This window comes from Globicephala melas, chromosome 18, assembly GCF_963455315.2.
Source record: "Globicephala melas chromosome 18, mGloMel1.2, whole genome shotgun sequence".
NCBI classification, from domain to species: Eukaryota; Metazoa; Chordata; class Mammalia; order Artiodactyla; family Delphinidae; genus Globicephala; species Globicephala melas.
Window position 1 is genome coordinate 56,630,932 of NC_083331.1, and position 72,089 is coordinate 56,703,020.

Below are 72,089 nucleotides of genomic sequence, written 5' to 3' on the forward strand. Positions count from 1 at the left end.
TGGGATCTTCCTGGCCCAGGGCTCGAACCTGTGTCCTCTGCATTGTCAGGCAGATTCTTAACCACTGCGCCACCAGAGAAGTCCCAGTAATCACACAGTTTTAACATGAGCATTGAGACTTGGGAATGAATATTTAATCAGAAAATAACTCACTAGAACCTATGGAACCTCACTTTGAATAATTTGTAGAATTCCTGGAAGCAGGCGATACACCTTCTAAGGGAAGGGAATGGATATTAACAAGAAAGCTATTTTCAGAGAGGTAGGTTTAACAATTGCCTGCCAAATATTTCTGACTTCCAGACTCCAGAAATATGATATTATTATTGTACTCCTTGGCCCCTTTAGAGTTGAATGGAGCCTTGTGACTAAGTAAGACTGAGTGTGAGCAGAAGAGATAAGTGCCATTTCTGGGCCACAGTATTTAATTGCTAATGCAAGATCCTCCAGGACATACTTTGCCTGTCACTTAGTAACCAGCAAAGCTAAAATGGTAGCTCTTCTGTCAATTCAGGTCCCTCAGGGACTGTGTTGAGCAGTGATCTGACACCCCATGAAGGATGTGTTAACTGGGTGAGGAGTAATCTTTTGCTGTTTTGGCTACTGAGATTTAGGGGTTGGTATTTCAATATAAAACATCATAACATAAAACAGCATATCCTGACAAAAACAATCAGCTATATTCACTAATAACGTATGTCAGGGCCTCAGCCGAGCTGGAGAGAAAGACATGAGTTGTCAGCTGTCAATTAAAACAACAAGCCAAAATGAGAGTAACAGTCAAGCCTTTAATCACTTACTGTGATATTTTAAGCAGGAGGTTAAACCAAAGAAAGCACGACTCCTCCTCTTCCATTTTCCCCCTGCTGAAGGTCCGTTGGATCAGCCCAGTCATGGGCATGACATCACCAGTGAGGGAGCCTGGAACAAAAGGTTCCTATAGTTTTATGAACCCAGGGGCCAGGGGCGAGGGAGAGGGAATGTCTAAGAGTGGAAAAGTACTGAGAACTGAGTCAGAATGGAGAAAAGTGTCTTCAAGTTTTCCCTCCCCTCTCCCCTTGTTAGAAGGCCTCAGCAGAGGCACCTGAGGAAGTTGTTGGCCAAAGGCCCCAGATAAAGAGGCTTCTGATTAATGCAACTGGGTTAAGAACGCAGATATGCATGAGTGTACGGCCCCCCAGGAGGTCTGAGTCCTTGACTGCACCTCCCTTCAGAGACTGCAGTGCACTGACTGTGCAACAAGCCAGTGTGGGGAGGGCAGCTTTCCTCTATGATGCTGCCGGGTGAAGACTTTGTAATGATCTATAGTTAGGTCTGAAAAATCACTCACAGGATTTTTGGCCAGGAGCCAAACTCTTCAATATATACTTACAAGACCAAGAATGTAACTGCTTTGACGGTAGAATTGGGGAATTGATAATCATTATTATTTTTTAATGATCAGAAATTTTTTTTAACTGATCAACTTATTTCAGTTATCTATGGCTGTGTAACAAAGTGCCCCAAAACCTAGTGGCATAAACAGTCATTTTAATTTGCTCACAGTTTGAGGTTAAGGAATTTGGAAAGGGCTAACCTGAGTAGTTTATCTGTGATCCTTTTGGTATCAGCTGGAGTAGTTGTGACTGAAGGATGCCTTCCAAGACGGCTTCTCCATTCACATATCTGTTGCCTCAGTATTTGTTAGTCTCTCCTCTCTCTGTAAATTAAATCCCATAGTTATGACGTCTCATCTTCCAGGGTCTTTGTATATGCTGGGATTTCTAAGTTTTCTCACAACTTGGTGATCCCAGGGTAGTTACATTTCTTTTATGGTGGCTGGCTTCCAAGAGAGAGGAAGTAGAAGTTAACAGGTCAGTTAAGGAGGACACCTAGAACTAACACAGAATCACGCCTGCCCTTTTTTTTTTTTTTCTTTTTTTTTTTTTGTCAGTACAGTCACAGAACCCACCCAGTTTTAAGTGGTTAGAAAATTAAGCTCTATCTCTTCCTGGAGGAATGGCAAATCACATTGTAGCAGCACATATGGAATGGGAGATACTGTTGTGGTTACCTTTGGAAATCAAATCTGCCGTGCATCCCATGTTGGTGGGTTTAGGAAGACTGGAATACTAAGTAGCTCAAAGAACATCTGTAGCAAAGCATTTATATTTCCTAAGAGCAAAAATATATACAAATTACCATAATGCAACATATACATATAATATGTTGTGTAAGAAAAAGTAGGATGAAATATTTCTTTTAAGGGATAATGTTTATTTCAAAGGGAGGCTTTATTTTAGTTTTCTATTGCTGCTATAACAAATTCCCACAAACTCAGGGACCAATAACATCTCCTATTTTTTATCTCACAGGTCTACAGCTCAGAAGTCCAGGTGGGTTTAGTTGGTTTCTCTGCTCCAGGTATTATAAAGCCAAAACCAAATTAACCACAGGTCGGGGTTTCCTATTAGAGGTTGAGGAAGGATCTGTTTCTAAGCTCATGCAGGTTTTTCACTGAATTCAGTTTTTTTGTAGTTGTCAGATTGAAGTCCCTGTTTCCTTGCAGGCAGTTATTTGGGACCAGGTTTTGCTCCTAGAGGCCACACATGTTCCTTATACTTTCTATGGGGATCCCTCCAGCAACAAGGAATTGAGTCATTGTGATTTCAATCCCTCTGACTTATTCTTGTGCCATCTCTCTCCAATTCCAGGTGGAGACGTGCTTATCTTTTAAGGGCTCATGTTATCATAGTGTACCCACCCAAATAATCCAGAATAATCTATTTTAAGGTCTGTAAACATTAAGTTCATTTGTAAAACCCTTTTGCCATGTAGCATAACATATTCTTAGGTTGCAGGGATTAGGGCATGGATATACTGGGCGGGCCAAAAAGTTCCTTTGGGTTTTTCCATAACATCTTACGGAAAAGCCTGAACGAAATTTTTGGCCAACCCAATACTTAGGGGGATATTCTATCTATCACAGAAATAACAAAAACACATTTGATTGTGTTTTGACAGATGAAGAGGATATTTTAGTGCTATAGAAGTTGAAGATATGGCAGAATGTGGACTGTCTTGAATTTATGTAGGGAAATTTGAACTAAATCTGTTTTTACTAGAGTTATAAGAATGGTATTGGAGCAGAAAATAATATGATTTTCTTTGTATTTTTCACAGATAAATTTACTGCAGATGTGGAAGAATCTTTAGAGGAAACTGATTCAAGGTTTAAATATCAGGAAGAAATAATAATATTATATATTTTGGCTTACTCCTAAGATTGAGAACAGAAAAAGAGAACAGTTTCAAGGGGGTAGGAATGAAAGTATTTGGTGATCAACTTTTTCTTAGTTATAAAAGGATCTTGATTGACATATGTTTTGCAAGTTTACCTAAAAAGATGGGGAGGACATGGAAAAATTTGGTTTGAAATTTTTATAATATTATAATTTCAATTTGGTTGAAATTATGATTTTGAGATGTGGTTAGGCTATCTTTAAAGAAATATCCTTGAGGTAACCAGATGTATTAATAGGTCATAAGTTCAAGAGAGAGATAAAATATGCAGAGGTACTTGTGGTTTTCTATTGCCTTTTAAATAATATAAATAATAATTATATTTAGAAGACCCATGTCTTCTAGAAGTTTACAAGGACACCTTGGAAAGCATTTTCCACCTTGTCTTAGTCCATTTGGGTTCCTATAAAGAAATACCACAGACTGGATAGCTTATAAACCACGGGAATTATTTTCTCACAGTTCTAGAGGGTGAAAAATCCAAGATCAAGGTGGCAGATTGGCAGGGTGAGGGCCCTCTTCCTGGTTCATAGCCAGCACATTTCCACTGAGTCCTCACAAGGTGGAAGGGGCAAGGGAAATCTGTAGGATATTTTTATTTAAAGCACTAATCCCATTTATGAGAGCTCCACCCTCATGACCTAATAGGCTCCCAAGGGCCTCACCTACCATTACCATCACCTTTGGGGGTTAGGATTTCAAGGAATGAATTTTCAGGAGCCCTGAATATTCAGACCTTAGCACATCTTTCCCCATAACATCCCCTCAGTGGCATATTATATACTTTTTCTTACTATAATAATTGTTTTTCTTCCAATTGGCTGTTGTTAATAATGCTTGAGCAAAAGCATATCTTCATGTTTTTATAATTTATCTTTTTAGCATTTAAATCCTCTTCTTAACTGGCAACTAAGATTTAGGTTACCAAATCAACGATGTCTCTAGATGTCTTATTTTGCAGCATAAATGGAACTTGTTGTCTATTGGAACTTATTCCAAAATGGAAATAGCACTGTTAAGTGGGATGAGGCTAGATCTGAAATAAATTTTGATATCTATACTTAGGAACACACACACACACACACACACACACACACACACACACACACACCTTACTTGAGTTTAAAATTATGAAGAGGTAGTAAAAAGAAGTCACAGAAGTAATGAAAAGCCAAATATATTTATGTGGTCAATAGAATTTTGCAGAGGGGAAATTATTTTAACCCTTTTAGCCTACTCAAACTGTCCTCTGACATCAAGGTTATTCTGGCATAGATGCTCAAAAGGAAATGTCCTAAAGGAGGCTGTTGCACTTTTATAACTAATACCATTGTATCCATGTCCCGTTATTCTTCTTGCTTGTTTCCATATTTGTGGAACAATTATTTTACGACTTTGTTAAACTTTTCCCCAAGACTTTCTTTTAGAAAAGAGTATACTGAATAGAAATATGGTCTATGTTCTAAGACCTGATATATATATATATATATATATATATATATATATATATATATCTACATAAATAAAGATCTAAGCCATTATTGTATAGTTTTATGCCAGATAACAGATAAATTAAAGCATGGATTATTATGGTAATGAATTGTATAGTGGGACATTTGATTTCTTTTTATCATTGTTTAGGTTTGGTGAATTCTAGTTTTATTTTGATTTGTTTTATTTCTGGTTTTTTTATGTTTTTGTTTTTGAGAATTACTATTTTGCAATGTGAAGAATTTCAGAAAGACTTATGAAGTTTATAAATAACAATAAATAACTTGAATTAATATTAGAATTAATAAAGTTAATATTTGTAAAACTGGGACTTAATAGATAAAGTCTCTAGGGGCCCAGAAAAAAAACAATGTGGGCATCATCTACTGATAAACCCATTATTGTTTACACTGCTATTTGCTAAATGTCTCCAAATCTTAGGGACACCTAGAACAGACCTTGGCCTTGGTATACAGCCTGGTAATTGCATGAAAACTGTTGTAATATGCTTATATTGATTAATAACAATTATATAGCATAGAATAATATCAATTTTTGACACATTGCATGGCCTTCCTATTGGTTTTCACATAATGCCATCTAATTTTGACTGCAGATTTGCAATTATTGATCAAATGTTGATTGATTCTGTATCCACCTCCAAAATTTTCTGACATTTTTTTTCTATAATAGTAGGATCTATTTTTGCATTTTTGCTCCCATTTCCTTAAAAAAAAAAAAAAAAGGTTAAAAACCAGGTACCTTATTTTTGTTAACCAGGTAATCCTGCTTCCTGTCCTCATTCTTTGAATGAACTTCATTTATTTAATGAAGTAGTTTCTTAATCTCCTGCAAAAAAGAAAGAACAGAGGCAGAACTTGAATTATATTGATGTATTAATGTCACACTTGACATATGACAGTTTATTTGGTTTACAAATGGATACAAACAATAATATCAAAATGCAGAGTATGGGCCTCCCTGGTAGCGCAGTGGTTGAGAGTCTGCCTGCCGATGCAGAGGACACGGGTTCGTGCCCAGTCCGGGAAGATCCCACATGCTGTGGAGCGGCTGGGCCCGTGAGCCATGGCCACTGAGCCTGTGTGTCCGGAGCCTGTGCTCCGCAACGGGAGAGGCCACAGCAGTGAGAGGCCCGCGTACCAAAAAAAAAAAAAAAAAAAAAAGCAGAATTGGCTATTATTTATACTGAACAACAGTGTTATTTAGAAGTTACGAAAAAAATCAATATGTTACTTGGAATTCAGTAGAATACATTAAATCTCTTTTTGTTTATTTTGGCAATAAAAGGTAGATTGCAGAAGATAAAAAACCCTGCAGTCAAACACTAATCCACTTCCTATCTAAACTTATACATATGCATTTACATAGGCACACAAATCAGTCACACATGTAAGATATCTAATGATTTTCTGTTGCTGAAAAGCTAGAATCTTATTTATTTCATAGAACATCAGAGCTGAGGGAACCTTAAACATTACATCACTGGAGCGGGTCTTTTCATTGCCAAGGTCATAGAGTGAAAGCGATTTAAAGTAGAGTCAATTCATCTTCCAAGCCCAGTTTCCATTTTATAAGAACAGTTTGTCCCATCTATCTAGAAAACTCAAAGAGTATAATAAAAGCACATTTCTAAAATCCCAAGATCATTTTAAGGGATAATGCCCTCTCCCACCTTCACGTTCCAGAAGCTTGTTATCCTATTTTTGATCCTCAACATATTAGAGGCTTTGCTAATGGCTCTTTCTGGTGTTGAATCATCCAACACAAGAAAGTTTCTCCCTTTAGTGTGTGAAGAACCTAGAATGAGTTTGGAAACTTAAATTCATTTGATAAGAGTAACACTTATATTTTTAATATTTTTAGTATAGACAAATATATCTATATTTAATTTAAAGGGATATGGTTAGAAGAAAAACGTCCTTATTTTCTATCTATATTCCTAGAATGGAAACCACCAATACAAATCGCTGAATCATGTAGTACTATAGGAAAACAAATGATGAATGAACTCAGGCTCCATTTAAGAGTATTATACTTAAAACAAATCTAAGTCCACAACATTTTTAAATTCCTTCATAATATATTTTGAAGTTAAGAAACTTAATTTTGTCAGATGAGCTCTATTTTCAATCACTCTAGAATTTATTACTCCTTAATTTATTAGTTTATTCAACACATATTTTTTAGTGCCTTCTATGTGCCTGACACTTTTATAGGTTATTTTATCTATTGAACAGAACAAATAAACTCTTTCCCATTGAGGATTCTGTTTCTATGTCTTGGAAACTCAAACCTACAGTCTTTGTAAACTAAGCAAGAGCTAGGTAAATCTGCAAATAAAATATCTTTTTAGTCAATTTACTTATTTTTTTTTCCAAAAGAGTATTCCATCTGGTGTAGACAGGGAATTAAATGAGTGTGTTTTACAAGTCAACATAGAGTTGAGGGGATGCAGAGTGGAGCAATTAGAAATGAAGACTCTGGGGCCAATCTACTTGGGTTCAAATTCAAGGTCTGCCATTCCAGTTGTGGGCAAGAGATGATGTTGGGCATGAAGGAAGAGGCCATATGACTTAGAGTATTATACCTTTATGGAATCATAAATTTATTTGACTATTACACAAATGAAGCACTTTAACTTGTAGCATTTCATAAATAGAACTGAATATTTGATCTAATATAACTGTGTGGAAACTGTTTTTTCAGAGGGGAGCACATTTTAGGCAGAGAAATTAGTCAAGAGTTCCTAATAGCCTAAGATAAAAATTCATGAGACTTTGCATAAAAATTTTAAAAATTATAATTGGAAAACACCAACAATTTTTGAGCCAGTTTTACTAAAACTTTATATGTATAGAGTCACTGAGTCTACCCTATGAGCTATGAATTATTATTATTTCCCATTGTAAAAGAACAAAGTGCAGCTTGGAGACTGTATTAGTCAAGGTTCTCCAGAGAAACAGAACCAATAGGAGATTGTCTATCTGTCTATCTATCTATCACCTGTCTTACTATCATATGTCTAGCTATCTATCTAGCTATCTATAGAGTTTAAGAAATCAGTTCATGTGATTATGGACAAGTCCCAAGATCTTCAGGAGGTTGAAGACCCAGGAGAACAGATGGTATAGTTCCAGTGTGAAAGCCAGTAGGCTTGAGAGCCAATGATTCAGTTCAAGTTCAAAGACAAGAAAAAAATGGTGTCTTCACTCAAAGCCAGTCAGGCAGACAGGCAGCAGAAATTCTCTCTTACTTGGCATTTTTGTTCTATCTGGGCCTTCAACTGTTTGGATGAAGCCCATCCACATTCTGGAGGGCAATCTGCTCTACTCAGTCTACTGATTCAAACGTTAATCTCATCAAGAAACACCCTTACAGACACACCCAGAATAATGTTTGGCCAAATATCTGGGCACCCTATGGCCCAGTCAAGTTGACCCATAAAATTAACCATCACAGAGATGTTTAGGAGTGTGACTAATATCATACAGTCTCTAAATGATAGAGCTCAATTTTATATCCAAGTCTACTTGACTTGATAACCAGCTTTCTCTGTCCTTATAGTTATTAATTTCTATAAAATAAGAGTAGTAGGTATTTATTGGGTTGATTTATATGCTGATAAGAATGAAGATACAGTCAAAGATGAATTAGGGGGCTTCCCTGGTGGAGCAGTGGTTGAGAGTCCGCCTGCTGATGTAGGGGATGCGGATTTGAGCCCCGGTCCGGGAAGATCCCACATGCCACGAAGCGGCTGGGCCCGTGAGCCTGCGCGTCTGGAGCCTGTGTTCCGCAACAGGAGAGGCCACAGCAGTGAGAGGCCCGCGTACCGCAAAAAAAAAAAAAAAAAAAGATGAATTAGGGTTCTCCAGTCAATGGTAGTGGGATTAGGGGGGGAGAAACAAATTGAGTTAACCCAACATTGAAAGAGATAGTTGATTCATTTTGGCATATAGTAATTCTTTGCTAGGTAGCTAGGTACCTAAGAGCTAGGTAGCTCCTGGATGCCCATGAGAGGATGTCAAGAATATAGTTGAATACATATGTGTAAAGCACATGGTGAGGTGAGAACAAGAAATAGAGATTATGAGTTTATGATGCACACAGAGTAAAAGCAGAAAAGAAAATGATACAAAATGGTCTAAGAGGCACCAGGATAATCTGAGCAAATAAAGGGAGTGTAGCCCTCCAAGGGGCTAGAGCTCAGCAGCATTGATGGCACCATAGAGTGATACAGTCTTACAAGGCCAGAAATGATTTTCATTAAATTTCGTACCTTGGAGACTTTTAATTTCTTTAGAGATAACATTTTTAATTCAGGCATGGAGGAATTGTTGGATTTAAAATGTCAGTAGCAAATGAGATCCAGGAAACTGGACTCATAAAATATAGAATATATTTTCTATAATTTGAATGAGAGGTAAAAGAGAAAGGCAGTTTGAGGGTCAGTAGCATAGAGAAATTTGTTCTATGTAGTTTTGGTTGTTATTGAAATGGATACATACACAAGAAATTGAAAGAGGGTGAGTATCTAATAGAGATAGGAAGGATCCTTTTCCTGGAGCAAATCCACGAGGAGAGAGGTGGTGAGATTATCAAAAACACTTGCATCTGGAATAAGTAGTAGACTAAGGGACCGATATCCCAAAGCAGGTAAATTCCTAAATTCTGGATCTGTTCTTTTCCATGCTTAACATAATCATCATTTCACAGATAAAATTCAATTCCCATCAGACTATAAATCCTTCAGATTTTCACTCTCCTTCTCATGACACTGAATGACTTGTCCAGAGCAGAGCCTTGCTTGTGTATTTAAATTCCACTTACCTTTTAAGAAAGTATTGCCCTAACCTTCTAGGCAATTAAAAACATTCTTTTACATAATCATAATTTCCCTATCTTAATATCATGCATTTTAAATAAGTTTTCCTGTTTTATCTCTCTATAACAAAGGAAAAATAACTGGACATTATTCAATGCTCTAAATAAAAATATGAAAGTGATCTTAAGTCTTCTAAAGATGATAGGGGATAGACATTGAACACATTCTCACTGAAAGCATTTTTGAAATAATTTCTAATAAACAAAATGGCTAAGTATGCTCTCTGTCTTTCAATTAAAAAACAATTTCAGACGACAAACCATATGACAAGTCTGCGGTGTCCAAAGGATCAATCAGTCCAAGGACCTCTTCCTCTCTATCAACATTCATTTTAGTTAAGGTACTGCTACCTGCCTTAACAAATAAATCTTGATTTCTCAGACATTTCACAAGAGATCTTGTTGGAGACTTGGAAGGTAAAAATAGAGTAGAGGCCATGTAGTAGCTCACACATATTGTCGCTTATCTGCTGGCTTCATTGGCATGAGGCAGTGGATGGGCCTGGAATGCCTTCACTTTCCTCTGGATCCTTTCTTAGCTTCTCATAGTCCTGGGTTCAGTAGGAGTGTTTATCAGTACCACAAAGGAGTCAATTTCTACACTCCTCCATCAAGGTCAGAGGCAACAAGAACTGACAAGTTTCAGTCCATCTGCATGGGAATCCAGCTTATCCTTATGGGTTCCAGCTTGACCTTGCATGCTCTCCCCCACTGTACATCCAGCTTCCCTTCTTGACTTACCTGTCCTGTTTACTTTTACTTCCAGCATCACACTTGATTAGAAGAGCCTTAAGGAGACTACTTAACTAGTTCCTAAATTGCTTAAAGTCAAATTCCTGTAACCAAAAACAAACAAATGAATGAATGTGTTATGTGTATACATACAATATAAATTATGCTGATTGTTCTGCTTCTCTAATTAAACCTTGAGAGATATACCCAGTTTTTATCTTTAACATGAACTCTCCTCTGTAATCTTCACTGATATACAACCAGCCTACTCCAATCAACACTTTAAATTTATCATATTCAGGTCAAAACTTCTAAATTTTACTCCAAAACTACTGTTTCACATACATGCTCATGTCAATAAAGGGATATTTCAACCTCTTTAGTTCCTCAGGTTTGGGAACATCTTTGATTTTGCTCTTTATCTCGCACTCACCATCCACCTATGACTTCTCTAGCAAATAAAATTTCAAGCTCATCCACGTATTTATTTCACTTTACATACTAATGAAACAGTAGATTAATTAATGTGCTCCACAATGTTTCTTGACTACCAAAGGATCTTACAAGTTTACAATTATATTTTTAAAACTATAGGATATAATATTTCTCTTCAGCAGCTTAAAATCTAATTGTGGAAGAAAAAAGTCCAAACAATAACAGCGGCAACATCTAGATTTTGAGTAAGTTTAATTAAAGATGAAGAAGAGGGAGGAAGAGGAGGATGAGGAGGGGTAAAGAAGAAAAGAGGAAGAAAAGGAGAAGATTTCAGACACATAGCTATGTAAATAGAAACAGGCTGGAGTTTTAAAGGCGCATATTGTGGATTGTGAGCTAAACCTTGACCAACAAATATGGTTTGGGTGAAAAGAAAGACAGGGAAAAGGCATGCCAATCTGAAGCACTAAGGATAAAAGTGCAAGAATAGCAAGGACTGCCAAAGGACTGAACACATGGACAGTGTGCAAGGTTAAATGATCAAGTTAACATAATACAGTTAATACAATCATGGTGCTAACAAGTACTTCAGTTAAAGATGACCTTTACCTACCAGCACATATACCATTAAGTTGATCTTATCTTAGAAGCAATTATATACTAAAGGTCATTTTATTCTTTATTTTAAACGAATTTCTAATGATCAGTATATCTTAGTTTTATTTCTAGCAGCGCTTCTTTTCAGCGTATTATGGAGTATGCTAGTACTCTTAAAATAATCCTTACCTTGGTCATTCCAAATAGAGTCAACATGCTTATTTTGCTGTTTTGATATATTTTAGATGTTGGGGAATTGGATATTGAAACAAAATAGAAAGTTTATAAATGAATGCACTAGGCCTTTGTAATCATAGGGGGTGGGTAAAACTGATAAGTTTGCTGATAAAAAAAGTAGTTATATGTAAAGTTGACTTCCAGAATGTTCACAGAATTATTTTTAAGTATCATAATAAAAGTTCATGAACTTGTGCCTCTATAAGTTAGAAAGCTGAATACAAGCAGCAAGGTATTCAAACAAACTTCTTTCAAACATAGTTTCATTAACTCAAATTTCACTTCACAAGTTTACAAGATAAGTTTTCCCAAATCTTTTATTCAAAAAAATGAAAGCAATGACTTGGGATTGTTCCATTGGAGGAAAGAAAGCCAATATAGAAAACTTCTGGGAAGTAGCCTGTGCTTCCTATGAGCAAATGTGAAATTTGTACCTTTACATTACTTTATGATTTTGGATTTCATTAAATGCTTTGTTTTCTGACCAGGGCTAGTAAAGATTCTGATTCTGCGTAAGGCTGTGTAAAGCTGATTTAGTGCACCTGGCAGGTGGTGTTCTACGTTGGGCTAGCAAAACTGGCAGACTTTATGGCTGAATATTCAGAGCCTTCTTGACTTGAGAAAGTTGGGCTTTCATAAAAAATATACTGTTAAGTATTTCTCAGGAATTATATTTTCTTTGTGTATACAGTTTTTGTGAGAAATATATTATCCATTCAAAATTTGATTTGTGAACTTCTGCTCCAGTGATCAGTAAAAATTTTAAATTCTTAAAAAAAGTTTTTTCTTCATCAATAAATGGATCTTTATAACAGAGATGAGGATGAGACAAGAGAGACGTATAAGTTAACATTAATTTATAATCAAATGAATTACAGTAAAGGAATTAGAGAAAGTCTCTTAATAATCCAAATAAGATATCAGACTACAGCTTTTCATGTTAGTAAATGGGGGATGGTGAGAAGGAAGAAAACAATAGTTGAGTTGTGACATAGAAAGAGAGAAGTCCTATACTTCTGAGTCCTTGATATGTGCCAGACACTTTACACATAATTTCTCATTGTTTGTTACATTGATCTTAATTGTATAAATAATTATAAAGTGGGAATTCTAAGTCATTATGACAAAAAGCCTAGATAAGGGTAGAGCCTTAAATCTACTTGTTTGATAATATTCTGAAGGGTACTCAATGAAAATACTGGAGGGTGCTTAAGAAAAAATGGAAACAGAAAATATATTCTCAACAAATTAGGAAAGCAGAATCAAAATCATAAAGGGAGAAGAAAAGAACAACTCCCTTCATTCTGTCCCATACAAAATATTTATCACACATGGACTGGGCTAAAAAACATTAAAATATCAAATATATACCATATATAGATATACACATATAAAATGTGTGTATGGATGCATGTGCACGTGTGTGTGCATGTGCCCGTGTGAGAATTTAGGCAGGATGGCTGATATGTTTAATATTTCTACATTTTCTAATCATTTGGAATCAACTTAACATTATGATATTTGCAAAGCATAAGCTGAATTCTTTAAACTAGTGATTAGCATGTTTTCTGTTTTACTAGGCAGGAGTATATAAATGAGCAATTAATATAGTGTTGATATATAGCTATATAGCTATATATTCCATTATCTGGAATCGTTTCAACTAGGTACTTCATGCACAATAATGAAGGCTATAAGCCTGACTCAGTCACTTCAAACAGAAAATGTTTTGCCCCAAAACACAAAATAGTATTTTGTAAAATGAATTTCTCTCCCTTTTTTTTTTTTCTGCAATATCTCCTGTGCTTTGATATTTTGGGCTCACACATTTAAAACTGCACTTAAGCAATAGTGAAAGCTTTTGGAAAATTAGGAATTCAGTAATAGCCACTTGAAATATTTTCCACAGTATAAAAATATTTACAAAAATTTTACTAGTTCTACTTAAACTCTTTAAATACACACTTCTGGATTTTTATATAACTTTTAAGAGGGGGGAAAAAGAAAATTGCACTTTGATACCTTTAGCTACAGTCAGATTTGGGGTATGATATAATCACTACAGAATTACTATCAGAAAAAACCTGACCAAAAATTTTGACTTAGACCTGAAGGTGTCTGTCAAGGGCACATATCCGAGAGATGCTGAGCCATGACAATATTAGCACATTTATTGAGTGTTTACTATGTTCTAGCTAGCTACCCACACACTCTACACATTTAACTTATATTACCTTGATTTTGGAAATACAGAAATGGAGGCAAAGTTGAGTTTGTAACTTCTTCAAACCAAAGTCACAAAGCTAATAAATGTTGGAAACTGGGTTAAAATCCAATCTCCAACATACTACATATGCTGCAGTGGTTGCCTTTCAAAAGGGATGTGGGGACCACACATAGATACAGTTTTAGCCAGGTTGAAGATGATACTGTCTTCCTTGTATTTCTTTTCCCAGTCTCTGCTTCCTGTTTTTATCCTGTCTTCCCAATTCACTCTAGGTAGATCTGCAACTAAAAACACACTGTAGGATAGCATCTTCAGAGTTCTGTTTTCATAGTAACTAGAATTGTGAAAGTTACCATTCCAATGAATACTTTAGTAGAAGTCAGGATGAAAAGAAATGAAAAACAGAAGTTCTGTAAAGATATTAATTTCTCCCAATGAACATAAACTGTGGCAGGAAATAACAGGAGATTCCCATTCTCTATATTGTCAATATCTGAATGGGGAGGAGTTTAAGTAAAAACAAGGCCATTCATTGTCAGACCTTCAATATGGCAAACTACCAGTACTTTTAGGATCTTAAAGTTCAGACATTTAACAACCTGCTCTCCATTTAGGCAATTTATTCCTTGTGAAAGGAAGATTGGCAGGAAGGAAAGAAAGCAAAACCCTCTGTTAATCCAAAGAAAAATAGATCCTGGGCACTAAGTGCACAATCTTCTATCATGTTATCCTGACAAGACACTTTATACATGGAAAGAATCATTTACAGGACAAAGGGTAATTGAGATATTGACCTTAACCACGCCTTGATCTTAGAAAGCTGTCTACTTGCTATACAGTCCCCATGGCAGCTGTGCCTATTTATTATTCTTTCAAAAAAAAAGATCCCTCTGGATTGTCAAAGATTGAGTGTCTACACAATATAAAATTCATAAATACACACTTGGGATAAATTCTCAACTAGTGTTGACAGGCTTTTAACACCTTTTGTAGGTGTTAGAAATAAGGTAAAAGCAACATGGAGTTGCTACTTGTGAAGAAGTTACTTAAATCATTATCAACTGATCCCCTACCGATCTTTTCACTCATGTTTTTGATCATAAGGTTACAAAGAAAGTGCAGTTCTAGTCCTATGTGGAAGTCCTTAAGAATAATTTAAAGATTGTGGGCCACTCTAAAGGCATATAACATTTCATTTTTAATCCTGAGTTGAAGGAACAATACTCTCCAGTATTTAAAACGGATTTCTTCAATGTTAACTATCCATTAAGTTAGAAGGAAAGAAAACATATGTATTTATTCTTTAAATATTAGACAGCATGTCCATTTCTAAAAGAGATGTGGATTTAAGTTTGACATAATAGCTTGAAAGCTTTCTTTAAAAAATCAGAAGATAAAGCTTTTTATAACAAAGACAGCAATCACAGATCTCAATTATTTGTGTAATGTTTTTTAAAAGATTAAATAATGTGTGTGTGTGTGTGTGTGTGTGTGTGTGTGTGTGTGCTTGGGTGGGACTGGAAAAAATGGTTAATATACATGTGGTTGTGGTTAATATAAATGCAATGGCAAAGGAAAACTGTTGATTAAGTTTTTTATATCATGTGCTAAGAAATTGAATGGAATTTTACATAGTTTTTTTCTCATTAAATCCTCACAGAAGAACCTTGGGGTATTGTGTATTACCTGACTTTTACTGAGAAAAAAGACACTGAATGATTAAATATATTTTTACACATCACAGATCACTGAAATTCAAAAATTCAAACTCTCACTTTAAAGCCTGTATTTTTCTCTAGGTCATGTATTGCTATCTGCGTCACGTAGCTTTCATGCCACTGCTTCAGTCACAGCCCTACATCATTGTTTAGCTAGTCCAAATCTCTGAATTGCTATGTTAAAAAAAATCAATGAAATTGTATTTTAATCTCACCATTTTTCTTATTGTAAAATGGAAGTAATTATCCATAACCTGTCAATATCATATCTCTTTAAACAGCAATTGTGATAATAGTATGAGAAATTGTAAGCATTTTACAAATTCTAAGATGATAGGAAGTGTAAGATGTCATACTTAAATTATTTGTATTCCTTTGTTGTCATATTTGAAATTTTTTTTATTCTTTAACAGTATTATACAAATGATGTCTGACCTGTGTTCCTGATTAATATTCATAAAAATCTTCTTTGGGTAAGATATTGTTCACAACATAATAATCATAACAATAAGGCAATAAAGGAGAAAATGGTTATCTGGTATGATCAGCACTTTAAATCTCTTATTTAGAATATATGTCTTTTAGTTCCACTCCAACATGTCATAATGAGACTAAAAAGGATGAATTTTTCTGCCTTTTTCCAGTTTATGAGTATTTCTAGACATGCTAATCCTCTTTACTGTTAAGACTCCTATTGGTTATCTGAAGGGCATTTTAAATCTCACTTTCTCAAAATTTGAAACTCAAAAATGCTTTTGTTGATAGTATTTCTCACTTTACAAGGGAAAGCAGCATATTTCAGGTAGTGAAATCAATGTTTCTGGCATCCCAACTTCACAGATTTTAACTTATGTTTCATTGGCTCAATATTTAGAGTATTTATGAATCATATAGTCTTAATTCCCAATTTTTAACCTATGTTCTGAATAGTTGTAGTAACTGTATATAACAACAAATATGTAGCTACCATATAATAATAATAATATATGGAAATGTTTAAGGTTGCTTTATACCCATTATTTTTTGTGGGAGAAGAGGAGCTGTATGACACCAAATGATCAAGATTGCTTTATCATGTTTGCATATTCTACCTGCTGACATTTAGAGTTGATTTGTATGTTTAGAGATGAGAAAAAGAAATTAATAGAGATATTTGTGAAATTCTGATAGGGAAGTATGGCTTGTAGCTGTGGCAGGGCTATCTTAGTGTAAGCTTTTATATGAAGGACCACAAGTGATAAACTTTTGCAGAATATCAGAGATAAAGCCATTCTTCCCACCTCTTCATAAAAGTTATCAATGTTTGAATACAAAGAATACTTAGAAATTTTAGCAGCATCAGTAAAAAGTAGACGGTGCATGAAAGCTAGTATGCCAATCATGGACACTGGAAACAAGGAGGCTTTTCAAACAACTTTGTGAGCAGTAGACACAGATAAATGCAGTCAAAATTAGAAAGGAGAAAGAAAACTGACTTTAAGGTGAATATAAGGGACAGGCTGTTTTTTTGAGTGTACGTGAGACACTTCATTGTCAACTCTCATTAGAACTGGAAGAACACACTAAGAGATGTCTAATTCCCAACAATAAATTTCTGGAGGGCACCATAATTCGAGCACAAAATGGACATATGACCTTGTTTTGTGGTCACAAGCAACATTCTAGTTAAAAGAGTGTTAACAGTAGTTACAACAATCATACAAGAAATTATTGAGGCACTATATTTAAGATTCAACATACACTTTGTTTTACAGACATTACCCAATGTCTGATTAATAGAAATTAATCATATGAAATGAGTATTGCTATCACTATATTACAGAAGACTTTGAAATTCAGAGATATCAATTTGTCCATAGCAAATAAATGGTAGTCAGGATTAAAATCAGTTGCTCTTATTCTAAACATTGTGCTTTTAATAAGCATTACTATAAAATTTGGACTCGGTGCATTTTAACACATGAAAAGTACTTGTTTTGTACATCATACATTACAGCTTAAAGCAACTGACAAAACTGATGTAATGTAGGCTGAAATTGGAATAAAGTAGAATATAAAGAGAATATTTATGTATATATCCTCTCTCATTAGAAACTATGTTTGATCATGTAAAATTAAAAAGAAAAAAGATTTTTATCTGTAGCTCTAACCAGTTGATATTTCATTGTCCAGACTGCATCATATGCCCACTTATATATGCAAGGAAGAATGAGAAATGTATTTCTCCCAAGTGACCACACTGGCAGCTAGTATTCTCTGCTACATAGTGAAAATGACAAGTGGGCAGGGGAAATATAGATAGAAGATAGATACATAGATACATAGATAGATGTAGATTCAGAAGCTATGAAGTATGAATGCTTAAAGTATATATTTTAAAAATAAATCTCAATAGAAATAAAGCAAAATAAAATAGTGACATATTTTTCTCTTATGAAATTGCACAGCTTTTATTTTTGTCAACGTTGCTATTGTTGTTTTACTCTTAGTTTAGTTGTTGCTTGCTTGTTCAGAATATCCACTACTGGTTAACATTTAAGGAATAGTATTTCATACATCATTGGTGAGAAGATGATGTGGGACAAGCTTTGTCAATTTGGGAATTTGACAGTGTGTATCAAAAGCGCAAGTTATTCACCATGGGATATAGTCTCCATGGGGACAGAAACCCTGGCAGTATCTGTCAGTGAGCTGAGATGAATACCAGCCTCCATACAGTTGGCCCTCCATAACTGTGGGCTCCACATCTGCGGGCTCCACATCTGCAGATTTATCCAACCACGGATCAAAAATATTTGAAAAAATTCCAAAAAGCAAAACTTGAATTTGCTCCATCCTGGCAACAATTCACATTGTATTGACAACTATTTACATTGCATTTACATTGTAAGTAATCTAGAGATGACATAGTATATGGAAAGAGTACATAGGTTATACACACTATTTTATATAAGGGACTTGAACATGCATGGATTTTGGTATCTGAGAAGGTCCTAGAACCAATCCACCTCAGGACTCTGAGGGATAACTGTACACACATGCACTAAATGTTCTTTGAATGAGTTGAATACCCCTAATTCTAGTAATTCTGATAGTAGAAAAGCATCTTAAGGAATAAAACAGCTTTGCATAAAATATGTGTAAAATGGTGCTAAATTTGGCCTTCTTTCCAAAACTGAGAATGGAAACAATATACATATTCCAAAATATCATACTGTTTGATTAGGTTATGTTTTCCACATACAATGGGATAGTAGAGATTTATTAAAAACAGTGATATTTAGAAATATAGGGAAATGGTCATGCTAGAAGAAAGAGCATTTATTATACCTAATATGAGTTTAAAGTGGTAAAAACACCCTATTTTATATTGCTAATATAAAGTTAATGCCTACTGAGTGTTAAATAGTATTCTGAGGTTAATTTCATCCTCACAAATGAGTAACTAATCTTAGACATCTTCAAGCTTATGAGGTCACTATTGCTAATAAAGTGTTAATTAATTTTTTAAATCTCACATCAGCCCTATGAGGTCAGTATTATTTGATTCCCTTGGAGGCTGAATTGGAGAAAGCTTAATTATGTTGCTTTAGAATATACATTAAAGGCTGGCAGAGACAGGGTTTGAACCCAGGCAATCAAGCTCCAGAGCCATTCATCTTAAGCCTTCTGCTCTATGCCTGAAACTATATGCATTATAATTTTTTGGGTTTCACCTTGTATGCTGAATTATAGTAATATTTATTTTTTATAATGCACATACATTACTTTCATAATAGGAAAACCAAAGCAGTATTTTTAGAGAGTTCTTGAGAAATGTTGGCTTAAAAACATAGGAAGTAAGGGCTTCCCTGGTGGTGCAGTGGTTGAGAGTCTGCCTGCAGATGCAGGGGACACGGGTTCGTGCCCAGTCCGGGAAGATCCCACATGCTGTGGAGTGGCTGGGCCCGTGTGCCATGGCCGCTGGGCCTGCGCGTCTGGAGCCTGTGGTCCGCAACGGGAGAGGCCACAACAGTGAGAGGCCCGCGTAACGCAAAAAAAAAAAAAAAAAAAAAAAAAAAAATAGGAAGTAAAAAAGAAAAAAAGGCATAAGGTAATATAAAGACCTTTGGGATAGAAGATGAATAGTTTGCCAAATGGATAATAACTGTCAAGGAATCACCATGGTTAGTAACATTATTAGAGTCTGAGGTTAACAGTGCTATGGTATCAGGGGGTATCGTGTCAAGGAACGTGAGTAAGAGGAGGAACCATTACTACTTTTGTGAGCTCTTATTCTGTGGTTAATGATTCAAGCTGTGGTTGACTCAACACTGTGTTCTCTCCTCTCCATGTCTAATAAATGCCAACTAGCATATGAGTATGAATTTCAGGTAACAGGATCAAACTTAATATGTTGTTTGATTTTGTTTTGTTTTGTTTTGGGGTTTTGTTTGGTTTTTTGTTATTTTATTTTAATGTAATTTTTAAAGTAAAGTGCATAATTCATTCATGGGTAAAAATATGAAAAGTGCCCTGCTGATTTTAAAAAAATACAGAAAAAGTTGAGAAGTATATTTATTATGTCTGCTGAAATTTTATTTAATAATGGGGTTACTAGAATGCAAAACCGCATGACTGAGCGTTCTTAACACCCTCTGCATTCAATAAAAAAAGTCAGATTAAATGTTCTTTATATTTCCTTCCAACCTTCAGTTCTCATTACGTTGTGCTAAACTTTAATTTTATAAAGATGCATCCTATATAAAGAATAAACAATGTTCTATAAAAATGTTGCATATTCAAAAATTAGAAATCTATAGAATATGTATCAATGTTTGTGTTAACAATAAATTTATTTCAACACTGATATTTTCCAGTGAGTAATTTTGCAACTGAAATATCAGTGACTTCTTAATATTTACATACTTATTTTGAAATTGAATTCCAACAAAAATACACTGTTTTTGGAAGTAAAATGCATATGATTAAAAAAATCATTGGTTCTGAAATTAGGATACTATTTATTTTAATTGACATACAATTATTTTATTAGAGGCTCTTTCCAAATGCAGTGTGTAGAACTGTCTTTATTTTATAATAATTTAAGTGATTGTAAAAAGCAAAATTCTTTTTTATCTGTAACTTAAATAAATGTCTCAGAGTTGACATAGGTTATAACAGAGACAAGACATCCCATTGAGAAAGGCATTTTCAGATTTCACTTAATCATTTATATCTTTCTATATATTTTAAGAGAGTTTATATATTTATATATACATACACATATATATACATATATATATATATATATATATATATATGAATGATGGAATGAAACCTGAAACATATCTGGATACACATTCTTCAAAGTCCCTGAAAATGTTAGTTACTTCTACTCCTCCAGTGCAATGAAAAGGAAGAAAAGCCATTCTCAGCTATTAGGTGATTACAAAGAGCACTTTGCCCAAATCTCAATGGGGAAGCGTGAAATTCTTTAATACCTAGGTTTGCAACAGCAGAGCAGTATCAAATCTGACAACAGTAACTAAGAACATAGAAAGAGAGTATCTTTGAACTCTAAAATTTATCACTTTCAAACAGAAAGATTGAAAATTAAAGGAGGAATATGAGGAGACACAGAATAATCTAGAACCAGTATAACAGAAATAAGTGGAATTTTGGAAGAAAAAGAAAGAAAAAATATAGAGCTCTTTCCCACACCCATGTAGAGCTAAAATTTTTATTATGAGCTCATGTTAGAGGATTTGCATTGTGACTAAAATCATCACATTTTCTTAAATTTAAATTTTGCTGTAAATAGTCATGATAAAAAAAAAAGTTCATAAATTAATACAACATGATTCCTTTATCCACTCATCACTTAAAATGTATTTAGTTGTTTATAGGCTGTTACAATGGTAAAAATTGCTTCTTTGAACATTTATGTATATTGATCCTAGTGAACAAGTGCAAGGTATGAACTTTTTGATCTCAGGATATCTTTATAATTTAAAAAAAAATTAAAAATCTCCCAAAGATTTTGTTTATGTGGTCTATAGTAATCAATAATTACTCTATTAATAATTAAAATTAAGATATTTAAAAATATTTGCTTTTAAGGATTAAAAATTATTATTGTTTTATAATTATAATCATATGCTTATTATATGTTAATACATTTTATTGAAAATAACACATTATTTAAAACAATTAGTGAGAAGAATACTATTGTTTTATACCTTAATAGAAAAGAGCTGGATTCTTATTTTCATTTCTGCATTCAATCTGTTGCAATAAGTTTTTCTTTTTTTTTCAGCTTGAAGAATATAAAGAAAAGCTAACTTTGTGCAGAAATAATGTTGGAAAAAATGAGAAATATTTTAGTAGCCTTTTTCAGATAATTGTGCCTATTTTTGATACTATACTCCAACTTGACAAGTGATCGTTTCTTAAAGATTATTTATAATGTAGAAATCTGAAACCATATCAATAAATCTTTCATACTTTAATATAGTAAAAAAACCATTACTATCTTTGAATGGATCTTTTACCCATATATGATTTTGTATTATCATATATTGTTCATTTGGAAAATATTTCTTCAATGAATTATACAAATCTTCCTAATATTGACACATTTTATTATTCGTTTTAAAAATAATTAAAATAATAAATTATAATTGTTAATATCTCCATTATCTTATCAGAAAAACTCTAAAGTATTGGGAAGATATAAAGCTCATGGAGATGGATACAGGCTTCTACATTTCTAATACTTGCTTGAAGTAACACCTTTTTTTTTTCCTAACTGTAGGTGTGTATGGTGAAGAAAAGTGACTATTGGTATAATTTGGAGTCTCTACCTTGATTTGTGCTGACACCAGAAGTTTTACTCACCATTAGTTTTGCACCAACAGTGCAAATGTCAGTACAATTATTCTGGGATAAAAAGTGACCATTCAAAAGGTTATTCAGCACTTTGTATATTTCAGCATTGCTTGTGTTTATTGCCAAGTATTTCCATAAATTATCTTCTATGATGGCTAGTTTGCACTTATTCTGGACCAATGCAAGCAAACAACAAGTACAGCCACATTTGTGTATTAGTCCTTTCATAAGTCAAAAAGTACAATCCTAAAGACAAAATGCTGACTCAGTCTTCATGTTTTAAATAAATTATTAATTTGAAGATTTACTCTATCATTGAAAAGTACATTGACATGATTTCTTTACTAACTTTGCATCTGGCAGGCATTCACCAGTGTGAACTATTCAAGACTTTTTCAATCTCTCAGCTTTCATGTACACTTATCCAGCCAGTGAAATATGAAAATTTACCCTGTAAGAGACGACATGACTTCTTCAAATGACTTTCATCTTTAAAAGAGCTCATCATGGGCTTCCCTGGTGGCGCAGTGGTTGAGGGTCTGCCTGCCGATGCAGGGGACGTGGGTTCGTGCCCCGGTCCGGGAGAATCCCACATGCTGCGGAACGGCTGGGCCCGTGAGCCTGGCCGCTGAGCCTGCGCGTCCGGAGCCTGTGCTCCGCAACGGGAGGGGCCACAACAGTGAGAGGCCCGCGTACCACAAAGAAAAAAAAAGAGCTCATCACATTTACCTTTTAAAACATTCAAGTATTTTTTTTTTTAATTAGCATGATTGGTTTCAAAATGGTGTCACATTTTAACTGACACATAATATTATTCAAAAAATCTGTGGTATAAGACATGAATCATATGATTAACATCTTATAAAGCTGAGAGAAAGATGGTCTTTGTCATATTTTCTTTTCTTAGTTACAGCTGGCCCAGTTTATTTGGACTAGTTTCCTTTTTCCATGAGTCAGAATACTCACTGAAATGTCAAATGCATCTTTTTCAGTATCTGCAATCATAGATGGTAAACCTGTGGGTTGAGAAAACAGGCTGCTGAATCTCCTTTTCTGGGCCAGTGTTTCAGCATTAACTATAAGAAAAATATATTGTAAATAAACTTTATTTTATTTAGGAGACAAAATGTTTTTATTCTAAAATATCTATTTCAGATGAAATTTAAGCATTTGGAAAAGTTTTTGAGTAACATTTAAAAAAAGATAAATGCAAAACAAGAATCCAAAGTATTCTTAGTTGTGTTTCCACATATTTACATTTACAAGTGATTACTTAAATATTTGGAGGAATTTCTAGCATCTTACTATTCGTATTCTCTGTTTTGTCCTTTTTCTGATTCTATTTTACTCCTTCTATGGTGCTTTTTTTTTTTTTTAATGATTGAGATATTTTGCTGTTGTTTTATCTTCTCTCGCTTAATCAGTTTATTATTCACTCTTAGACGTTGCAAAGGTTTCTTTAGTTTAGATATTTGAGTAAACGTGACTTCACAGAATATGCTCATAAATAGGCTCTTTAAAGGCAAAATGGCTGTTGTGGCAGGAGGCATACAATGTAGGCAAGCATCCGAGGACTAAGTCTAGGAGGTGTAGACACTCCCAGGGAAGGCCATTTACTACTAGGCTTATTAAATCAGTTAGGCCAGGACCAAACCAGCAGTAATAAAACTGATCATCAGTGGATGTTTGGACCTTAAACAGCACATCATAGATCTGCGGTCCTTATCTTGGCCAATAGTTGAAAACTGTACACTCAGACATCCTCAGATATGAAGACGGAACTTCATCAGTCCATTTGCAAATCAACTCTATCTTTGCATATGCTTTGTTTTACTCTTTAATAGTTGGCCTACTTTATCCTTCCCATCTAATTTAATAATATCTAAACTTAATATCATTATTCTCCTTTGAAAAAATATTTTTCTTTGTATTCTAGTCTCTTTCCCCCCTGCAATGGATAAGTCACTATTATTGTTCTTTTAATTGGTCATAAGCATTATACTTTTATTTAATATATTAGTTAAATATTCCTACAGCATATTTTTCATTTTATGTTATGCAGTTAGCAGCTTCCAATAAATCATTCTTGTTGAAATTAATTATTCTTTTCTAAACTAAAAAAAATTCTTCAGAAAATGCTGAGAATAGAACCTAAATAAGATGATCCCACACTAAGAGTTGCATTCAAGTTACTTTTATTATAAGAATAATATAATTTTTTAAAGTATTTCTAAAGAAGGATGCCTGAATATTTTCTACTCTACCATAGGATATATTATATTATTTATTTTTACTAAAGTGTGGATAAAAAAACTATAAGTGCCCTCTGACATTTCTTCTATGAGCATGTGTTGTTGGCTTCTGATTTGTAAAGAAAACTATTCACTTTTTGCTTGATATCAATGAGTATCATTAAACTAGCATTTTAAAACTGAAATTACTTTCTATTTTTCCTATTTGTTAGTTTACTTAAACATCTACATTTATTCTTGAAGCTTTTAAAATTCCAATTAATTATTTTCCCACCTTATTAACTTTCATTATGTTTCAGATTGATGTATAGCAGTTTAACATAAAATACTTCATTTCAGTTATCCACACATGCATGAAACTTGACTATATCTATTTACCTTAGTCAACTACTTACTACTTATGTCTTCATACTGGTTACTCATTTGTCAGGTTATGGTATAACTAAAACCACTTAAAAATTTACAGGTGAAATTTTCTTTATCGTATAAAGATAAATAATTCAAAATTTATGATTTTCCAAGACCAGCCTTAGACATAGCAAACCATCAACAGTCAGAAATATGTGTTATTTATGAAGTGCAAAAGAATAATGTTCACCTTATTTTTCTCTACATTATAATCAGACGTCAATAAACCATGGAGCATGATATCACCTAAAGCTATTTCTGTTGATAGTTTGACATGAGCAGCAGACACCTTGATGTGTAAGCTCTCCCTTTTCTTCTTTCTCAGGCAATTTTTAAGAGATAAATTGTGAAACTGTCAGGATGTATCTTGGATGGTTTCAATAGGCTTGAACATGAGATACTTTTCTAAAATGTTGTGCTCAGGTGAGTTAAATGTCAACCATTAATTTAAGTAGAGAATTAAAACATCAGGATCATTCTATGATCAAGGTCATAAAATGAGTGGCTGCCAAAAACTCAGGAGAAAAAAAACCAGATTGGGTTGTAGATTATGTAAAAGACAGTGATTCTAAAATTTGGAAACTGTTTTCACCATTGAGAATGATGTTGGCTGTGGGTTTGTCATATATGGCCTTTATTATGTTGAGGTAGGTTCCCTCTGTGCCTACTTTCTGGAGAGTTTTTATCATAAATGGGTGTTGAATTTTGTCAAAAGCTTTTTCTGCATCTATTGAGATGATCATATGGTTTTTATCCTTCAGTTTGTTAATATGGTGTATCACATTGATTCATTTGTGTATACTGAAGAATCCTTGCATTCCTGGGATAAACCCCACTTGATCATGGTGTATGACCCTTTCAATGTGCTGCTGGATTCCGTTTGCTAGTATTTTGTTGAGGATTTTTGCATCTATGTTCATCAGTGATACTGCCCTGTAGTTTTCTTTCTTGGTGACATCTTTGTCTGGTTTTGGTATCAGGGTGATGGTGGCCTCGTAGAATGAGTTAGGGAGTGTTCCTCCCTCTGCTATATTTTGGAAGAGTTTGAGAAGGATATGTGTTAGCTCTTCTCTAAATGTTTGATAGAATTCACCTGTGAAACCATCTGGTCCTGGACTTTTGTTGGAAGATTTTTAATCACAGTTTCAATTTCAGTGCTTGTGATTGGTCTGTTTATATTTTCTATTTCTTCATGGTTCAGTCTCAGAAGGTTGTGCTTTTCTAAGAATTTGTCCATTTCTTCCAGGTTGTCCATTTTATTGGCATATAGTTGCTTGTAGTACACTCTCATGATCCTTTGTTTTTCTGCAGTGACCATTGTTACTTCTCCTTTTTCATTTTGTAATACTGTTGATTTGAGTCTTCTCCTTTTTTTCTTGATGAGTCTGGCTAATGGTGAAAAACTGGAACCATTTCCTCTAAGATCAGGAACAAGACAAGGTTGCCCACTCTCACCGCTATTATTCAACATAGTTTTGGAAGTTTTAGCCACAACAATCAGAGAAGAAAAAGAAATGAAAGGAATCAAAATTGGAAAAGAAGAAGTAAAACTGTCATTGTTTGAAGATGACATGATACTATATATAGAGAATCCTAAAGATGCTACCAGAAAACTACTAGAGCTAATCAATGAATTTGGTAAAGTAGCACGATACAAAATTAATGCACAGAAATCTCTTGCATTCCTATACATTAATGATGAAAAATCTGAGAGAAATTAAGGAAACACTCCCATTTACCAATGCAACAAAAAGAATAAACCTACCTAAGGAGACAAAAGACCTGTATGCAGAAAATTATAATACACTGATGAAAGAAATTAAAGATGATAGAAACAGATGGAGAGATATACCATGTTCTTGGACTGGAAGAAACAACACTGTGAAAATGACTATACTACCCACATCAATCTACAGATTCAATGCAATCCCTATCAAATGACCAATGGCATTTTTCACAGAACTAGAATAAAAATCTCACAATTTGTATGGAAACACAAAGACCCTGAATAGCCAAAGCAATGTTGAGAAAGAAAAACAGAGCTGGAGGTATCAGGCTCTCTGACTTCAGACTATACTACAAAGCTACTGTAACCAAGACAGTATAATACTGGCACAAAAGCAGAAATATAAATCAATGGAACAGGATAGAAAGCTCAGAGATAAACCCACGCACATATGGTCACCTTATCTTTGATAAAGTATGCAAAAATATGCAATGGAGAGAAGACAGCCTCTTCAATAAGTGGTGCTGGGAATACTGGACAGCTACATGTAAGAGAATGAAATTAGAACACTTCCTTACACCATACACAAAAATAAACTCAAAATGGATTAAAGACCTACATTTAAGGCCAGACACTATCAAACTCTTAGAGGAAAACAGAGGCAGAACACTCTATGACATAAATCACAGCAAGATTCTTTTTGACCCACCTCCTAGAGAAATGGAAATAAAAACAAAAATAAACAAATGGGACCTAATGAAACTTAAAAGCTCTTTTATTTTTGAAACTTAAAAGCTTTTGTACAGCAAAGGAAACCATAAATAAGATGAAAAGACAACCCTCAGAATGGGAGAAAATATTTGCAAACAAAGCAACTGACAAAGGATTAATCTCCAAAATATACAAGCAGCTCATGCAGCTCAATATCACAAAAAAACCCAATCCAAAAATGGGCGGAAGACCTAAACAAACATTTCACCAAAGAAGTTATACAGATTGACAACAAACAGATTAAAGGATGCTCAACATCATTAATCATTAGAGAAATGCAAATCAAAACTACAGTGACGTATCACCTCACACCAGTCAGAATGGCCATCATCAAAATATCTACAAACAACAAATGCTGGAGAGGGTGTGAAGAAAAGGGAACCCTCTTGCACTGTTGGTGGGAATGTAAATTGATACAGCCACTATGGAGAACAGTATGGAGGTTTCTTAAAAAACTAAAAATAGAATTACCATATAACCCATCAATCCCCCTCCTGGGCATATACCCTGAGAAAACCATAATTCAAAAAGAGTCATGTACCACAGTGTTCACTGCAGCACTATTTACAATAGCCAGGACATGGAAGCAACCTAAGTGTCCATTGGTAGATGAATCGATAAAGAAGATGTGGCACATATATACAATGGAATATTACTCAGCCATAAAAAGAAATGAAATTGAGTTATTTGTAGTGAGGTGGATGGACCTAGAGTCTATCATACAGAGTGCAGTAAGTCAGAAAGAGAAAAACAAATACTGTATGCTAACACATATATATGGAATCTAAAAAAAAGAAAAAAAAACATGAGATTAAACTTATTCACCATCCTGATTAAAGGTATTAATGAGTCCTTGATTTCACAAAATTTTTAAATCAATGTCATTCATTTTTCTTTTTCTTTACCTTTAAATTTTAGAAGCAGTAAGAATTTGAAAGTAATGCAAATATTTATTTAAATGTTTCATATGAAACTAGTCTCAGCACTTGTAGTTTCATCCCAAGTATGTTGTTCCTCATTTCAACATGTCATATTTCAAATACTCAATCAAAACTTACTTTTAGAATGGATTTCCTAAGGAAAGCTCTATGGATTCCTACTCTTTTCTGTAACAATAGTACTGCCCAGCCATTGAAACTAAAGAGTAACCTATACCTGTGGGTTCCTATAATGTACCTATATTTTCTTTCTGGGACATTATTTGTATGTATGTACATATGTATGTATGTATTTGCCCCAGATGATATATATCCAACCTCACAAACAAAACATTTTGAGGAAAAATTTTATAAAGAAAATTTTTACTTGCATATCAAGTGACCCTTGATATATATCCTTCATATATCAAATTACCATATCAAGTGAAAGAAGTGTCTCCTGTTGACATATGATATATTTAGCCTCTATTTGAAAAATTCACCAGCAGTTCCTACCTAATGAACCCAGACAATGAAGAATATTTTAGGTTAAAGAGTGTCAACTTTAAATATTCAAACATTTTCTGGCAAAAATAGCTTTGGAATTATGATGATTCAGTTGAAAAAGTTACATTGTATTAAAATTCAGCCCAAAACATTACTTATCAAAAGGTTACCTAGTCAACAATTAGCACATCTGAGCAGTTTGGGAAAGAACTATTATTGAAAAATACTTTTGTATCAGAGTTAAGAGTAAAGAGATTGCAAGTATGTCTTCATTGCTATCTGAGTATATTACCTAATTTCCCTTCCTTCCTCCCTCTCTCCCTCCCTCTCTCTCTTTCCCTTTCTTTCTTTCTTTCTTTCTTTCTTTTTTCTTTCTTCCTTCCTTCCTTCCTTCCTTTCTTTTTTGTGGTATACATCTGTGGTTTGGTTTCTGACAAATTTTCACATTTTTAATAAGAAAGATGATTTGCCTATGGAAATCTTACATTATATTTTCATTCTATGTACAATACATATAACATTAAAAGCAAAATTATTTAAAAAGAATAGCCCTCACAATTGTTACTTTTCTTATAAATATAAAACCTGGGTGGCACCAAGAAAATTGTATTGCGAGCATTAATATAAACATCCCTTGTTCTTTTAGCAAAAGGCTATAGAGCTCTCTGGTTTCTAACTCAGTCTCATCTCACCTGACCCCATTATAAACTCAGTGCAACAGATCTAAACATAAGGAACTGAAACATTTGCATTGGTTTGGAAAGAATATACACCCACATGGGGACAGAACAAGTGAGGTTTTTATAGTTCCAAATATGTTTTCTTATTGAATTTGCACCTGCTTAAAGCTCAGCCAAATTGTGGTACATGGGCCAGTTCTATTTTCCATTTTCTTTGTGAATTAAAAGTAAAATAAGTGTGCAATTGAGCCTAGATAGCAGATGGTCTGCGATAGGTATAAACACATTGTACCATATGTCTGAATGGCACTTTCAGAAGTACTTGGAACTGCTAAAATATTTCATTGTCAATAGACATATGAATATACATACACTGCTACAATTAAAGATAAAGTGACTGATTCACGTCTTACCATTTGGGAGAAGAGTGGCTTAGGAATAGGTGTGTACTACAACTGGGAAACAGCAGTTTCCTTTGTTGATCCCTGAAGGGATAGAGAAAACAAAGCCAACATAAGGTGGTAAGTTTGTGGAGAATTTTGTACATTTAATAGCCATGAACAAGTAAGTATATGAAAGTGAGCCTCCCTCTGGCTTCAGAACTTTCTCTAGGGTAGCTGGATATCCTGGGAAGAAAGTTGAAGGTACTTGAAGTCCTTCTTTTTTCCTCATATGATTAACGTTATCTTTATCCCATTCCCAGATATTTTCCTTTCTTCCTTGCAAAATGGAAAAGTAAGCAACTTTTAAAGTGACAAAGTTTAGCTAGATATTTTTACAGAGGGGAAAAACTGAAGTTCAGAAATGTTACTTGCCTTGACTCATAGGACATATCATGGCAACCAACAGCTGATTCAGGTTTTGAAGCCCATATTCAGAATGTCACATATGCTGTGTCTGCACTTTCTAAAGATACATAATATATAGCTTACCTCTATATTAAGGAGTGTTTTATTTTTTCTTCTTTTAGATGATAGTTTAGATTTAGTGAATGCATAGGTATGGATTTCTTCCTTCTTTTTTTTTTTTTTGTAATTTTACCCCTGGGTGAGTCTAACCAAGGAAATGGCTTCAGACATCACCTCTATGCAATCATCACTCATTTAAGATCCAGACCCAAATCTACAACTAACAGTTACACATTCACGTATGAATGTTCCGTCACGGATGTCCCTAAACAAACAGGAAAACAGTGCATTTTACTACCACAGTATCCTGGTCAGCCTTATGCCAATCTAGGTTTCCGTGGTATAGATTTTGGCCCTAATATGTGCACAAATCATGAATAAAACTTTAGTCATCTTTGTCACTTACGTCTTCGCCAACTGCCTATTCAATTTATGGATAGTACTGTCACAGGCAAAGCCCACTTGTGTCCCAGGAAAAAATAAGATGTAATCCAGGTGATAAATTCTAATCTCTTCCTTTGGGCTTAGTCTAGTTTCACTCACCTATAGTGGGTTGTGTACAGAGGCCTTGCACCTAACACACTGAGTTAGAGTTTCTAGTGCAGAACCGCTGTGCCTGACACACCAGCACCATGTGCCCTGCGAAGTGCTATGCCCGACACCTCAATTCAACATGGCGATGGTGGGCCGTGTGCAAAGATGCTGCGCCCGGCACCTCAGTCTGGGGCACAGTGTGCAGCACACCTGCGCCCCACAGGCGAGAACTCCACCCCCTCCCCGCTGACAGAAACCCTGAAAAGCAGCCCTACCCACAGCCTTTTGGGGAGTGCATGTGCTCTAGAGCAGGAGTATGCACTTCTCCATTCTTTGATAAAGAATAAAGCTTCCCTTTGCCTCTGAACCAAACTCGGTCTCATTCTATTGGCTCAAAGGACACCTGGCAGAAGCACTCTTGTTGGGGATCCACTCAAAAGGGTGGATAACAGTTCCTTCTGGTATTATTGTAATGGCTATCTAATGTTCATTTCCCTTAGCACTTCCACAGTCCTAGTTTGTGGCCTTGTCCTAAACTTTCTACTCTATCATATTAAATACCTAATTAATCTCCTAAATGTTTAATGCTATTTTTACATACTGTTTGTGTTTTTGCAATTGTGCTTTTGCTGATTTAAATTTTGTCTCCATATTACATAATAAAAATTTTAAAATATACTTTAAAACATGAAACATACAAGAGAATGTAAGTGAATGGCTACTGTATATTTCTTCACACATTTTAAAAATATTTGGTGGGGGGGACTCCAGTTCAAGAGGGGTGACATAGGAAGATCCTGGGCTCCCCTCTTCCCAGGGACACACCAAATCTGCAGCTAAATATGGAACAACTCCCTCTGGAAAAAAAAACAAAACACCTAAAAACCATCTAAGCAACTCCTACATGAGGGGCCAATGAAAGAAGACCCCTTATCAAAGTGGGTAGGGGAGGCTGGTACACAATCTCTCCATAAACTCCATCCTTGGCACAGAGACCCACAGTCAGGAGGGGACTCCAAACTCAAAGTTTGTCCGTGAGGAGTGAAAGCTTTGAACCCCACATCAGACACCCCAGCTTTTCAGACCTGTTTCTGAGAGATGAGCTCCCAAAAGGTAGTTTTGAAATCCAAAGGGGCGGGCTCAAGACCACAAGACCACAGGCTGTAATAATCTGTGAAAGGGCTCTTAAAGCACTTGCAGGGTCAATCTCTACGGCTTTAGGGCTCAGCTTGGAGGCAACAGATGGAGAGGCTTATTTGGTATTCTTCAAACATTGGCCTGAGAGGGAGGCAAATAATTTAACACACGTTAGGAGGCTGGAAGGCAACATCTTCACAGTCTTCATCTGCCTCACTACAGCTCTCTGATATCTCCCAGAAAGAAACTCATACGCTCATCTGGAGTCCCAGTTTTTGCAACTGACACCTGGGCATCAACTTCAGACCTCCAAATTGCCTGGCTCTGGTAGCCAGCCTGATTTATTCTTGTAGTCCCACAGGACTGTATATATTTGTACACTTTAAAAGCTGCTGCCTGAGCATCTGCTTCCAATCATGTTGAATCCAGGTAGTGAATGAGATCTCTTCTGGAACACTGAAAGTTCTTGGCACAACCTCAACTACTGGGGTCCATTAAAAATGAAATAGGCTGCTGGTACAATCACAAAGGTTTGAGAACAACCAAGAGATAGGCCAGGGTTGAATGATAAAGTTCATCTCCTGTGTAAGGCCACTACTTCAAGACTAAGAGAGGCGGCTCTTTTACCTAATATACAAAAAATAACATAGAGAGTCAAGCAAAGTGAAGAAACAAACAAATATGTTCTAAACAAAAGAACAATATAAAACCTTAAACTATTGTTTTTGTATCATGCAATAAATATGTATTCTGTGACTACCTTAATTCAATTAAGATTATACCCTTAGAGAGAATTACATTACATAATATGACCCACATAACCTAGAAATATTGAAAAAATAAAGTTAGGTATGTCACAAATGCATAAAATGTATGTCAATGCCATTCTATCCTTATATAAGCATACCGTGAGTAATATTTAATATAAAATTAACAGTGTGTTTTCTTACTGTCTTATAACTTTGCTTTCAAAGAACTTAGAATAGGCCTCTCTCTCATAGTCTGAGAAACTGCATATCAGCCTATAATCACAGGTAAATTATTTTTTAAACAAATGTAACAATGTTCCCAATACTGTATTATGAATATGACTGTAATACTATCTACCATAAAAATTTTATCATGATTCATTCATTAGTGTATAGGCTAGGCTACCATGAAGCAATCATACAGATTACACTAGCCTACCATAAAGAAATCATGTTGCTGCTTCTTCCATTATCAATGTATGAATTGTTTTACCTGTAAAAATATTTTTTCACATTATCTTTTTTAAAAATTTTAATGTCTAGTAGTGATACATATATCATCTACAGTGTTTTGCATCATATAAAACAATATTGATATAGGTACTGACAGACAACTCGTCTTATAAACAGATGATGTAAACTTACAGTATGCATAAATATAGTACGGTACTGTAAATATTTTCTCTTCTTTATGATTTGTTTAATAATGTTTTTCTTTTCTCTAGTTTACTTTATTGTAAGAATAAAATAAGAAATATACGTTAACTGTTTATATTATAGGTAAGAATTCCAGTCAACAGTAGGCTATTAGTAGTTAAGTTTTTGGGGAGTCAAAAATTATACATGGATTTTTGACTGTGCAGGGGGAAGAGGTCAATGCCCCTAATCCCTGTGTTGTTCAAGTGTCAACCGTACTTGAGAGATAATATAGTACTACTTTTTTTTCCATTGTGTAAAAAATACTTCACCAGTGGTGCCTTGGGCCATGGCTGGGCAGCTTCAACAAGACCACCCTTCCCATAGATAAAACCTATAAATTTTGGTAAACAAAAATGCACCTGAAGCCACTAAATATAACCAAAAGCACTTAGATACTGGTAAATAAAAATCAAACTTGAATAAAAAATAGCACTAAGTAGCATTCTCTCTTTCATAGATATTTTCTTGACCTTCAACCCCAGTCATCTCCATCAGGGATAATTCAAGTCCTATTAGAAAAAACAAAACAAAAACAAGCTTAAACATTTAAAGAGATAGAAGATAGAGTTAGCACTACCAGAACCAATGTAAAGTGAAAGGGAAAATCCTGGAAATGAGAGGGCCAGAGAGGAAGAGGTCCATATCTGTTTATAAAATTGCCAGTTTCTGACTGACTCTTGAACTCTGAATTGAGGCATACTCTAAGAACTACAGATAAGGTTAAAAAAAATAATTGAGATTTGAGCTCCTCTCCCCACAGGGATGACAAAACTGTGGTTCAGCCAAGATGAATGCTTGCTTAAAAAGCAGAATCAGACTCCCTCTTGTGAGAACACCAGGATCACAACTAGCTGCTGGACAATCATTGACAGGAAGACACTGTAATTCACCAAAAAAGATACCCCACATCCAAAGACAAAGGAAAAGCCACAATGAGATGGTAGGAGGGGCACAATCACAGTAAAATCAAATCCCATAACTGCTGGGTGGGTGACTCACAGACTGGAGAACACTTATATCACAGAAGTCCACCCACTGGAGTGAAGCTTCTGAGCCCCACATCAGGTTTCCCAACGTGGGGGTCTGGCAACAGGAGGAGGAATTCTTAGAGAATCAGACTTTGAAGCCTACTGGGATTTGACTGCAGGACTTTGAAAGGACTGGGGGAAACAGAGACTCCACTCCTGGAGGGCACACACAAAGTAGTGTGTGCATCAGGACCCAGGGGAAGGAGCAGTGACCCCAGGGGAGACTGAACTAGACCCACCTGCTAGTGTTGGAGGGTCTCCTGCAGAGGCGGGGTGGGGGGTTGTGGCTCACCGGGGGGACAAGGACACTAGCAGCAGAAGTTCTGGGAAGTACTCCTTGGCGTGAGCCCTCCCAGAGTCTATCATTAGCCCCCAAAAAAGCGCAGGTAGGCTCCATTGTTGGGTTGCCTCAGGCAACCAGGGAGGGAAGCCAGCCCCACCCATCAGCAGTCAAGCGGATTAAAGTTTTACTGAGCTCTGCCCACCAGAGCAACAGTCAGCTCTACCCACCACAAGTCCCTCCCATCAGGAAACTTGCACAACCCTCTTAGATGGCCTCATCCACCAAAGGACAGACAGCAGAAGCAAGAACTACAGTCCTGCAGCCTGTGGAACAAAAACCACATTCACAGAAAGATAGACAAGATGAAAGGCAGAGGGCTATCTACTGGATGAAGGAACAAGACAAAACCCCAGAAAAACAACTAAATGAAGAGGAGATAGGCAACCTTCCAGAAAAATAATTCAGAATAATGACAGTGAAGCAGATCCAGGACCTTGAAAAAGAATGGAGGCAAAGATCAGGAAGATGCAAGAAATGATTAACAAAGACCTAGAATAATTAAAGAACAATCTAACAGAAATGAAAAATACAATAACTGAAATGAAAACTACACTAGAAGGAATCAATAGCAGAATAACTGAGGCAGAAGAACGATAAGTGACCTGGAAGACAGAATGGTAGAATTCACTGCTGTGGACAGAATAAAGAAAAAAGAATGAAAAGAAATGAGGACAGCCTAAGAGACCTCTGGGACAACACTAAACACAACAACATTTGCATTATAGGGGTCCCAGAAGGAGTAGAGAGAGAGAAAGGACCAGAGAAGATATTTGAAGAGATTATAGTTGAAAACTTCCCTAACATGGGAAAGGAAAGAGCCACCCAAGTCCAGAAAGAGCAGCGAGTCTCATACAGGATAAATTCAAGGAGAAACATGCCAGGACACAGAGTAACCAAATTGGCAAAAATTAAAGACAAAGAAAAATTATTGAAAGCAGCAAGGGAAAAACAACAAATAACATACAAGGGAACTCCCATAAGGTTACCAGCAGATTTCTCAGCAGAAACTCTACAAGCCAGAAGGGAGTGGCATGATACACTTAAAGTGATGAAAGGGAAGAACCTACAAACAAGATTACTCTACCCAGCAAGGATCTCATTCAGATTCCATGGAGAAATCAAAAACTTTACAGATAAGCAAAAGCTAAGAGAATTCAGCACCACCAAACCAGCTCTACAACAAATGCTAAAGGAATTTCTATAAGTGGGAAACACAAGAGAAGAAAAGGACCTACAAAAATAAACCCAAAACAATTAGAAAATGGTCATAGGAACATACATATCGATAATTACCTTAAACATGAATGGATTAAATGCTCCAAACAAAAGACAAAGGCTTGCTGAATGGATACAAAAACAAGACCCATATATATGCTGTCTACAAGAGACCCACTTCAGACCTAGGGACACATACAGACTGAAAATGAGGGGATGGAGAAAGATATACCATGCAAATGGAAATCAAAAGAAAGCTGGAATAGCAATACTCATATCAGATAAAATAGACTTTAAAATAAAGAATGTTATAAGAGACAAGGAAGCACACTACATAATGATCAAGGGATCAATCCAAGAAGAAGATATAACAGTTATAAATATATATGCACCCAACACAGGAGCATCTCAATACAAAAGGCAACTGCTAACAGCTATAAAAGAGGAAATCAACAGTAAGAAAACAATAGTGGGAGACTTTAACACCTCACTTACACCAATGGACAGATCATCCAAAATGAAAATAAATAAGGAAACAGAAGCTTTAAATGACACAATAGACCAGATAGATTTAACTGATATTTATAGGACATTCCATCCAAAAACAGCAGATTACACTTTCTTCTCAAGTGCACACGGAACATTCTCCAGGATAGATCACAGCTTGGGTCACAAATCAAGCCTCAGTAAATTTAAGAAAGTTGAAATCATATCAAGCCTCTTTTCTGGTCACAACGTTATGAGATTAGAAATGAATTACAGGGGAAAAAACGTAAAAAACACAAACACATGGAGGCTAAACAATACATTATTAAATAACGAAGAGATCACTGAAGAAATCAAAGAGGAAATCAAAAAATACCTAGAGACAAATGACAATGAAAACACGATGATCCAAAACCTATTGGATGAAGCAAAAGCAGTCGTAAGAGGGAAGTTTATAGCTATACAAGCTTACCTCAAGAAACAAGAAAAATCTCAAACAATCTAACCTTACACCTAAAGGAACTAGAGAAAGAAGAACAAACAAAACCCAAACTTAGCAGAAGAAAAGAAACCATAATGATCAGAGCAGAAATAAATGAAATAGAAACAAAGAAAACAATAGCAAAGATCAATAAAACTAAATGCTGGTTCTTTGAGAAGATAAAAAAAAATTGATAAACCATTAGCCAGACTCATCAAGAAAAAGAGGGAGAGGACTCAAATCAATAAAATTAGAAATGAAAAAGAAGTTACAACAGACACCGCAGAAATACAAAGCATCCTAAGAGACTACTAGAAGCAACTCTATGCCAATAAAATGGACAACCTGGAAGAAATGGACAAATTCCTAGAAAGGTATAACCTTCCAAGACTGAACCAGGAAGAAATAGAAAATATGAACAGACCAATCACAAGTAATGAAATTGAAACTGTGATTAAAAATCTTCCAACAAACAAAAGTCCAGGACCAGATGGCTTCACAGGTGAATTCTATCAAACATTTACAGAAGAGCTAACACCCATCCTTCTCAAACTCTTGCAAAAAATTGCAGAGGAAGGAACACTCCCAAACTCATTCTATGAGGCCACCATCACCCTGATACCAAAACCAGACAAAGATACTACAAAAAAAGAAAATTACAGACCAATATCACTGATGAATATAGATGCAAAAATTCTCAACAAAATACTAGCAAACAGAATCCAACAACACATTAAAAGGATCACACACCATGATCAAGTGGGATTTATCCCAGGAATGCAAGGATTCTTCAATATACGCAAATCAAACAATGTGATACACCATACTAACAAATTGAAGAAGAAACACCATATGATCATCTCAATGGAGGCAGAAAAAGCTTTTGACAAAATTCAACACCGATTTATGATAAAAACTCTCCAGACAGTGGGCATAAAGGGAAACTACCTCAACATAATAAAGGCTATATACAACAAACCCACAGCAAACATCATTCTCAACGGTGAAAAACTGAAAGCATTTCCTCTAAGATCAGGAACAAGACAAGGATGTCCATTCACCACTGTTATTCAACATAGTTTTGGAAGTCCTAGCCACGGCAATCAGAGAAGAAAAAGAAATAAAAGGAATACAAATTGGAAAAGAAGAAGTAAAACTGTCACTGTTTGCAGATGACATGATAGTATATGTAGAGAATCCTAAAAATGCCACCAGAAAACTACTAGAACTAAGCAATGAATTTGGTAAAGTTGCAGGTTACAAAATTAATGCCCAGAAATCTCTTGGAGATCATTTTCAATATTTCCATCTTCATAAAGAACTTGTGTATGAGGTAAGTGTTGTTATTTTATATATATTTCTGTGTAAGAAATGATTTTCAGATTGATGAGGTGAATAAATAAATATCCTGATTCCAATGACTGATAGAGTTAACATATTAATCGTTGTACACTGATTTATATAGTCTAACAAATGATTTTTTTACTGAATGTGACTGGTTATATTTTTTGGCTTCTTTTCCTAATCATGTTGATAAAGTTTGCAATTAATTCAGTGATAGAGAATATGCCGATCTATATGAGCTGATATTTTGTAACAAATAGTACAGCTAAAACCTAAAGTGACCTTGCATTCATATGCAAAATATTCTCCTTACACTTCTGTATGTGACTGAAACGCTTTGAGTTTATGAAAACAAAATAGCAGAATTAAAGATGAGTGAAGAACATCAGACTTAGTTATATTTTGATGAAATATTCCTGCTATTAATAGGTATTTTTTAATAGGTATTTTGATTTGCCTTCAAAATGGGATTTGTGACAGTTGAGAAGAATTTTTTCTCACAAATTATTGAAGAGAGATGAGTATGCACATCTCCATCCTATTGAATAGGTCACCAAAGCATGGGCCTTGAAAGTCTGAACAAAATATCAATATTACCCAGGATTTAGAGTAGGGAAGAAAAGGTAGAGATGATAATTTGTGGCTGAGAATTAAAAAACAAAATAAAATGCATCATATCAAGTCCTGAATAAAAGATCTACTTGCTTCTGGGTGTGCAAAGGTGGTAAACAATTCTGTTATGTGCTTACCCCAGATCCCCCAGCTGTTAACATCTCATCTGCTTTGCCAGTATCTATATATTTATATCTACATCTGTATCTATATCTGTCTGTTTGTCTATTATCAATCTTTTTGGGGTTTTTTGAGAGCAGTTTGCAGAAATGATGAACCATTAGCCTGAATAAGTTAGTGTCTATAATTTATGAACAAGGATGTCTTCTATAACAAGTATACAAACATCCAAATCAGGAAATTAAACATTAATACACTTCTAGTGACAAACCACAGACTCCATTTAAGTTTCACCAGTTGTCCCAATCACAGCCTCTATAGCAAAGGATCCAATATTACATCACACATTTCATTCACTTGTCGACTTTCTCTAATCACATTCAATGGAATGCTTTTGTAGTCTTTTCATTACTTTCATGATCCTGAGTTTTTTAAAGTACTATACTACAGGTAGTTATTTTACTGAATGCTGTGTCAGTCTTTGTTTGACTGATATTCATCATGATTACTTTTTTTAGCTGTTTTAACAGGGATATTGAAGATGAAATGTATATTCTTTTTATTCCAACATGTCAGTTGGTACATGATAAAAAATTGCCCTATTGTGGGTCATGTTAACTTTGATCACCAAATTTTAGCAATATCTGTCAGGTATCTTCATTCTCTTTGTCTTTGTAAATTATGAGTATTTTGTGATGACATACTTTGTGACTAAAATTACACTTTGTGTAAAATTGTGTAAATTTATACTGTGTGTGAAAATTTTTCTGTTTCACATTTTTACCCATTACTTTTCATATTCATTGATAGTTGTCTATATCAGTTATTGCCAGGAGGGTTACCAAATCGTGATTTTCTAATTCCATAACTTCTTCTGCATTTGTTAATTGGCATTTAACTGTAAAGATGAGTTTTTCTTCTCCATATTTATATATTTATTCATTTATTTATATTGGTATGGACTTATGAATTCTTATTTAATCAATGAGCAACAATCTGTTACAATATTTTTGTATGTGTGTGTTCACTTTTACTTGTCTCATATTTGTCCAGTGGGAGCCTCTTAAAATTAGAACTCCTGACCTTTCAGGATGTCTCTCATTCCTTGAGAATTTGCTTATTTTCCTTACTGGGTTTTTTAAAAATTTTATTTTATTTATTTTTTATACAGCAGGTTCTTATTAGTTATCTATTTTATACACATCAGTGTATACGTGTCAATCCCAATCTCCCAATTCATCACACCACCACCACCAACCACCCCCAGCCACTTTCCCCTCTTGGTGTACATACGTTTGTTCTCTACGTCTGTGTCTCTATTTTTGCCCTGCAAACTGGTTCATCTGTACCATTTTTCTAGGTTCCACATATATGTGTTAATATACGATATTTGTTTTTCTCTTTCTGACTTACTTCACTCTGTATGACAGTCTCTAGATCCATCCACGTCTCTACAGATGACCCAATTTTGTTCTTTTTTATGGCTGAGTAATATTCCATTGTATATATGTACCACACCTTCTTTATCCATTCATCTGTCAATGGGCATTTAGGTTGCTTCCATGACCTGGCTATTGTAAATAGTGCTGCAATGAACACTGGGGTGCATGTGTCTTTTTTTTTTTTTTTTTTTTTTTTGCGGTATGCGGGCCTCTCACTGTTGTGGCCTCTCCCGTTGCGGAGCACAGGCTCCGGACGTGCAGGCTCAGTGGCCATGGCTCACGGGCCTAGCCACTCTGCGGCATGTGGGATCTTCCCGGACTGGGACATGAACTCATGTCCCCTGCATTGGCAGGCGGACTCTCAACCACTGCGCCACCAGGGAAGCCCTGCACGTGTCTTTTTGAATTATGGTTTTCTCTGGGTATATGCCCAGTAGTGGGATTGCTGGGTCATATGGTATTTCTATGTTTAGTTTTTTAAGGAACCTCCATACTGTTCTCCATAGTGGCTATATCAATTTACATTCCCACCAGCAGTGCAAATGTGTTCCCCTTTCTCCACACCCTCTCCAGCATTTGTTTTTTACAAGTTTCTGATGATGCTCATTCTAACAGGTGTAAGGTGATACCTCATTGTAGTTTTGATTTGCATTTCTCTAATAATTAGTGATGTTGAGCAGCTTTTCATGTGCTTCTTGGCCATCTGTATGTCATCTTTAGAGAAATGTCTACTTAGGTCTTCTGCCCATTTTTGGATTGGGTTGTTTGTTTTTTTAATATTGAGCTGCATGAGCTGCATCTCAATATTAAAATTGATATATCTTGGAGAGAGAATTTGCTTATTTTCTGACACAGCAAAATTTCCAGGTTTATTTTATTCTTTGTTTTTTCCAGATTTTTATTGGTCATTTTTTCAAAGAATCTGTATTCCTTGCAGTGGAGAAAGATATTTGGAAATATTTCTAATTATTTAGGAATGCAAGATCTGAGTACTAGATTTGCTCATCGTTATAGGGGTGTCACTGCTTCGAGGATTTTTCAGAGAATAGATCCCAAAATATATGAATGTTTATACATGCATAAACACACACACACATAATCCACACAGGCATACATATGTTTCTTTCTATACCTATCTCTATATTGAAAGTTATTAGTTTACACCCAAAACTATTCTGACACCAATTATTCTGACACCAATTATTATAGTTCATGTTGCCTTTGACTCTTTCTCTCCTTATAACTCCTCTCTCTGACAGTGAGAAACCTCATTTCATTTTAGTTAAAAATCATTACATTTTGGCTCAATCCCTCCCTATATCACAATCTGCAAGGCTATTCTTCACTCATACCTAACAGTCATACTTCTGTTTACTGGACTGTCTGTAACATTACTGAGACCTGAAACATAGCTTGGCCATGGGCTTGCAGCTCTAAACCAGAAAGCCACCTTCAAAAAATACATTGTGAAACAAGTGGGGCTATAATGGCTTTTTGCTTCACTTTTTTTTGTACATATTACTTTTGTCCCTAATGTTTGCTTCATCTTTACTGTGATGGAGGTACTTGTATAGATGGAGATAGATAAATTGCTAACAAAGAAGGAAAGGGCCATCAACAGCAAGACACAGTATATGCTGTAGGATGTTCATTTATTTATTTAGCTAATATATATAATATTATAGATATATTTTATACATGAAATATAATATATAATTATATAAACATGCATATGCCTGTCTATAATCATATATTTTTGTGTATGTACATATTTTATATAGAAACATATATATACATATACACACATAGAGCAAAAAAGAGAGAAAGAGAGTCAGAGAGACAGAGAGAGACATATGGACCATCTTCTATTTGCCAGGATCTATGTTAAGGCTTATAAAAGAATACATATCTTGCCTACAATCAAAAAGCTAAAGAACAGGGAAATGAATATGAAAAAGAATATATTTATATGTGTGTGTCTGTATAACTGAATCACTTTGTTGTGCACCTGAAACTAGCAAACATTGTAAATTAACTATACTTCAATGAAAAAAAAGAAAGTTGAAGATTTAAAAAAAAAAGCAAATGTGTGCCTATTAAAATAGTTTTTTCAATTAAAAAAAAAGCTAAAGAGCAATCTACTTAAATTCAATATAGATGTCATACTCTTACTACTCTATAAAGTTTGAAAATTTATAATAATATTTTAATATTTATTTTATAATATTTTTCTCTAATAGTTTTATAATATTCATACAATATCATGTATATTATAATAGTTATATCTTATTGTGCCTAAATTAATTTCAGGGATCACTTTAAAACTGCATACAAAATTACTTCACTACCCAAAATATATTTGATTTTTTTATGTGTTTGGTAAAAAAGCAGTAAATAGAACAACAGAATTATTGTTGAGACAAAGTAAAATAACGATAATGGTAATGATGATGATAATAATAAAAACTTTATACAGATTCTCTATAGAAATTAATTGAATTGACTGCAGTTATCTTGAGAAGAGATCTACTGAGCACCTTTGTGTAAGAACACATAAGTATAGCTTATTGCCTTCCTGATTGTTCACTTCCTCTTTCAATAGGCAGAAAATTGTTATCAATACAGAACTCTGTTTTTGAAGATAATTTTAATCACCAATCACACATATAGTTTGTAAATTACCCTGAAGTACAATTCCACAGTACATAAGAATTTAATAGAACTCACAAAGGCAGGTCCTTAGTGTCAGCTAAAATAGAATACTTTCAGATGAAATTACTTTCTAAGCCATAGTTGAGGAAAGGCTAAACAATTTTCTACAAACAATTATTATTGACTACTCTGCTGGTAGCATGATGTTAAAAAGAAATTTATTACTCTGTTTTAGGTTTCTGAATTTTCAGTTTATAGTCTAACATCATGTCTATATCCGATTTCTATTAAGCTGGGAGATGAAGGAGACTGTATGTTTTCAGAGGCATTAAATAGGAGTTTAGATTTTGTTGTTAATTCAGGCTTGACATATTACAACACGTATACTAAGAAAGGCAATTTATTTAGAATGCTTACTGTGTTTTTCTGCCTTGTTTTTTAATTTGGGGAGATTATGGGGTTTTTTATTATTGATCTGATGTAATTATGTAGTTCCCATGTTAATTAAACTATAATGCCATAAAATAACTAGATATTATAATCTATCATGCTCACAGAATTTTGAAATTTTCAGATTGAAGACTGAACAGTGATCTAGAAATCTGTCACAGTTTATATGTTATATTTTACAAATATAGCTTTTATTTGCAAGGTATGTAATAAGATGTAATAATAACCAGAAACAAATAGATGAGTAGCATTTGTTGATTGTTTATAATGTGTGAGGTACTGTTCTAGCCCTTTTCATAAACATTTTGCTCATTTTATAGAAAAGGAATCTCAGGCTTATCTAAGGTCACATAAAGTGGGGCTGAGGTTCAGAAAGGATCTGTCAACATGATTAAACATTACTCAATACCTAGTTGTTTAGCATTAAGTAAAGGAATATTTTTATAGAATATAGTTTTTGTTCAGGATAATGCTTTTATGTTTTATTTATGTTTTTCTAATTAGAAATTAACTTTCTAATTTTCTTTATTCCACTTACGAGGACTTATTTTGATTAACTATATGTATTAATTATTTGTTGCTGTTGTGAAATACTACCACAAACATAGTGGCTTAAAAGAACTCAAATTTATTAATATTTTCTTTCACCTTTATCTTATAGTTCTGGAGGGCAAAAATCTTAAATGGTTTTCACTGGGCTAAAATCTAGGACTTCCTTTCAAAGGCTCCAGGAGAGAGTCTGTTACCTTGCTTTTTCCAGGTTCTAGAGGCTGACTGTAATCCTTGGCTTGTGGTCACTTCTTCTATGTGCAAGCCAGCAGTTATGACATTTCGATCTCCGCTTCTTCTGCTTCCATTGCTCCATCTTCTCTGACTTTGACCTTCCTGCTTCCATCTTATTAGGATCCTATAATTACACTGAATTTGCCTGAATGATTCAGTATAATTTCCCTATTTCAAGATCCTTAATTTATCTGTAAATTCCTTCATTTGTAACAGCAGGAGGGCAACACGTGATATCACTGCAATGTGTCAACTCAAAGTACACGATACAAATATTTACAATGGAGTGATATTCTTTCTAAATGTTCAAAGATTACATTTAAAAATGTGAGTCAAACAAATAAATCATAATAAGTGTATTCTTTTCCAAAGAATCACAGAAAAATAACTTTCTTATCTTAGAATTTTTGTTTGTTCTTTTAGAACTTAGTAATAAAATTTTCTTCTGAGGAAAAATTGAAGGTTTTGAGAATCACCACAACATATGCCAAATTCCCCAAAGAACACAGAACCAATGATTCAAGGAAGATTGTGAGGAGAGGTAGTTGTTGAAGGATTATTTAAAAGAAGCCCTGCATTTTATGTTCTGTGTCCATCCCTATTCAGAGAAGTAAGATGGCCAAAGATTTTTACTATTTTTGGTATTAAGTATGTATCTATTGAGATGGGTACATATAGCTAATCTACACACATAGGGCCCTATAATAAAATCTAATTTCATGGGAAGAATAAATTAGATAAGGTTATCCTACATCCATAGTTATTACATTTCTCATTGTGAATAGTTAAACTTGAATTCTGGTTTATAGTTAAATTATTTCTGAGGTTGCTGGTGTGAGGTCATGCATAGGTAATACAGTCATTCTCAATGTATCTTGAAATTAACTTTTTTAAGCCTTCAACCCTTAAAGCTAGACTTTACAAATTTGTGAATTCATGATGTTAAAACTTAGAATGTTAGCTAGAGATGACTTCTAACATCATATTTATTTTACCAGTTACCATTTATCAAAAATCTATAACCTTGCCCTTTGCTCAAGCTGGTCTCAGGAGTGGGCAAGCAACTAAGAAGATTGTCAACAAAGTATAGAACAGAAAAGATTTATACCACAGCCACTGGAGAAAAAGAAGAAAATGTTAAAAAGAACAGATATAAGGACATACTGCCATTTGACCACAGCCGAGTTAAATTGACTTTAAAGACTCCTTCTCAAGATTCAGACTATATCAATGCAAATTATATTAAAGGTGCTTATGGGCCAAAGGCATATGTGGCAACCCAAGGACCTTTAGCAAATACAGTAATAGATTTTTGGAGGATGATATGGGAGTACAATGTTGTAATCATTGTAATGGCCTGTCGTGAATTTGAGATGGGAAGGAAAAAATGTGAGCACTATTGGCCTTTGTATGGAGAAGACCCTATAACATTTTCACCATTTAAAATTTCTTATGAAGCTGAACAAACAAGAACATACTACTTCATTAGGACACTCTTACTTGAATTTCAAGATGAATCTCATAGGCTATATCAGTTACATTATGTGAACTGGCCAGACCATGGTGTTCCCTCATCATTTGATTCTATTCTGGACTTGATAAGCTTAATGAGGAAATATCAAGAACATGATGTGCCTATTTTTATTCATTGTAGTACAGGCTGTGGATGAACAGGTGCCATTTATGCCATAGATTATATGTGGAATTTAATATTTTTAACTTAATACAATGTTTAAAACATTTTTTAATGCCATTGCTGTGTCAATTTTTAACTGAAGTATGATTGACTTACAATATTATATTAGTTTCAGGTGTACAACATAGTGATCCAATATTTTTGTACATTACAAAATTATCACCATGATAAGTCCAGTTACCACCTGTAATCATACAAAGTTATTATAATATTATTGAACTATATTCCCTGTGCTGTACATGACATCCCTGTGACTCATTTGTAACTGGAAGTTTGTACCTCTTAATTTCCACCTAGTTCACTCATCCCCCCACCCCTGTTCCCTCTGGCAAAAACCAGTTTGTTCTATGAATCTGTTTCTGTATTGTTAGGTTTGTTCATTTGTTTTGTTTTTTAGATTCCACATATAAGTGAAATAATACAGCATTTGTTTTTCTCTGTCTGACTTAGCATAATACACTCTAGTTCCATTCATGTTGTTGCAAATGGCAAATTTTCATTCTTTTTCATGGCTGAGTAATATATATTCATCATATGTACATGCCACATCTTCTTTATCCATTTGTCTATTAATGGGCACATAATTAAACTAAAAAGAGACAATTTGTGCTAAATGAGAAGGAAAGCAATAAAAATAATGCAATTCGCAATCTGAAGCTTTTGAGAGAAATTCAAGTGAAGAATGACATCTTAAGTATATTTAGGTTTAAATTGTGGTCTGATTATAATATTTTTGTTGAAGTACATTTTTGGTGGTCTTGATTGCAATCTGTGAAGTCATTCAATTTTAATTCTAAATATAGAATTAAGTTTAATTAAATCACTGTTGTGCTAGTTTTGGAAAAGTTTTTGCTGTTTTTGTTTTCTTGCGCAGATGTCTCCTAATTGCCTGCTTTTAGTGACGTTATTTTAGATATCAAAAATTCACATTCACATTTAACAGCTTTCTAAATAATCAGATGTGAATTAATTTCAGTTTTTTAATACTCTATTCTCCAATTTTGGATCTTTGTTACACAGCTCTTAAAGGCCAGAAGCTCATATTTTCAATTCTGGCAGATGGAGAATTTGCGAAAACTTTAACAAAAATGTTGGCACATATCCATTCAATATATTATGCTAAAAGTAGCTCTAGTTTTTAATATAAACTGTATTTTCTTAACAGATTTGCTGTTTCCCCCACTCTCTGTCTTTAAGGTGCACAAACCTTGTATGATATGCAAATGACCAATTAGATCATGAACAATTTATTTAGTGAAAAGCAGCTATGCTTGGGTAGCTCAAGAAGATGTGTCTCAGTGTTTTAAGCTATAACAAATCTGAGTTTTGTTGAGTTAGTGGGTGAAGGGAATTCCAAAGATTCCAGCCATTTTTCCTGGCCTATGTACTATAATCATGATTTAATGTAATAGTATTTGTTGCCTTATGTATTGCATTGCTCCTATGTTGGGTGCATATATATTTATAACTGTTATATCTTCTTCTTGGATTGATCCCTTGATCATTATGTAGTGTCCTTCCTTGTCTCTTGTAACATTCTTTATTTTAAAGTCTATTTTATCTGATATGAGTATTGCTACTCCAGCTTTCTTTTGATTTCCTTTTGCATGGAATATCTTTTCCATCTCCTCACTTTCAGTCTGTATATGTCTGTAGGTCTGAAGTGGGTCTCTTGTAGACAGCCTATATATGGGTCTTGTTTTTGTATCCTTTCAGCGAGCCTGTGTCTTTTGGTTGGAGCATTTAATCCATTCATATTTAAGGTAATTATCAATAGGTATGTTCCTATGACCATTTTCTTAATTGTTTTGGGTTTGCTTTTTTAGGTCCTTTTCTTCTCTTGTGTTTCCCACTTGTAGAAGTTCCTTTAACATTTGTTGTAGAGCTGGTTTGGTGGTGCTGAATTCTCTTAGCTTTTGCTTGTCTGTAAAGCTTTTGATTTCTCCATCAAATCAATGAAATCCTTGCTGGGTAGAGTAATCTTGGTTGTAGGTTCTTCCCTTTCATCACTTTAAATATATCATGCCACTCCCTTCTGGCTTGTAGAGTTTTTGCTGAGAAATTAGCTGTTAACCTGATGGGAGTTCCCTTGTATGTTATTTGTCATTTTTCTCTTGTTGCTTTTAATAATTTTTCTTTGTCTTTAATTTTTGCCAATTTGATTACTATGTGTCTCAGTGTGTTTCTCCTTGGGTTTATCCTGCCTGGGACTCTCTGTGCTTCCTGGATTTTGGTGGCTATTTCCTTTTTCATCTTAGGGAAATTTTTGACTACAATTTCTTCAAGCATTTTCTTGGGTCCTTTCTCTCTTTCTTCTCCTTCTGGGACCTCTATAATGCAAATGTTGGTGCGTTTAATGTTGTTCCAGAGGTCTCTTAGGCTGTCTTCATTTCTTTTCATTCTCTTTTCTTTATTCTGTTCTGTGGCAGTGAATTCCACCATTCTGTCTTCCAGGTTACTTATCTGTTCTTCTGCCTCAGTTATTCTGCTATTGATTCCTTCTAGTGTTGTTTTCATTTCAGTTATTGTATTGTTCATCTGTTTGTTCTTTAATTCTTCTAGGTATTTGTTAAACATTTCTTGAATCTTCTTGATCTTTGACTCCATTCTTTTTCCGAAGTTCTGGATCATCGTCACTATCATTATTCTGAATTCTTTTTCTGGAAGGTTGCCTATCTCCACTTCATTTAGTTGGTGTTCTGGGGTTTTATCTTGTTCCTTCTTCTGGTACATAGTCCTCTGCCTTTTTATTTTGTCTGTCTTTCTGTGGATGTGGTTTTTGTTCCACAGGCTGCAGGATTATAGTTCTTCATGCTTCTGCTCTCTGTCCTCTGGTGGATGAGGCTATCTAAGAGGATGGTTTGTGCAAGTTTCCTGATGGGAGGGAGTGGTGGTGGTTAGAGCTGGGCGTTGCTCTGGTGGCCTGAGCTCAGTTTAACTTTAATCTGCTTGTCTGCTGATGGGTGAGGCTGCATTCCCTGCCTGTTGATTGTTTGGCCTGAGGTGACCCAGCACTGTATGGTTCTTTGGTGGGGTTAATGGCAGACTCCAGGAGGGCTCATTCCAAGGAGTACTTTCCAGAACTTCTGCTGCCAGTGTCCTGTCCCTGCGGTGAGCCACAGCTGCCCTCTGCCTCTGCAGGAGACCCTCCAACACTAGCAGGTAGGTGTGGTTCAGTCTCCTATGGGGTCACTGCTCCTTCCCCCTGGGTCCTCATGTACACACTACTTTGTGTGTGCCCTCCAAGAATGGAGATTCTCTTTCCCATAGTCCTGTCGAAGTCCTGCAATCAAATCCTGCTGGCCTTCAAAGTCTGATTCTCTGGGAATTCCTCCACCCATTGCTGGACCCCCAGGTTGGGAAGCCTGACGTGGGGCTCAGAATCTTTACTCCAGTGGGTGAAATTCTGTAGTATAATTGTTCTCCAGTTTGTGAGTCATCACCCAGCAGTTATGGGATTTGATTTTATTGTGATCGTGCCCCTCCTACCATCTCATTGCAGTTTCTCCTTTGTCTTTGGAAATGGATTGTCTTTTTTGGTTAGTTCCAGTGTCTTCCTGCCAATGATTGTTCCACAGTTAGTTGTGATTCTGGTGCTCTCGCAAGAGGAAGTGAGTGCACGTCCTTCTACTCTGCCGTTGTGAACTGAGAACTGTTTCAATTTTATATTTTCTGTTTTAATTATTTGGGTGTTTTAGATCCAGTTCTTTTTATTAATAATATAAATTTCTACAATCTCTTGACATTACAGTATCTTTACAATTAGTATCATTCTAGGCTATAAGTTACATGATAAAGGCACAACAACTGTCTTTTGTGCACCATTGTGCATCTACAAGTGGATAACAGCTGCTCAATTAGTAAGTGATTAATAATACTATATATATTATTCAGATATATATAATATACTAGGTATATATGTAATTAGGTGTATATTTTATCTGATACATATTAGATTTTATATATATATATAAAAAGTTAATATTCCGTGTCCATTTATTTGCTAATTCCTACATCAATCATTCATTATCCATTCATTCATTCATTTATATATATATGAATGAAAATGATTAAAAGAGAGAGTGTTTTCAATTGCAGACCATTTCTTAGGAGAAAACCATCCTTTGAGACAGATAGAGAATGCATCTGCAAATTTAGATCAATCTCTTATTCTCTGCAACTGTTCAAAATCCACCTAAATCTTCAACTTTAGATTGCATATAAATTTAAGGCATTCATATTGATTTTAGAGGCTTCTGGGTTACATGTAAATATAAGGTGTGTATATTGATTTGAGGGTGCTCACTTCACTGCCAGTAGCATTTGATTTCAAAGGCTAGAAGCAATTTTGCTTTGCACTTATCAAAATAAGAAATGGATTTCTTTTTAAGTTTCTATTATGTGTCCTTGAACTAAAAGACTTCAAGTTGTTTAGGCATCTACATTACTGATCAGTTCCACTTTCTTTATTAGGATAATTTTAGGAAGTGTGCTCTGTAGCTTATTCTTTAGAACACTGGCATTTTTTGTGCAATTTATTTGACAGCAAGGATTTCAACCTTATGATCAATTTTATCTCAAGTGGAAGTCAACACACAGGAGTAATAAAACTAAATCAACACATTAAATTTTTTATGGGTTAGCAGCATTTATCAAAAAAAAAAATACTTAGTGGTGACAAGATGCTCTGTGGTGTAAGGGATACTTGCATGTACTTGATTTCCATTTCCTTCTTATATAGGAACTCCACATCTGCTTATATCTTTGATTCTTGGATATATTCTTAATATCTCAAGTCAAGATTTTCCTGGAGTTTGGATGATTTAATATCTTATAGCTAAGCCTGATGCCTTGCCAGAATACTGCTTCCAAGTTGTCAATAAAGCTGGACGGTTCTAGTACTCAGATATCACAGGTAATAGAACTCCATTTATTATGTTGTCCTCAGGGATAATGTTATTATAAAGTGATGTAATGATCTCTTTAAAATATGCGAGTTTTATATGTTTGTTTTTAAAATGCAATCATCAGTTTAACACAAAATTTATTCAGTGCCAGTAACATTAATTTTAATATTTATTTCATAATTTATTTATAATTACAGGTAAATTAAAAAGAATTAAAAACAATGGTTGATATATGCTTATAAAGAAAATTCTAAATTAATATTATTATTAAAATAAATGTCTTTAAATATTTCTGTAATTTGAAGCTTGATATAAAAATATTTGTCCTATACTTCTATAGTAACCTTGATGTTCAAATATTTTATTATTCACCTAACAAATGGAAACTATTAGGAACTAAATGGAAACTAAATAAACTATTAATGTTTCTTTGTTAAATCATGTTTAATGGGCAGACTTTATGGAATCTAAGAATGCTAGGGAAATCAGTTATGTTGGTAGCATGTAGTAATATATTGCATTCCAGATATTCTCATCACACTATATAATACTTACAAAGTAATGCAAAATACAACTGACAAAACACACTATAATGGCATACTTTAAGTTAATGTTTATGAGAGATTGTAATGCTTCACTTCCATCAGAATAAATATAATCATGAAGTTTAGGAACATTGATGTATTGACATTAATGTGCAACTTCCACATTTAGAGGAATAAATAATTTTTACAGTAGTTCTAAGATTCATACAAATATAGGCAATCTGAAAATAGAATATTAAAACAGTTTAAGGAAACAAAAAAATCCAAAGAATTACAATCATCTTAAATAAACCGTAAGGTACTTAAAGATGCTATTATTTTGCAAACATTTAGAATATTTGAGAGAGTCATTGAAAGTAGACAAAAAATTCTCAACATCTACTTGATCATGAGTCAATAAAGCACCAGGAAATCTAGCTTTATTGTATGCTATTTCCCACTAACAAAAGCACTTTGTAGGCTGGGAATGAGTTGTGGTGCATTGGCTGCCTAAACAAATTGCAGAAGCAATAATCCAAGGTTCACCTTTGAAGATATTGGTGCTTTTTCTGAAGTTAAATGCAGTGAAGCCTATTACATTTGTGTCTTATTAACCAGCTTCAAATAGAGCTATGAAGCACTTTGTCCTCACTTTACGGGAAGCCCTAGAGACATTATTTTGCTGCTAAATGATTTGTCTTTGAAACATTGTTTGGTAAATTTCCACTTACTACAATGAATGAAATAAGGGGGTTTTTGGCATGTGTTCAAAAGGAAAGAAAGCAATTGTACAGTGTGTTTTTTCCCCTAATTGGACAATGAGAAATGGCTTAAAACATAAATGTTATGTGTCTATTTGCCCCTGGGGATTTTGGGATTTAGAAGAGAAAATTGGGATTAAAAACTAAAACTCTGTAAGTCAAATGGAATTTTTAAAATAATGAATTTGCTTCACATTTGGTAAACAAAAGTTGAAATATGAAATGGTCTATATAACTGTGATAATTGTCTATAATACAATGTGGAGATAATAATATCTTTAAAATTGCACCATTTTAAAATAATATTTAATTGATTCTTTTGAATCAGGATTGAAAGCACCCATTCCACTGCCCCAAAAACAAAATACCTCATTGGAAGTGTTGACATTGATTCCTAAGAGAACTAGTAAGCCAAAGTTTGGAAAACAAAAACCACCTTTTATCAGTTGTTTTAGGCTTCATGAGGTATCAATAAAGTGTTAAAAGCATCAAAGTAAATTCCTTTCCACAGGGGCACATTAATGTATTTAAGAAATTGGTACATTTTTAGATCAGAATTATCTGGCAGAAACTTCAAAGTCAACAGCTTCTTAAACACAACCCAGAATAAATTATTCACTTCTTTTAAGTTGCAGAAATTCTTATTGGTTAAATAGCCATGCTCCTTGTTTAGAGAGTTTCTAGAGGATTGAGATGTAAAGTACTACATTATATATTTCATTGCAACCTGTATCTCCAGAGAAGGTATTCAGGTACATCATTCTCTCCTTCTGTGCACTATAATGTATCTTCACTCATGATATTTCCAGAGTATTCCAAATTTGGGAGCCATGCTTTATTCATTTTTATATCCCTAATATTAACAAATATATTTTCTTTAATTATGTACTGAATGAACAAGTAAATGAATCCATTGAATGAATGATCAAAATTAAAATCTCTTTGATCTTTAGAATACAATGTAAAATACCTTAGGAATAATTGGTGCAGTAATTAGTACATTTACATTTGCTTCCATTAATTCTTCAAACAACAGTAACAACAAAAATCCAACTGAGATCTGGTATCACAAAAAGTACATTTTGTGTCGAACATGTTTATATTTCTACAGGCATTCAGTAATACTTACTAACTTAAAAAAATACTGACACCCATTCTGTTACTTCCGTGTTCCAAAAAATGAAAACCACTGACTTAGACAAGCCTCCTCATTTAGTAGCTGAAGCTATTAGGATCAAGAGACATTAAATCCCTTTGATTTTTTCACACAGGTAATGAATGTCAGAGCCAGGAACTGGTCCCCAGCTTCCTGGAATCTAATCTGGTACATTATCTTTTAGAGTGCTCTACTTCCCTATTTGGACCATTCTTCTCAGTGAGAGCAAATACAAAGATGAAGAATGAATGGGACTCGGTGGGTTGGTTGTCAGAGTTTAGTGAATAACTCAGGGGTTCAAAGCTTTCAGAACAGTTCTGGTGAACATTCCCTGAGAGTTAATGACATGTTATTTTGTTCCCTTATGAATTCTTGAAATTCCAGCATACAATAGTCAGGAGCTTAGTCACAAAAGCATAATGTAGACATAGTTATACTAAGGCAACACAATTATTACTAAGAGGGCTTAGTGTGACCAGTTTAAAAAGCAACACACAATAAAATTGGTGATGTTGAGTTTGTACTTTTAAACTTCTGGGTATTATGAAAGGGGAAAAGAAACAATTTCAGATAAGGAGGGGAAAGAAAATAAATATAACTTTGTAAGGAAAAGAGCATATTTCAAAGATCAAATGGTAAAAACAACAACAAAACAAGGAATTTTGATAGAATTTGTATTATTTACTGCAGCACAAAAAACTAAATAAAAAGTTATTGATGTCCTTGGAAGCAACCTGAGTGTTCATCGGCAGATGAATGGATAAAGAAGATGTGGCACATATATACAATGGAATATTACTCAGCCATAAAAAGAAAAAAATTGAGTTATTTGTAGTGAGGTGGATAGACCTAGAGTCTGTCATACAGAGTGAAGTAAGTCAGAAAGAGAAAAACAAATACCATATGCTAACACATATATATGGAATCTAAAAAAAAAAGGTTCTGAAGAACCTAGGGGCAGGACAGGAATAAAGACGCAGACATAGAGAATGGACTTGAGGACATGGGGAGGGGAAAGGGTAGGGTGAGACGAAGTGAGAGAGTGGCATTGACATATATACAGTACTAAATGTAAAATAGATAGCTAGTGGGAAGCAGCCACATAGCACAGGGAGATCAGCCCGTGCTTCGTGACCACCTAGAGGGTTGGGTTAGGAAGGGTGGGAGGGATATGAAAGAGGGAGGGGATATGGGGATATATGTATACGTATAGCTGATTCATTTTGTTATACAGCAGAAACTAACACAACATTGTAAAGCAATTATACTCCAATAAAGATGTTAAAAACAACAAAAAAGTAAAACAAAAAAGTTATTGATGTCCTCAACTTGTTTACTATTCAAAGGGGAGAATAAGTACATGATAACATGTCATATGTTTGGTAATGATCTAAGTGTTTTGTAAATATTGTATCTTTTAATCCTTACAATAGCCCACTGAGGTAGCTGTTATTATTGTCCCCATTCTTTCTTGGGGAACCTGATGAAAAGACTTTAAATAAATTGTCTGTAGTATCATAGGTAATTAACAACCTTGACAAGGTTGATAATTGTGGTTATTCTGACTTCAGGTAAGTACTCCCTAAACATTATGCTCTACTGTCTCTGAATCACTATGCTATACTCTGTCAAGATGTAAAGCTAGCATGATAGAAACTATGATGTAAAACAAATAGAAATTAAATAGTAAAAGAACACAGGAAGGTGTCAGTTATTTTAAACTGGGAATAGTGAAAGTTTAACTAAATTAGTGGCACTTAAAATTGGCTTAGGAAGTCCACAGATAGAAAAGAGAGAAAAAAATGTTGTATGTACAAGTACACAAAAAAGTGATTATTCGTGAACTGCCTCAATCCACATTGTAGCTGCAATATTTTTCCACGGATTCTTTTCTAAACTTAACATTTGGATATTTCACCTGCTAACTCTTCTTGTCTACCACACTCAAGATTCAATATAACTACCTAATTATTAATTTATACTGTCAGCCCAAATATGGAGAATTTATAGTATGTTCCAAGTCCCTTTCCTAAGTGAATAGGAAACAGAAATCAAGATGTAGTCCTTACCAACACAGAGTATGCAGTACTGTGTGGGATGCAGAAAAATAAAAATTTATCTGTAATTTACATGTTCTTTGGTAGAAGTAAGCCCAGGAGTTAAGAACAATCAAGCCAAGTCTACTAAGGTTCAGGGAAATATTCCTGTAGAAAAAGATGCTGAAGCAAGTACTGAAAGATAACTAGGAATAAGAATTGGAGTAAAATAACATTCTAGGTCAATGAACAAAATATGAAGAATTATGGCGGAGAGAAAGACATACACCATTCTCTAAACCATGTGATATATCACTCAAAATTTCCCTAACTCTATCTGTTTGAGACAAAGATTTTATAGCACATAGGGTCAAGTGGTACTACTGCTAATTGAGTCTTCCATCTGCTAATTCTTATTATTTACAAACTGTAATAAGACTTGAACTCTGCAAGAAACATCAACATGCTTAGGAGAGACTGCCATACTCTATCCTTAAAATATTTAAAAATACGAAAAACTGCAAGTGAGGCACTAAAAAGGAACTGTGATCAAACCAGGGACTGAAATAAGTGGGAATAAACGTACCTTGCATCATATACCTTGCTAAATAAAGAGAAACAAAATCAAAAGCGATATGGTTGTATATGAAGGACAGAATAGTCCCTGGTAGACCACGGGGTTGGCATGATAACCCAGGTAACCTCGCCACCCAGTTAAATGCTGCAAGTTGCATATAGAATGTGGCTTAAAAGTAAAAATAAAAGGTCTAGTGAAAAGTGAAGTGATATTGTGAAAAATAATTTGCTAAAATCTTAGTATCGTCTCTTCTTACAAAGCTTTCTTCAATTTGTGCAGCCAGAGTAAATTACTCACATTTCCATGCTCCCCTAACATTCTGTACAAATGATGATTACAGCTCTTACCAAATTTTATCACACATTCCATATTTATCTTTTTGTTATACAATAAGTTTCCAATTATTCCAATGAATGATGTATGAATTAATTTTTTAACTAATTAACTGATGAGAAAATTGAATACATATTTTTGGAACCTGTTCATATACATAATTTGCTTTTATACATTATTATTTTGTGAATGGCTAATTTAGAAGAGGAAAATCAGCTCAAACACTTGCTATAAAATATTTCAGATAAAGTATGTATAAATATTGAATAGAAGTTTCAAGGAAAGAAATAAGCTAGTGAAACTTCATCTGTGAGATCCAAAGTCTTTTTAATATTTTATTTTCAAATTAAATAATAGGCATTTGTATTTTTTTTTATATCAACTAAAGTACAATATAAAATATAATGCATGTAATCATATAGATATTTAGTATATAAATATTATACCCTAATAGATTTTTGTTGTGATTATTTTGATTTTATAAATTTTTATCATATTCCAGTAAAATGATATAAGGTGGTACATGCTACTATATTTTATCATTTTACATATGTATCAAGTCATTTTTCTATAACAAGTTACTCAACAAATAAGTACTGAGGCCCTTCCACTGAGAGTCCAAAGATTCTGGGAACACAATAAATTAGACTGGCAAAGCCTCACTATTACACAATGTATATTCTAGTTCGGAATTATATCAGTAATTAAGCTCTTGTCATTCAGCTTCCAATCAACCCCTTGATATTCTACTTTGCAATACTTGGACTAGGATTCTTCAAACCAATTTTTTTTTTTTCTCGTCAGCTGACTTCTTTTATCTTCTGCCAAATGGCCACACTATAGGAAGGTAGGAAGGAAAAAGATGGGTGTACTTTTTCCTTTCTCTTTGGTTGCTGTTTCAGTTGGCACCTCTATGTCATTGGATCTTTGCCTTGGAAGTAACACCACTTTGATCCATTTTCCAACTTCCTTCAGCACTCACAACCAATCTTGTTATACTTTCTCAGAACTATCTGAGAAATTACTATTACTAGCCAGACAGTCACCCCTGCTCAGAGCCCAGATCTGTAGGTTTATCGCTCCTGATGTATCAGCACCAGCCAGGAAGTACCCCTCCTCAATGTCTGACCCCAGGTTGACAGGGACTCTTCCTTTGAGTGTCTATACTTGGATAACCCAATATTATCTCTGTTTTACTTAAGTGTTTTCAGTTCACTTTTCCAGACATCCCAAAATTACCTAATATCCTATACTAAATTTTCTCTGTTGAAATACTTACTGTGGCTTCACTTTCCCTGACTGGGTTCTAATTGGTATTAGATTCAGTACTTGCTATTAGAAATGGTCTAAAGAAAACAGAACCATACACATGTGATTATGAAACTGCTTGGTTATGTTTTGTCTTAAGGCAGTAATGAATTCCTTGACAATGAAAAATGGAATATTAGTGGGTTTCCCTGAAAATAAAATTTATTAAATTAATACGTGTTATTGACTGTGAAGTAATGATTGCTGAAGCAAGTGCACTGGGGAGCAAGAGGCTGTTGTACATGACCATTACATTTATAATGATGACTACAGGATCTGATCAGTGCAATCTCTGATTCTGAATGCACCAAAGAGTTTATGTAAAGAAAATCCAAGCTTACAACTTTGCATTCTCAGCTCACATAATTGAGAACCAGAGAGCTTCCATGGAAGCCTCAAAAGAATCACCTAACAATCTTGTATTCCTTATAGTTTTAAGACAGAGCTCACAGAATACCAGAACCAAATTGTAATCGTATGGCTTTCAGAATCACAGCATATGCTGAATTCATAGATCTCTCCTCTCTCTCAGTGAAGTATTTATTTTGAAAGAATAAGACTCTAAGATTATAGTCATATAGATAGAATCAAATGAGCTGAGAATATTTAATACCCAAATCTCTCTGAGCCACATTTGCTAGCAGAAGGATACCCACTCTAAAGAGATCTATGCTCTCCAATGTCTATGGAGACAAGTTTTACTTGCTATTGCCTGACAGGTACAATAGTATACCTTCATGGTCTTTTTTCAAGGCAATATCAATTTTCCTGCTTTTTACCATAATCTAGTCTGCAAGCATCTTGTTAGTATCAAAAAACCACAGAACAATTTACACTGTTCACCTATATTTATGAGACTTTCCTTATTAAATATAATGGCAGGAAGTAGCAATGGCCATAAAACGCTTAGTAAGAAAATTGTGAACCAAAGTTTGGAGTTAAACCCCACAAAAATGAGGGTCTTGCCATCTCATTAAATGATGTGAGTATTCACTGAACTAGAGCATATAAATATAACCCCTCCTATGGCACTTTGCATCATCTACTTTGAAAACAATATGTTATACATACTTTGTATAACAAATAAGACTGACAATGTTCAGTGAGTGAGGCCAAGGGCAAGAGAAAACTCTTTAGAAAGTCCCATCTGCAATAAAAGTTATGATGTCATATGAACTTTTTGCAAAGCAGTTCCACTGTTATATAAAATATCTGTGGCAAAAAAAAAAAGGCTGTTCTGTGAAATATTTAGGAAGGCCAATAGGGCACTGAGAACTTCTAGGACTGTTATGAAGCAACATCTTTCCCTCTTCTGCATATAACATTTTTTTAAATTTCCTTATAAGAAATACTTTCTGGCTTGTTACTGGGCCCTGTATAAATTGAAAAATGATCACAAGACATCAAGAGATCATGCAGCTTGACCTAACAATTTGGTTGGGCATCTTCTGGCTACCAAATTGTAAGACAGAACATTCACAGAAGCCATCAATCATCCTATGTAAATGATGCATTAGAGATCATGTTCCAGCAGGTAAATAAGATACAAAGAAGTTTAATGAGAAGCTGGCTCAGATTCCTTCAATATCTTCTCTCAAAACATTACCACTCCTCTTCTCATGGCCTCTTGCAGAGTTCCTTATGACAAATTGACTGAAGAGGAAAGAGGAAATATCTTAGGCCTTTTGTCCATACAGTGTATCTAACCATAAACAGACTACTGCAGTAATAGAACTTCGATCAGAAGTGTGTTCTTGAAAGTCAACGATAAATGAAAATCATCTCAGTTGGCAGAACGTCAATCTACAATATTTTTGTAGATCCTTTGTCTGGATCAATAAATACATAGATGTATAGATCTATATGCATTTGTATGTGGGCAGTAGCTAGTGGTTTGGCTGTATGATCAGAAATTTGGAAAATGAGTAGAAAACAGAATCAAAAAATTAGTGACAATGGGTTCATAGGACTATATAAATACACCTATTGGAATGAGAAGAGTATGAAGCTATTTGTCTACCATTGAATGCTGACCTGACAAACATTCATCTAATTCAGAGGAGGCTTTCAATAATCGGATGGACAACATGACCTCTTTTTTGGATAACATTCTGTCTCCAACCAACTTGATGCTTGATACTGACTTATAAATTGGCCATGGTAGAAAGGATAGCGGCTCTGCATGGGCTAAACAATGTGGAATTTCCTCGCTAAGACTCATTTTGCTATTTCCACTGCTAAATACCTAACTTTGCAACATCAGAGAAAAAATTACTGAGGCCCTGATACGGCACCGTTCCTAGGGATGATTTCATTGGTTACCATCTCATAGGAAGGGCAGTGATTTGTCCTAACGGGTTTAGAAAGATACCTTATTTATGGATTTGCTTTTCCTGCACATAATGTTTAATAGCACCACCACCTATGGACTTATTACTTCTGAACAAAGGAATTATTTGCAGCAAATAAATGTGGAAATGGGCATGTGCCATAAAATTCAGGGTTTTTTTTCACATACTTTATCATCCCAAGCAGCTGCCTTCATAGAAAAGAGGAGTGACATACTAAAGGCTCAGTTATAGTGTCAGTTGAGAATTAATTCCATGAAAGTTTACTGTTCTGTCTTACAGATATGTGATCTATGCTTTAAGATAAGTATCGAAATATGGACAATATTTTTCCGTTGCCAGAAAATATAGATCTTAGAATCAAGGGGTGAAATGAGGGAGGATCAAATTACTATTGCTTTAGATTTCTATTGCTGCCATAAAAAAATGTCACAAACTGAAACATTCACTTAAAATAGCGCAAATTTATTGTCTCAGAATTCTGTCAGTCAGAAGTCTGGTGGTCTTGGCTGGTTTCTTGGCTTAGCTTATAAGAGGACTGAAATCTTCTGGTAGCAAGATTTTCTACCAATTTTCTATGCAATCTTTTCTGGAGGCTCCGGAGACAAATCCACTTCAAAGCGCATGCAGAATTTTTTGGTCAGAATCCAGTTCAATTTGGTTGTAGGACTAAGGTCTCTATTTTCTTTCTGGCTGTCAGCCAGGGTTTCTTCTTATCTTCTCATCTCAGGTTACCCCCATACTCTATCTCATTGAATCTCTCCTCCATCTCAAAACCAGCAATGAGTTGTATTCTCATTCATAAAATTTCAATCTCTCTGACCTCCCCTTATGCTTCATTTCTCCTCTGCACCTGTCTGAATGATGCTTCTGCCTTCATTTTCTGTTTTTAAGGATTCACATGAATACATGGAACCCACCTAGATGATCTAAGATAATGCCACGTTGAGGTCATCTGATTAGTAATCTTAATTCCATTACCAAAGTCCTTTCACAGAACTACCAAGATTAATATTTGTTGAATAACTAGGGGATGAGTATCTTGAAGACACTTTTATAATCCTGCCTGTCACACTACTGCACCTAATAATTCATTTAGAAATCTTTCCCTGTACCAAAAATGTTTGTTGTGCTCTTACCACTAGGGCACAGAAAAAAGGCCCACTGAACTGGAGGTTGAAGTCATCATTTGGCCATTTTGATCTCCTCATTCCACTGAATATGCAAAGAACACGATAGTTATGGGGTGATGTTAATGATTGTGATACCTATGAGGTAAATACGTTACTGATACACATTAGGGATAAAGAGGAGTGTGCTTAGAACCCACAGATTTATCTGAGGTGTCACTTAGTACTTCCATGTTTAAAAGTAAACGTTAATGAAAACTACAGCAACCAATAAAAGCCAGAACAAAAAAATGTTAGATCTTTCAGAAATGAATTTTGAAAAAAAAAAGAAATGAATTCTGTGGTCACCCCATAAGGTAAAGAACTTGAACCTGCCTAGAACAATGAATTGGTAGTTAAAAAAAAAGAATGAAAAAAATATCAGCTTTGTTGATTATGGGCTTACATTTAGAGAAAAAAAACAGGATTGTAGCAGGTATGCATATTCCCCCCTCTACTTGTTACACACACACACACACACACACACACACACACTAGTGAATATACTTTCCAATTTTTTTGTTTCTACCTCCTATTTTTCTTTTATTATTGTGTAAATGGAACATTGTCTCTTAGTTAACTTTTCGTGTAGCATTTAGATTTCAATATATTCATATGTGGGGGGCGGCTGTAACACCATTAGTGGACTATTTAAAATAAATCAGAGGTGGATGATATGATAGTTTCTGTGAGTTGAATAAAATGAGTCTTAGCATCTTGCCCTGTCTTTTGGAAAGAGGGTAATAACTTCTCTGTTTGCATGAAAAATAGTTACATCTTATTAGGCAAAAGGATAAAGTTGTATTTGTTATTGGATGGAAGTTTATTATAATAAATGTATGTGTGAATACAGTGTACAAAAATGATGAGATATACTGGTTGTTAAACATTTTCTCTCTGCTGCATCATATCATTTGCTCCCCAGCTTTTTAACCACTAGCCAGATAGCATCCCATGCTTATCAGTCTAAGTCTCATTTCCATTGGGCCCATTTCTCCAAGTTCTTAAAGCACTACCAACAGCCAGTTTAGTGTCTTCCTCGGAGTTTGAGCCTTTCTTTGCAGGGCCCATTCTATGAGTTCTTAGGTTCTCGTACTCTCTGCCTCTTTTTTTAAATTTTTAATGTCAGCTGTAGGGGTAGTAGTCTGATGCCTGCAGTTGCAATGTCTATGTTACTTCAGTGTTGTCTTTTTGCTTTTCCAGTTCTCCAATACCTACGAAATAATTCCTTATATTTAATTCTCTACTGAAATAACCAGTATGGTTTCTGTTTTTCCTTGAAAGTACCCCCCTCAGAGAGAGGGAAAGAGTTAATAAGCAAGTAAAACAGTATAATATTAGTTAAACATGATGTTAGAGAAAGTGAATCAGAGAGAAACAGAGGTAAAGACAGAGAAAAGAAGGCAGGAAGAAAACCAGAAGAAAGGAGGTAGGAAGGAAAGAGAAGAGAAGGAAGGAATTTCATACAGTAGAATTATGAAGGAAATAAAGAAAGATAATAGGATGGAAGTTGACTGAGGTGAGTAGTGAAATTTCATACAGTATGATTGAGGAAAGACTCTAGGAATGGGACACTTGAATGAACACCTAACATAATAGCCTGGTGTGATACTGATAAATGTTACAGCAATTTTCCCATCAGCTTAGTAATGACATACGATTTTCAGCATGGAGCATAACACAGTGTAGTGCATGCGGCAAAGCAGAATCAGTATGAGGATTTGAGCAATGGGAGAGCTGTTATGGAAATGTTTAATTCCCCATTCAAAGTTTTGACCCTAAATATTGTTGAAATCCAGATGGCTGACCTAAAGCATACCACAAAGGAGAAGTGTGGAATGTCCCTAAAGTGTTGGAATGTAATTGAAGTATCATCTGACTTTTCATTTGCAAGGTAAGCAGTTTTTCATGGTTTCCTTTTTATATTTACATAAAAAGGATTTCTTAGTGAGACCAGAAGGCTTAGTAATGAAATAGAACTTTTGAAGCAATAGCAGTCAAGTTGAGAAGTTGTTTTCCAGAAAAGACAAGAAGAACAAAATATAATAGATAGGAGGATGAAGATCTCTAGCAAAATAAACCAGTTTCTTCTACTTTGGAGGGAATTTGTTCAGTGAAGTTTAAGTCCCTGGTGAGTATTAATCCATATAATTTTGCAGTGTGTATGATATACATGCTTCATTGTGTCAGTGCAACCACTGCATTTTTGAGAGATAAATTGAAAATATTAGAGATTGATGATCCAATTAATGAGATTAGCAGCAGCAGAGGAGAGAGCAAAAAATTTAACTTAGAGGAGATAAAAGTTCTCTACCTGTTTTAACATCTATTGGTAGATATTACTTTCTGGGGAAGTTAACAGGTGAAGAAAATTGGAAATGCACCAAAAGTTTTGTATTTACAAGTAAGAAAAATAATGCCATTTTAACGGCTGTCTTTATTGTTTTACTTTCAATATGCAAGTCACAGAAGCAATCATTATGACACTGGATATATCATATTGTTGCTATATAGCACCTTAAGACAATTACACCTCCTAACTGATCTCTGAGATAATTGTGTTTGGTCCATCAAACCATTTTACGGATAGTATGAATAGAGAATATGCTACCAATCTATACCCCTCAAAATTTTTTCCTGGAAAATCATGAAACACATTTTTGCCAGAGAGAAGACAAGTTAGTCTCCATATAAAATTTCTCGTGTATATAACTTCATAATAAAAATTGATTCAAATTCCTTATCACATGCATCTCCAGTACCATTGAAATAATAACAGTTCATGTTGTTTATACCATTTTACAGTTTACAGTGTGCTCAGTTCAATTTAATTTAATGTTTCTCAACATATTTGTAGTGCCTATATTATGTTTTGTGTTATTTTAGGTATAAAGATGCAATGATAGATCACCATTATCTTCAATTTGCTCACATTCCAGTGAGTCAGAAACCTAAAAATGTTATTATGGATTGTACTGAAACCTACTCAGCACAGCTTCACAATTAAGGTAAACATAAAAACCAAAGGCAATTTGTAAAGAAGTGACTATACTATCTCTTCACTAGAGAATTGAGAGACCCATACATATAGGTCTAAGGAAACTCTATCTTGTTGCTTTTAACTTTTCTTTTTTCCCATTTTCCTGGATTCTAGTTTTCTAATAATTTGCTACATTGTTCATACTGCTGTCTTCATTATATTCCTTTTATTCTGTGATTATGAGTAAAATAATTACAGAAAAAAATTACAAAAAAAATTACAAAAAAATGTGTGCATTTGTTGGAATATTATAGATTTAATAAAGTTATCAATAAATTTAAATCAGCTTAATATATCATTGGAATTTAAATATGGACATTTAGGAAAATGATTACTTGCTTTTGTGTTTCGCAAGTATGTGGACTGCTTGCCTATAGAGATGAGTGGAATCTTCTGTTCTACCTCCCTACCTTCAATACCATGGCTATTGAAGGGGGGAAAATCCTAAGCTGAACATCTCTATAAATTCATACATTTAATGTCAGATACTTGTCCAAAAATTTGTGTTTGGTGGTGTAAGTATGAGCATTACATTTAATAGACGTTAATAAAAGGTTTTTAACGGATTCAGTGATGTATCCAAATTACAATGTTACACAGTTTTTAGGCAGTAAAATAAGACTTGATCTGCTGCCACATAATTATTTTTTTCCAGTATTCCATGTTATTTGGGCTAAAATCCATGAAAATACCCTGACCTTATTCTAGTATTTGAAAGTGGATGGTAGATTCCTCTTCTTCCACCTACATCAGAATAAAATAACCTGAGACCTATAAGATCACAAGGAAGCAGCCATGCAAAACTGCATTAGCACTTTCCAAACAGAATGGAAGGAAAGACCATTAGATCTGAGAGAGAATGAATAGGACATAATGAAGCAAAAGAGGCAGTCCAGTGAGGCAGGAGAGGAGCGAATAGAGTTTAAAGGGGAGGGCTATTAAAAGAGAACAGAGAAGTAGACAGAATTCTGATGTGGTAGTCATTAATTTTTAGTTTATTTGTTTGCTTCTTTAGTTAATTGGTTTACAGCTATAGACACACTTGGTAATTTTATTTTCTTGTGAGAACAGCAACAGTGCAAATCTAATAGAATCACCAAAGGTGGTAGTGAATAGACAGCCTATGAAAATATCTTTTAGGTGATCTTATTATTTGATTCGATGCAGTACTAAAGACAGATGAATTCTGTATATTTGAAGAATATCTTCCTTAAATTCTGTCTCTATTATTCATTGGGGTATAATATATGAGTAACTATCTATTTATTATTAAAAGCTGTTTGAGGATTTTAAAAATATTCATTCCATACAGCACTAGGAATGGATAATGATAATTTATAAAATAAAGAGGTTTTCTGGATATTAAACTGATAAATCTTATTGCTTTGCTGTAGCGTTCTGAATTTTGTGATGAAAAAATGCCAGACTTTTCTTATGAAAGACAAGTTACTATCACTTAGTGACTTCGTATAAGTTCTTAATTTCAGTGCTAAATTAAATGACTCCATTATCCTGGGGAGGGGGAAATAAATGTCTCCTTTTTTCAAAATGTGAGTGTCATCTTTGATATTATTAGTCTCTGCATTGTGTTAGGCAAGCTGATTTTATGTGTTGGAGCAAAACCCATGGCTCATAAACTCAACAGAGGTGAGTGAGTTATGATAGTCCTGGAAATGCATTAATGAAATTCTGCAAACATCTGTATGGTACATTAGTCTTCATCACATTTGGCTTTATTAAACACACAGATAGATGAGAGGCTGTCATGTATGCCAATTGTTTTGCTTTTTCAAAATGACCCAAGGAAATATAAAAGGTTTTCCTTTTTTTCCAGCTATTTTAACATCATGTGTAAATGATAACATTTCATAGTTTGTTGATTTAAAGAATGAGATAGTTTAGGATTTTGTCATCACCATAATTTAATATTCATCAAGGATCTATAATATGTTGGACACAAAAGAAAAAAAAAAAAGGACACTGCAAAGACACAGTTTCTACCCTTAATTTATTTTTGCTTATTTTCTCTAAAGACTAGAGAAAATATAATGTTTGCTTCAGAGTACACGTTTTGAAAGCTGAAGTTTTCCATCAAAACCAATGGGGCTTAAACCATAGTAAGGACTAGGTTGATTTGTTCATTTCAAGGCAAAGTAGATGTTAAAATGACAGTTATACCAACTAACAATAAAAATTTAAATGTTGAGCTCATTGAAGGAAAATTTTGCTCTATTGACCAATTATACGAATGTTTGGTTTTTGAATTCAAATTAAAAACATGACTTACAATCAGGATTTTTTTTTAAATTTGGGGTGATATATAATAAACTGTGTAATTAATTTAGATTTTGGAACAGGAACATGGCAGTCACTTTAAAAATGTGATGTAATATATACCCTAAAATATTTTATTGTATGTATTCTTTACACATACTTTAGCCATGGGACATTCCTTTAATATATCCTTTATAATATCCTAAGAGTAAAGTATCTCAAATACCAAATTCATCTTTCTTTTCAAACATAGTTTCCACGTTTAGCCAATGTATATTCTTTCCTACAGCCATATTTTATTATGTGTATATATCTATCACTCTTTGTCTAATTTTCTTCTCTCATATTTGGCAAGGTAAATATTATGTCATACTACTGGTGATTTTCTAATGGAGCATTACACAAGTTCCTCAGGTCTTTTGTTTTAGTTGCTGTTATTCAATTTTTATTATGATGATGATGGTTGTTATCTGAATTTTGATATCTCTTATTCCTGATCATAATGTATAACTGTATATTATCTAAGCACTCAGTGTTATTAGTTGGCTATATGAATACATACTATCCTTCTATCCATCTACACACACATACTTATATATATAAGTATATATATACATATATGAATATATGTATTCATGTATATCTGTATGCATATATATGTGTATACATGAATTATGGATAGTGAGGAGTAGCATTTAAAATATATATTTAAAATTTAAAAATCAAAAGAATGCATATGCATCAAGAGGATTTTAGTTACAAGAAAACCAATAATTCAGTGCAAGGCTTATAGGATTCATGAAATTCATTTTATTAATTGCATAAAAGTTGTAGAACTATTTAGAAACTTGTCAGTAGGATTCTAGTAATATTTTAATGTCCTTTAAACTTTCTACATTGCTTTAGGTGAGTGTAGATATTAGAATATGAGGTTTTTAAAAATAATTAATTAATTATTTTAAATTGAGGTTAACATCGGCTTTTAACACTCTTTTTATCCATTTATAACCAAAATTTATCTTATCAATTATCAGTTAGTTGAACATTATTGTAAAGGAAAATTTGAATTTCACATTGATGTGGCAATATCATTTAAGAATCAAACATTTGGGAATAACTGTATTTCTAAATATATCTACTAGATTACTATATAAATATTAACAAAAGTCCTTTTTGAAAATAGAATATAAGAAATGGTTTCTTTAGCCAATTCCAGTCAGATTTCTGTGCATTCTACTGAAAGTAATACATATCAAGGTAGATGATTAAAGTTATGCTTATCTGACAGCTGATGTCCAGTTAAGAGTATAAAATTTACTTCCATACTCAAATATTCATAGTATGTAATGGAAGATAATAATGAAAGACATTGGACTGAACACAATTATTTATTTGTTCTCTGACCAAAGGGATCAATAATGATAAAAAAGGAATAAAAATATTATGGAAAAATATAATAAAGAAACCTAGAGTGGGTATCATTGAGGCTACTCAAGATAATTGAAAATAATTCCTATATTTTGAAAATTGTTAGTTTAGACTTACTAGTATATGACCTGTAAATTCTTATTTCTAGTCTTCCTTACTACAGTGGAAACTTGTGATCTACATTATACTAACTGGATGTACCTCTTTAAGGCTTATTTTCTTATGCATGAAATATGATGTCACAGAATTCAGGGAAAATGACTTTCTGGCTATCATGGTGGCAGAGTTGTTAGTTGTTCAGAAGCAGTTGTGTTATTATCTGTTACTCAATAACTAGATGCTAAACATTAGGACAATGCTTTTTTGTACATTGGTTGTTGAACTACGTAGCTGCAGAATTTGATTCCCTGGCTATCTGGAAGATTCTGTGAGTCACCTAATATTTATTAATAATTTTTTTTAACTACCAAGAAATGGATTTTACTACTTGCAAGGATGAGTTCTAGGCAAAAGTAATAACTTCAAGAAATGATTGCAATTAATAAATATTCAAGGATATGATAAATTTGGATTTCTTATGTGACCTGGTCTGAATTCAATACTACAGGATAGAAAATTGGAAGTCAGGAGAATCCAGTGGTGCATATATTATTCAAATTCTTACTTTTACTCACCTGGATCATAATGCCTGTGAAAAGCAAGACTCTGACAAACTAAGGGCTACTTCATATTGCACCAATTATTTAATGATAAAATATGGCCTTCAGCTTTTAAATGCTTACCTCAAGACACAGTCATAGAAAATGGAGATTTTTATGATGCTCTACTTTCTTATTTCCTCCAGCATGGTGATAACGATACTGAAAATCAAATGTATGCTCTGAATCTGCAAATTTCTGAATTATAAGAGAGGATGGATCTCTAGGCTTTATATTCTCGTGTGTGGAATTTTGGTAATTAATTAGAATTAAAGATGACCAGGAAATTGAGAAAATTTTGAAAATGCCAAACACACAAAAATTTTTTTCACCAACCAAAGAAGCTCCTCTTCTGCTCACTGAAGCTTAAAGACCATGTAATTATCTTGCCTGAGAAAATCACCTAGTAAAAGTAAGAGTATTCTCTTCATATCCTACTGTAACTACCATGCATCTTCCACAAATCCAGAACCATATCATATTGCACAAGGCCAGCTGCAAAATCTCATTTAAGGAGGCTTACAAGACAAAGAATGCAAGTTCTGTGATCACATCTATAAAGAAAACTTAGGTATATGTATAAAAATGTATGCCTGTGGTGCTAGACAAGGAAATGAGAAATATAATTTTCTATATGTTGCATTTATAAATATGAGTTCACTTACCAGAGATTTTGAATTAGATGTGCTCCCACAAAGTGGTAGTAATTGATTTCTCAGTAAGAGTAGACAGTAACCTAATTCCATGGGGGTTCTACACAAAATAAAGTTAAGATGTCAGAAATTCCTTGCCAAATTGGAGAGGTAAGATTCCAAGTCTAATGAAGATACAAGTGTTGGAATAGATTTATATGGCCTGCTGTGCACATCTATCATTTAGATATGCTCTGGGGTGAGGTTAAAAAAATAAATCATTTTAACAGGCATTGAGAAATTCTTTAGTGAGGGGGGAGCAAGCATCTTATAAAAATATTCTTTTGGCTGTTTTCTAAAGAACAGAGATGTGGGTGTTAAATGCTGTTAATAAAATGTGTTGCTTGGTTTCAATGTGGGTAAGATGCTGATCTGGCAGAATTCTAGTACCAGTACTAAATCACCAGAGGTAACCTTCATAGCTACTAGGTTTTGTCTCTAATTAGAACAGAATGATCTGCAAGACTAGTTGATAGTAACTAATTAATCATTGGTTCCCGCAACAAATATAACTGGGTACAATTTGTATAATTATATTAGGATTGTATAATTGAAAAAACAAAGCATCCTATAGGCCTGGAAAACAGTTCCCTAATATGAATCACTACAATACAAAATATCTACCCTTGCCTCATATTTTAATCTTAATCGATTCAGACCCAACGTGGGCCCCTAGTGTGTCCTTGAGTGAGATCTATACTATGATACTACAAGCATCTGTTATATCATCATTCTAACATTTTCTAACAGACATGTGTCATTTACCAAGGTTACTCTGTACTTGTAAGTTAATGGCAATTTTCTTGTATAATTTTCCTGAGTTATATTCATTAGAACTCACAATGGCACTGTTGTCATGGTAGTATCTTATGGCTTTCAGGTTTCAAATATGTTTGGTTATGTACAGCTTACTTATCAGTGCTTTATTAGGTAATAGAAGTCTATTTAGTATTGCACATATAATATTCCCTTTGGAGTTTTTACAAGACTCAGCAGCAGATTTTTCAGCACTGTCACTTGTGTGACTATAGTAAGAGGTAAGACTAATTTAAAGTTGCCATAGAGGTCCTTTGGTTTAAAAGCGTTCACTAGGTTAGGAAATAACTTCTCTGAGACTATTACATTCTTTTGCAAGGTATTCAGTATGCATCAAAAGCATCAATCCATTCCACAATAACGACGGTTTTTGTTGTCCTATACTGACTATATATTGAATTAATTCCCCAAAGTTTTCCTCCTCTTCCTGCACTTTATCTCAATTAATAATAGGTATAATCTTAAGTTGTTTGTGAAGCAGATACTTCTATAGAATCATAAGGACTAGCTCCATGGAAAAACTCCCTGGAGAAAGAAGAAGGAATTTATCTGCCTATTATTCTCTCATTTTACGTTTGATTTGATTCAGACCAGAATAGTTTCTCTGCTGAGGCTGACCAGCCCCGTAGCTAGTAACTCTGTTTCAAACAAGATTTTTTTGCAACATGTCTTGCCACACCACTGAGCAGAAATCTGAATTCTAGAGTGGCTGTATAATAAATCATCTAACACAAACATTAAGCATACGTTGGGTGTGTGGGGGCATGGAAGGCAACTTTCTGCTTGGAGTTAGTATGGGGACATAAAAAAAATAATGCTGTTAAAACCCTTCATATGATCACAAGTAAAATTTGATCTCAACATCATACCACAAACAAAATGATTTCTAGATAGTTTAGAAGTCAAAGTGTACAAGACATATATAAAACATTTTTTAAGAAAATCCAGAATATGTTCATCTCCTTGGTAGAGAGGGTTACTACTTTAACAAAACATAGAAAGTTGAAATGGTAATAAAACATTGAAAATAAAATTTACTACATTAAGTTTAAGAACATGCATTGCTCACAAGATACCATACAATGTGTATAAAGAAAGCCACAAACTGGGAGAAGATATGTAGAACACATTTAAGTCACAAAATAACAGCAAGAGACTACATACGGTACCCTGAAGAATAAAGAAAATAAAGACAAATATATGTGTAAATAGACAAAAGCATAACCCATAATTTGAAGGAATAAGAATCATGTTGACATATTAGTAACCGGTAGCAATCTATGTAATAATTAGTAAACAGCAATGATATATGATTTGACACTGACTGGATTGGCAAAAAAAAAAAAAAAAAAAAAAGAGCGTAAAATTACAAAACATCGACGGGGATGTTAAACAAAAATCCTTTAGTGGTTTAAGGATAGAAGAAAACATTCTTAACATGAAAAAACTTAGTAACACACCTACAAAAAATTTAAGTGATGGAGAAATGGTACCTTTATTCTCTAAAACGGAGATAAGACAGTGATGTTTAATAAATCTCTCATTGCTCACATGTCACTATGTATTCTAACCACAACTATAACACAATAAA

At 34.3% G+C, this 72,089-nt stretch overlaps 1 pseudogene; it reads left to right on the forward strand.

The window, feature by feature from the left end:
- Positions 1-31,333: 31,333 nt before the first annotated feature.
- LOC138842409 (tyrosine-protein phosphatase non-receptor type 12 pseudogene) lies at positions 31,334-46,459 on the forward strand (annotated as a pseudogene).
- The last annotated feature ends 25,630 nt before the right edge of the window (positions 46,460-72,089 follow it).